Below are 65,392 nucleotides of genomic sequence, written 5' to 3' on the forward strand. Positions count from 1 at the left end.
GTTTAGCATTAGGGTCTGGGTCAGGGTCAGGTTTACGGTTATTGTTATTGTTAGGGTTAGGGTTAGGGTTAGGGTTTGCCTCAGGGTTAGGGTTAGGGTTAGGGTCAAGTTCAGGATCAGGGTTAGGGTTAGGTTTAGGGTCAGGGTCCTGGTCCGGGTCAGTGTCAGTGTCAGGGTTAGTGTTAGGGTTAGATTTAGGGCTAGGTTTGGGTCAGGGTCAGGGTTTGTATTAGGGTTAGGGTTAGGGTCAGGGTAAGGATCAGTGCCAGGGTGAAGGATAGTTTTAGGGTTAGGGTAAGGTTTAGGTTTACGGTCAGAGTTAGGGTTAGGGTTAGGGTTAGGGTCAGTATTAGGATTAGGTTTAGGGTTAGGGTAGGGTTAGGGTTAGGGTTAAGGTTAGGGTTAGATTTAGGGTTAGTGTCAGGGTCAGGGTCAGGGTCAGTATTAGGGTTAGGTTTAGGGTTAGGGTAGGGTTAGGGTTAGGGTTAAGGTTAGGGTTAGAGTTAGGGTTAGTGTTAGGGTCAGGGTCAGGGTTAGGGTTAGGGTTAGGCTCAGGTTCAGGGTTAGGGTTAGGGTCAGGGTCAGGATCATGGTGAGGGTTAGTTTGAGGGTTATGGTTAGTGTCAGGGTTGGGGTTAGGGTTAGGGTTAGGTTTAGTGTCAGGGTCAGGGTCAGTGTTAGGGTTAGGTTTAGGGTTAGGGTTAGGGTTAGAGTTAGGGTAAGAGTTAGGGTTACGGTTAGGGTCAGGGTCAGGGTCAGTGTGAAGGTCAGGGTCAGGGTTAGGGTTAGGGTTGGGGTAAGTTTTAGGGTTAGAGTTAGGGTCACGGTTAGGGTTAGATTAAGAGTCAGGGTCAGGGTCAGGTTTAGGGTAATGGTTAGGGTTAGGGTTAGCCTCAGGGTTACGGATAGGGTTAGGGTCAAGGTCAGGATCATCGTTAGGGTTAGGGTCAGGGTCAGGGTCAGGGTCAGAGTCAGGGTCAGTGTCAGGGTTAGTGTTAGTGTTAGGGTTAGTGTTAGGGTTCGGTTTAGGGTTCGGGTTCAGGTTAGTGTTAGTGTCAGGGTCAGGGTTAGGGTTAGGGTTAGGCTCAGGTTCACGGTTAGGGTTAGGGTTAGGGTCAGGGTCAGGATCATGGTGAGGGTTAGGGTTAGGTTTAGGGACACGTTCAGTTTGAGGGTTATGGTTAGTGTCAGGGTTGGGGTTAGGGTTAGGGTTAGGGTTAGTGTCAGGGTCAGGGTCAGGGTCAAGGTCAGGGTCAGGGTTAGGGTTAGGGTTGGGGTAAGTTTTAGGGTTAGAGTTAGGGTCATGGTTAGGGTTAGATTAAGGGTCAGGGTCAGGGTCAGGTTTAGGGTAATGGTTAGTGTTAGGGTTAGGGTTAGGGTTAGCCTCAGGGTTACGGATGGGGTTAAGGTCAAGGTCAGGATCATCGTTAGGGTTAGGGTCAGGGTCAGGGTCAGGGTCAGTGTCAGGGTTAGGGTTAGGGTTAGGGTTAGGTTAACGGTCAGAGTTAGGATTAGGGTTAGGGATAGGGATAGGGTTAAGGTTACGGTCAGGTTTAGGGTTAAGTTGAGGCTTAGGTTTAGCGTCACGGTTAGGGTTAGGTTTAGATTTAGGGTTAGGGTTAGGGTTAGGGTTATGGTTAGTGTTAGGGTTAGGTTTAGGGTTAGGGTTAGCCTCAGGTTCAGGGTTAGGGTTAGGATCAATGAAAGGGTCAGGGTTAGGGTTAGGGTCAGGGTCCGTGTCAGGGTTAGGTTCAGTGTCAGTGTCAGGGTCAGGGTCAGGGTTAGGTTTAGGGTTAGTGTTAGGGTTAGGGTCAGGGTCAGGGTTAGGTTTAGGGTTAAGGGTAGGTTTAGGTTTAGTGTTAGGGTCAGGATTAGGGTTAGGGTTAGGGTCCGGGTAAGGGTCAGGGTCAGTGTTAGTGTCAGGGTCAGGGTCAGGGTCAGGGTCTGGGTCAGTGTCAGGGTGAAGGATAGGTTTAGGGTTAGGGTAAGGGTTATGTTTACGGTCAGAGTTAGGGTTAGGGTTAGGGTTAGGGTTAGGGTTTGGGTTAGGGTTTGGGTCAGGGTTAGGATCAGGGTTCGGATTAGTGTCAGGGTTAGGGTTAGGGTTAGGGTTAAGGTCAGGGTTAGTCTTAGGGTTAGGGTCAAGGTAAGGGTCAGGTTTAGGGTTAGGGTTAGGGTAAGGTTCAGGGTCAGGGTCAGGTTCAGTGTCAGTGTCAGGGTAAGGGATAGGGATTGGGTTAGGGTTAGGTTTACGGTCAGAGTTAGGGTTTGGTTAAGCTTATGGTCAGGGTTAGGGTTAGGGTTAGGGTCCGGGTTAGGGTCAGGATCAGTGTTAGGGTCAGGGTTAGTGTTAGGGTCAGGGTTAGTTTTAGGGGTATGGTTAGGGTTAGGGTATAGGTTAGGGGTATGGTTAGGGTTAGGCTCAGGGTTAGGGTTAGGGTTAGCGTCAAGGTCAGTGTCAGGGTCAGGTTTAGGTTTTGGGTCAGGGTCAGGGTCAAGTTTAGGGTCAGTGTTTGGGTTAGGGTTAGGTTTAGGGTTAGGTTTAGGGTCAAGGTTAGGGTTAGGTTTACGGTCAGAGTTAGTTTCAGGGTTATGGTTAGGATTATGGTTAGGGTTAGCGTTAAGGTCAGGATCAGGGTGAGGGTTAGGGATAGGTTTAGGGATAAGGTCAAGGTCAGGGTCAGGGTTAGGGTTAGGTTTAGTGTTAGGGTTAGGGTTGGGGTTAGGGTTAGGGTTAGTGTCAGGGTCAGGGTGAGGGTTGTGGTTAGGCTCAGGTTCAGGGTTAGTGTTAGGTTGAGGGTCAGGGTCAGGATCAGGGTGAGGGTTAGGGTTAGGTTTAGGGACAGGTTCAGGGTCAGGGTTATGGTTAGTGTCAGGGTTAGGGTTAGGGTTAGTGTCAGGGTCAGGGTCAGTGTTAGGGTTAGGTTTAGGGTTAGGGTAGGTTTAGGGTTAGGGTTAGAGATAGGGTAAGTGTTAGGGTTTGGTTTAGTTTTCGGGTCTGTGTCAGGGTCAAGGTGAGGGTCAGGGTTAGGGTTTGGTTTAGGGTTAGTGTCAGGGTCAGGGTCAAGGTGAGGGTTGGGGTTAGGGTTGGGGTTAGGTTTAGGGTTAGGGTCACGTGTAGGGTTTGCGTTAGGGTCAGGGTCAGTGTCAGGTTCAGGTTTAGGGTTATTGTTAGTGTTAGGGTTAGGGTTAGGGTTAGGGTTAGGGTTAGGGTCCAGTTCAGGATAAGGTTTAGGGTTAGGGTTATTGTCAGGGTCAGGGTCAGGGTCAGTGTCAGTGTCAGTGTTAGTGTTAGGGTTAGAGTTAGGGCTAGGTTTAGGGTTGGGGTTAGGGTTAGGGTTAGGCTCAAGGTTAGGGTTAGGTTTAGGTTCAAGTTCAGGGTCAGGGTCAGGGTTAGGATTAGGGTTAGGGTTTGGGTCAGGGTTAGGGTTCGTATTAGGGTTTGGGTTAGGGTTAGGGTCAGGGTCAGGGTCAGGGTCAGGGAAAGTGTTAGGGTTAGGTTTAGGGTTAGGGTATGGTTAGGGTTAGGGTTAAGGTTAGGTTTAGAGTGAGGGTTAGTGTTAGGGTCAGGGTCAGGGTCAGGGTCAGGGTTAGAGTTAGGGTTGGGGTTAGGTTTAGGGTTAGGGTTCGGGTCACGGTTAGGGTTAGGGTTAGGTTCACGGTCAGGGTCAGGGTAGGGTTTAGCGTTCTGGTTAGTGTTAGGGTTAGCGTTAGGTTTAGCTTTAGCCTCAGGGTTTGGGTTAGGGTTAGGGTCAAGTTCAGGATCAGGGTTAGGGTTAGGGTTAGGGTCAGGGTCAGGGTCAGTGTCAGGGTCAGTGTCTGGGTTAGGGTTAGGGTTAGGGTTAGGTTAATGGTCAGAGTTAGGATTAGGGTTAGGGTTAGAAGTCGGTTCAGGGTTTAGGTTAGGGTCAGGGTCAGGGTCAGTGTCAGGGTCAGGTTTAGTGTCAGGGTCAGGGTTAGGGTTAGGGTTAGGGTTAGGTTTACGGTCAGAGTAAGTGTTCGGGTTATGCTTCGGGTCAGGTTTAGGTTTAGGGAAAGGATCAGGTTCAGGTTTAGGGTTAGGGTTAGTGTTAAGGTAAGGGTCAGGATCAGGGTTAGGGTCAGGGTTAGGGTTAGGGTTAGGGTTATGTTTAGGCTTAGGGTTAGGGTCAGGTTAGGGTCAGAGTTAGGGTTAGGGTCAGGGTGTGGGTTAGGGTTAGGGTTAGGGTCAGGGTTAGGGTTAGGGTTAGTGTTAGGGGTAGGGTCAGGGTCAGGGTTAGGTTTAGGGTTAAGGTTATGTTTAGGATTAGTGTTAGGGTTAGGGTTAGGGTCCGGGTTAGGATTAGGGTCAGGGTCAGGGTCAGGGTCACGTTCAGTGTCAGGGTGAGGGTTAGGTTTAGGGTTATGGTTCGGTTTAAGTTCAGAGTTAAAATTAGGGTTAGGGTTAGGGTTAGGGTCAGGGTTAGGGTTAGGGTCAGGGTCAGGGTCAGGGTCAGGGTCAGGGTCAGTGTCAGGGTCAGGTTTAGGGTTGGGGTTGGGTTAGGGTTAGGTTTTCGGTCAGAGTTAGGGTTAGGGTTAAGCTTACGGTCACGGTTAGGGTTAGGGTTAGGGTCCGGCTTAGGGTCCTAGTCAGTGTTAGTGTCAGGGTTAGTGTTAGGGTCAGGGTTAGTGTTAGGGGTAGGGTTAGGGTTAGGGTTAGGATTAGGTGTATGGTTAGGGTTAGGCTCAGGGTTAGGGTTAGGGTTAGGGTCAAGGTCAGTGTCTGGGTTAGGTTTAGGGTTAGGGTCAGGGTCAGGGTCAGGGTCAGTGTATGGTTTAGGGGTAGGTTTAGGGTTCTGGTTAGGGTAAGGGTTAGGATTAGGTTTATGGTCAGAGTTAGCGTCAGGGTTATGGTTGGGATTAGGTTTAGGGTTAGGGTTAAGGTCAGGATAAGTGTGAGGGTTAGGGATAGGTTTAGGTACAGCATCAGGGTCAGGGTCAGGGTTAGGGTTAGGGTTATTGTTAAGGGTAGGGTTAGGGTTAGGTTAAGGGTTAGTGTCAGGGTCAGGGTTAGGGTTAGGTTTAGGGTCAGGGTCAGGATCATGGTGAGGGTTAGGGTTAGGTTTAGGGACAGGGTCAGGGTCAGCGTTATGGTTAGTGTCAGGGTTAGGGCTAGGGTTAGGGTTAGGGTTAGTGTCAGGGTCAGGGTCAGTGTTAGGGTTAGGTTTAGGGTAGGGTAGGTTTAGGGTTAGGGGGAGAGTTAGGGTAAGAGTTAGGGTTTGCTTTAGTTTTAGGGTCAGTTTCAGGGTCAAGGTGAGTGTCAGGGTTAGGGTTGGGGTTAGGTTTAGGGTTAGGGTCACGTGTAGGTTTAGCATTAGGGTCTGGGTCAGGGTCAGGTTTACGGTTATTGTTATTGTTAGGGTTAGGGTTAGGGTTAGGGTTAGCCTCAGGGTTACGGATAGGGTTAGGGTCAAGGTCAGGATCATCGTTAGGGTTAGGGTCAGGGTCAGGGTCAGGGTCAGAGTCAGGGTCAGTGTCAGGGTTAGTGTTAGTGTTAGGGTTAGGGTTAGGGTTAGGTTAACGGTCAGAGTTAGGATTAGGGTTAGGGTTAGGGATAGGGGTTAGTGGTTGGGGTTAGACTTAGGGTTAGATTTAGAGGGTTAGGGTTAGGGTTGGGTCAGGGTTAGGGGTTTGGGGTTGGGGTTAGGGGTTAGGGGTAGGGTTAGGGTTAGGGTTAGGTTTAGGCTTAGAGTTAGGGTAAAGGTCAGGATCAGGGTGAGTTTTAAGGTTAAGTTTAGGGACAGGGTGAGCGTCAGGGTCAGGGTTACGCTTAGGGTTAGTGTTAGGGTTCGGTTTAGGGTTCGGGTTCGGGTTAGTGTTAGTGTCAGGGTCAGGGTTAGGGTTAGGGTTAGGCTCAGGTTCACGGTTAGGGTTAGGGTTAGGGTCAGGGTCAGGATCATGGTGAGGGTTAGGGTTAGGTTTAGGGACACGTTCAGTTTGAGGGTTATGGTTAGTGTCAGGGTTGGGGTTAGGGTTAGGGTTAGGGTTAGTGTCAGGGTCAGGGTCAGGGTCAAGGTCAGGGTCAGGGTTAGGGTTAGGGTTGGGGTAAGTTTTAGGGTTAGAGTTAGGGTCATGGTTAGGGTTAGATTAAGGGTCAGGGTCAGGGTCAGGTTTAGGGTAATGGTTAGTGTTAGGGTTAGGGTTAGGGTTAGGGTTAGCCTCAGGGTTACGGATGGGGTTAAGGTCAAGGTCAGGATCATCGTTAGGGTTAGGGTCAGGGTCAGGGTCAGGGTCAGTGTCAGGGTTAGGGTTAGGGTTAGGGTTAGGTTAACGGTCAGAGTTAGGATTAGGGTTAGGGATAGGGATAGGGTTAAGGTTACGGTCAGGTTTAGGGTTAAGTTGAGGCTTAGGTTTAGCGTCACGGTTAGGGTTAGCTTTAGATTTAGGGTTAGGGTTAGGGTTAGGGTTATGGTTAGTGTTAGGGTTAGGTTTAGGGTTAGGGTTAGCCTCAGGTTCAGGGTTAGGGTTAGGATCAATGAAAGGGTCAGGGTTAGGGTTAGGGTCAGGGTCCGTGTCAGGGTTAGGTTCAGTGTCAGTGTCAGGGTCAGGGTCAGGGTTAGGTTTAGGGTTAGTGTTAGGGTTAGGGTCAGGGTCAGGGTTAGGTTTAGGGTTAAGGGTAGGTTTAGGTTTAGTGTTAGGGTCAGGATTAGGGTTAGGGTTAGGGTTAGGGTTAGGGTCCGGGTAAGGGTCAGGGTCAGTGTTAGTGTCAGGGTCAGGGTCAGGGTCAGGGTCTGGGTCAGTGTCAGGGTGAAGGATAGGTTTAGGGTTAGGGTAAGGGTTATGTTTACGGTCAGAGTTAGGGTTAGGGTTAGGGTTAGGGTTAGGGTTTGGGTTAGGGTTTGGGTCAGGGTTAGGATCAGGGTTCGGATTAGTGTCAGGGTTAGGGTTAGGGTTAGGGTTAAGGTCAGGGTTAGTCTTAGGGTTAGGGTCAAGGTAAGGGTCAGGTTTAGGGTTAGGGTTAGGGTAAGGTTCAGGGTCAGGGTCAGGTTCAGTGTCAGTGTCAGGGTAAGGGATAGGGATTGAGTTAGGGTTAGGTTTACGGTCAGAGTTAGGGTTTGGTTAAGCTTATGGTCAGGGTTAGGGTTAGGGTTAGGGTCCGGGTTAGGGTCAGGATCAGTGTTAGGGTCAGGGTTAGTGTTAGGGTCAGGGTTAGTTTTAGGGGTATGGTTAGGGTTAGGGTATAGGTTAGGGGTATGGTTAGGGTTAGGCTCAGGGTTAGGGTTAGGGTTAGCGTCAAGGTCAGTGTCAGGGTCAGGTTTAGGTTTTGGGTCAGGGTCAGGGTCAAGTTTAGTGTCAGTGTTTGGGTTAGGGTTAGGTTTAGGGTTAGGTTTAGGGTCAAGGTTAGGGTTAGGTTTACGGTCAGAGTTAGTTTCAGGGTTATGGTTAGGATTATGGTTAGGGTTAGCGTTAAGGTCAGGATCAGGGTGAGGGTGAGGGATAGGTTTAGGGATAAGGTCAAGGTCAGGGTCAGGGTTAGGGTTAGGGTTAGTGTTAGGGTTAGGGTTGGGGTTAGGGTTAGGGTTAGTGTCAGGGTCAGGGTGAGGGTTGTGGTTAGGCTCATGTTCAGGGTTAGTGTTAGGTTGAGGGTCAGGGTCAGGATCAGGGTGAGGGTTAGGGTTAGGTTTAGGGACAGGTTCAGGGTCAGGGTTATGGTTAGTGTCAGGGTTAGGGTTAGGGTTAGGGTTAGTGTCAGGGTCAGGGTCAGTGTTAGGGTTAGGTTTAGGGTTAGGGTAGGTTTAGGGTTAGGGTTAGAGATAGGGTAAGTGTTAGGGTTTGGTTTAGTTTTCGGGTCTGTGTCAGGGTCAAGGTGAGGGTCAGGGTTAGGGTTTGGTTTAGGGTTAGTGTCAGGGTCAGGGTCAAGGTGAGGGTTGGGGTTAGGGTTGGGGTTAGGTTTAGGGTTAGGGTCACGTGTAGGGTTTGCGTTAGGGTCAGGGTCAGTGTCAGGTTCAGGTTTAGGGTTATTGTTAGTGTTAGGGTTAGGGTTAGGGTTAGGGTTAGGGTTAGGGTCCAGTTCAGGATAAGGGTTAGGGTTAGGGTTATTGTCAGGGTCAGGGTCAGGGTCAGTGTCAGTGTCAGTGTTAGTGTTAGGGTTAGAGTTAGGGCTAGGTTTAGGGTTAGGGTTAGGGTTAGGGTTAGGCTCAAGGTTAGGGTTAGGGTTAGGTTCAAGTTCAGGGTCAGGGTCAGGGTTAGGATTAGGGTTAGGGTTTGGGTCAGGGTTAGGGTTCGTATTAGGGTTTGGGTTAGGGTTAGGGTCAGGGTCAGGGTCAGGGTCAGGGAAAGTGTTAGGGTTAGGTTTAGGGTTAGGGTATGGTTAGGGTTAGGGTTAAGGTTAGGTTTAGAGTGAGGGTTAGTGTTAGGGTCAGGGTCAGGGTCAGGGTCAGGGTTAGAGTTAGGGTTGGGGTTAGGTTTAGGGTTACGGTTCGGGTCACGGTTAGGGTTAGGGTTAGGTTCACGGTCAGGGTCAGGGTAGGGTTTAGCGTTCTGGTTAGTGTTAGTGTTAGCATTAGGTTTAGCTTTAGCCTCGGGGTTTGGGTTAGGGTTAGGGTCAAGGTCAGGATCAGGGTTAGGGTTAGGGTTAGGGTCAGGGTCAGGGTCAGTGTCAGGGTCAGTGTCTGGGTTAGGGTTAGGGTTAGGTTAATGGTCAGAGTTAGGATTAGGGTTAGGGTTAGAAGTAGGTTCAGGGTTTAGGTTAGGGTCAGGGACAGGGTCAGTGTCAGGGTCAGGTTTAGTGTCAGGGTCAGGGTTAGGGTTAGGGTTAGGGTTAGGTTTACGGTCAGAGTAAGTGTTCGGGTTATGCTTCGGGTCAGGTTTAGGTTTAGGGAAAGGATCAGGTTCAGGTTTAGGGTTAGGGTTAGTGTTAAGGTAAGGGTCAGGATCAGGGTTAGGGTCAGGGTTAGGGTTAGGGTTAGGGTTATGTTTAGGCTTAGGGTTAGGGTCAGGTTTAGGGTTAGGGTCAGGTTAGGGTCATAGTTAGGGTTAGGGTCAGGGTGTGGGTTAGGGTTAGGGTTAGGGTCAGGGTTAGGGTTAGGGTTAGTGTTAGGGGTAGGGTCAGGGTCAGGGTTAGGTTTAGGGTTAAGGTTATGTTTAGGATTAGTGTTAGGGTTAGGGTTAGGGTGTGGGTTAGGATTAGGGTCAGGGTCAGGGTCAGGGTCACGTTCAGTGTCAGGGTGAGGGTTAGGTTTAGGGTTATGGTTCGGTTTAAGTTCAGAGTTAAAATTAGGGTTAGGGTTAGGGTTAGGGTCAGGGTTAGGGTTAGGGTTGGGTCAGGGTCAGGGTCAGGGTCAGGGTCAGTGTCAGGGTCAGGGTTAGGGTTGGGGTTGGGTTAGGGTTAGGTTTTCGGTCAGAGTTAGGGTTAGGGTTAAGCTTACGGTCACGGTTAGGGTTAGGGTTAGGGTCCGGCTTAGGGTCCTAGTCAGTGTTAGTGTCAGGGTTAGTGTTAGGGTCAGGGTTAGTGTTAGGGGTAGGGTTAGGGTTAGGGTTAGGATTAGGTGTATGGTTAGGGTTAGGCTCAGGGTTAGGGTTAGGGTTAGGGTCAAGGTCAGTGTCTGGGTTAGGTTTAGGGTTAGGGTCAGGGTCAGGGTCAGGGTCAGTGTATGGTTTAGGTGTAGGTTTAGGGTTCTGGTTAGGGTAAGGGTTAGGATTAGGTTTATGGTCAGAGTTAGCGTCAGGGTTATGGTTGGGATTAGGTTTAGGGTTAGGGTTAAGGTCAGGATAAGTGTGAGGGTTAGGGATAGGTTTAGGTACAGCGTCAGGGTCAGGGTCAGGGTTAGGGTTAGGGTTATTGTTAAGGGTAGGGTTAGGGTTAGGTTAAGGGTTAGTGTCAGGGTCAGGGTTAGGGTTAGGTTTAGGGTCAGGGTCAGGATCATGGTGAGGGTTAGGGTTAGGTTTAGGGACAGGGTCAGGGTCAGCATTATGGTTAGTGTCAGGGTTAGGGCTAGGGTTAGGGTTAGGGTTAGTGTCAGGGTCAGGGTCAGTGTTAGGGTTAGGTTTAGGGTAGGGTAGGTTTAGGGTTAGGGGGAGAGTTAGGGTAAGAGTTAGGGTTTGCTTTAGTTTTAGGGTCAGTGTCAGGGTCAAGGTGAGTGTCAGGGTTAGGGTTGGGGTTAGGTTTAGGGTTAGGGTCACGTGTAGGTTTAGCATTAGGGTCTGGGTCAGGGTCAGGTTTACGGTTATTGTTATTGTTAGGGTTAGGGTTAGGGTTAGGGTTAGCCTCAGGGTTACGGATAGGGTTAGGGTCAAGGTCAGGATCATCGTTAGGGTTAGGGTCAGGGTCAGGGTCAGGGTCAGAGTCAGGGTCAGTGTCAGGGTTAGTGTTAGTGTTAGGGTTAGGTTTAGGGTTAGGTTAACGGTCAGAGTTAGGATTAGGGTTAGGGTTAGGGATAGGGGTTAGTGGTTGGGGTTAGACTTAGGGTTAGATTTAGAGGGTTAGGGTTAGGGTTGGGTCAACGTAGGGGTTTGGGGTTGGGGTTAGGGGTTAGGGGTAGGGTTAGGGTTAGGGTTAGGTTTAGGCTTAGAGTTAGGGTAAAGGTCAGGATCAGGGTGAGGTTTAAGGTTAAGTTTAGGGACAGGGTGAGCGTCAGGGTCAGGGTTACGCTTAGGGTTAGTGTTAGGGTTCGGTTTAGGGTTCGGGTTCGGGTTAGTGTTAGTGTCAGGGTCAGGGTTAGGGTTAGGGTTAGGCTCAGGTTCACGGTTAGGGTTAGGGTTAGGGTCAGGGTCAGGATCATGGTGAGGGTTAGGGTTAGGTTTAGGGACACGTTCAGTTTGAGGGTTATGGTTAGTGTCAGGGTTGGGGTTAGGGTTAGGGTTAGGGTTAGTGTCAGGGTCAGGGTCAGGGTCAAGGTCAGGGTCAGGGTTAGGGTTAGGGTTGGGGTAAGTTTTAGGGTTAGAGTTAGGGTCATGGTTAGGGTTAGATTAAGGGTCAGGGTCAGGGTCAGGTTTAGGGTAATGGTTAGTGTTAGGGTTAGGGTTAGGGTTAGGGTTAGCCTCAGGGTTACGGATGGGGTTAAGGTCAAGGTCAGGATCATCGTTAGGGTTAGGGTCAGGGTCAGGGTCAGGGTCAGTGTCAGGGTTAGGGTTAGGGTTAGGGTTAGGTTAACGGTCAGAGTTAGGATTAGGGTTAGGGATAGGGATAGGGTTAAGGTTACGGTCAGGTTTAGGGTTAAGTTGAGGCTTAGGTTTAGCGTCACGGTTAGGGTTAGGTTTAGATTTAGGGTTAGGGTTAGGGTTAGGGTTAGGGTTATGGTTAGTGTTAGGGTTAGGTTTAGGGTTAGGGTTAGCCTCAGGTTCAGGGTTAGGGTTAGGATCAATGAAAGGGTCAGGGTTAGGGTTAGGGTCAGGGTCCGTGTCAGGGTTAGGGTTAGGGTTAGTGTTAGGGTTAGGGTCAGGGTCAGGGTTAGGTTTAGGGTTAAGGGTAGGTTTAGGTTTAGTGTTAGGGTCAGGATTAGGGTTAGGGTTAGGGTTAGGGTTAGGGTCCGGGTAAGGGTCAGGGTCAGTGTTAGTGTCAGGGTCAGGGTCAGGGTCAGGGTCTGGGTCAGTGTCAGGGTGAAGGATAGGTTTAGGGTTAGGGTAAGGGTTATGTTTACGGTCAGAGTTAGGGTTAGGGTTAGGGTTAGGGTTAGGGTTTGGGTTAGGGTTTGGGTCAGGGTTAGGATCAGGGTTCGGATTAGTGTCAGGGTTAGGATCAGGGTTCGGATTAGTGTCAGGGTTAGGGTTAGGGTTAGGGTTAAGGTCAGGGTTAGTCTTAGGGTTAGGGTCAAGGTAAGGGTCAGGTTTAGGGTTAGGGTTAGGGTAAGGTTCAGGGTCAGGGTCAGGTTCAGTGTCAGTGTCAGGGTAAGGGATAGGGATTGGGTTAGGGTTAGGTTTACGGTCAGAGTTAGGGTTTGGTTAAGCTTATGGTCAGGGTTAGGGTTAGGGTTAGGGTCCGGGTTAGGGTCAGGATCAGTGTTAGGGTCAGGGTTAGTGTTAGGGTCAGGGTTAGTTTTAGGGGTATGGTTAGGGTTAGGGTATAGGTTAGGGGTATGGTTAGGGTTAGGCTCAGGGTTAGGGTTAGGGTTAGCGTCAAGGTCAGTGTCAGGGTCAGGTTTAGGTTTTGGGTCAGGGTCAGGGTCAAGTTTAGGGTCAGTGTTTGGGTTAGGGTTAGGTTTAGGGTTAGGTTTAGGGTCAAGGTTAGGGTTAGGTTTACGGTCAGAGTTAGTTTCAGGGTTATGGTTAGGATTATGGTTAGGGTTAGCGTTAAGGTCAGGATCAGGGTGAGGGTTAGGGATAGGTTTAGGGATAAGGTCAAGGTCAGGGTCAGGGTTAGGGTTAGGGTTAGTGTTAGGGTTAGGGTTGGGGTTAGGGTTAAGGTTAGTGTCAGGGTCAGGGTGAGGGTTGTGGTTAGGCTCAGGTTCAGGGTTAGTGTTAGGTTGAGGGTCAGGGTCAGGATCAGGGTGAGGGTTAGGGTTAGGTTTAGGGACAGGTTCAGGGTCAGGGTTATGGTTAGTGTCAGGGTTAGGGTCAGTGTTAGGGTTAGGTTTAGGGTTAGGGTAGGTTTAGGGTTAGGGTTAGAGATAGGGTAAGTGTTAGGGTTTGGTTTAGTTTTCGGGTCTGTGTCAGGGTCAAGGTGAGGGTCAGGGTTAGGGTTTGGTTTAGGGTTAGTGTCAGGGTCAGGGTCAAGGTGAGGGTTGGGGTTAGGGTTGGGGTTAGGTTTAGGGTTAGGGTCACGTGTAGGGTTTGCGTTAGGGTCAGGGTCAGTGTCAGGTTCAGGTTTAGGGTTATTGTTAGTGTTAGGGTTAGGGTTAGGGTTAGGGTCCAGTTCAGGATAAGGGTTAGGGTTAGGGTTATTGTCAGGGTCAGGGTCAGGGTCAGTGTCAGTGTCAGTGTTAGTGTTAGGGTTAGAGTTAGGGCTAGGTTTAGGGTTAGGGTTAGGGTTAGGGTTAGGCTCAAGGTTAGGGTTAGGGTTAGGTTCAAGTTCAGGGTCAGGGTCAGGGTTAGGATTAGGGTTAGGGTTTGGGTCAGGGTTAGGGTTCGTATTAGGGTTTGGGTTAGGGTTAGGGTCAGGGTCAGGGCCAGGGTCAGGGAAAGTGTTAGGGTTAGGTTTAGGGTTAGGGTATGGTTAGGGTTAGGGTTAAGGTTAGGTTTAGAGTGAGGGTTAGTGTTAGGGTCAGGGTCAGGGTCAGGGTCAGGGTTAGAGTTAGGGTTGGGGTTAGGTTTAGGGTTAGGGTTCGGGTCACGGTTAGGGTTAGGGTTAGGTTCACGGTCAGGGTCAGGGTAGGGTTTAGCGTTCTGGTTAGTGTTAGGGTTAGCGTTAGGTTTAGCTTTAGCCTCAGGGTTTGGGTTAGGGTTAGGGTCAAGGTCAGGATCAGGGTTAGGGTTAGGGTTAGGGTCAGGGTCAGGGTCAGTGTCAGGGTCAGTGTCTGGGTTAGGGTTAGGGTTAGGGTTAGGTTAATGGTCAGAGTTAGGATTAGGGTTAGGGTTAGAAGTAGGTTCAGGGTTTAGGTTAGGGTCAGGGTCAGGGTCAGTGTCAGGGTCAGGTTTAGTGTCAGGGTCAGGGTTAGGGTTAGGGTTAGGGTTAGGTTTACGGTCAGAGTAAGTGTTCGGGTTATGCTTCGGGTCAGGTTTAGGTTTAGGGAAAGGATCAGGTTCAGGTTTAGGGTTAGGGTTAGTGTTAAGGTAAGGGTCAGGATCAGGGTTAGGGTCAGGTTAGGGTCAGAGTTAGGGTTAGGGTCAGGGTGTGGGTTAGGGTTAGGGTTAGGGTCAGGGTTAGGGTTAGGGTTAGTGTTAGGGGTAGGGTCAGGGTCAGGGTTAGGTTTAGGGTTAAGGTTATGTTTAGGATTAGTGTTAGGGTTAGGGTTAGGGTCCGGGTTAGGATTAGGGTCAGGGTCAGGGTCAGGGTCACGTTCAGTGTCAGGGTGAGGGTTAGGTTTAGGGTTATGGTTCGGTTTAAGTTCAGAGTTAAAATTAGGGTTAGGGTTAGGGTTAGGGTCAGCGTTAGGGTTAGGGTTAGGGTCAGGGTCAGGGTCAGGGTCAGGGTCAGTGTCAGGGTCAGGGTTAGGGTTGGGGTTGGGTTAGGGTTAGGTTTTCGGTCAGAGTTAGGGTTAGGGTTAAGCTTACGGTCACGGTTAGGGTTAGGGTTAGGGTCCGGCTTAGGGTCCTAGTCAGTGTTAGTGTCAGGGTTAGTGTTAGGGTCAGGGTTAGTGTTAGGGGTAGGGTTAGGGTTGGGGTTAGGATTAGGTGTATGGTTAGGGTTAGGCTCAGGGTTAGGGTTAGGGTTAGGGTCAAGGTCAGTGTCTGGGTTAGGTTTAGGGTTAGGGTCAGGGTCAGGGTCAGGGTCAGTGTATGGTTTAGGGGTAGGTTTAGGGTTCTGGTTAGGGTAAGGGTTAGGATTAGGTTTATGGTCAGAGTTAGCGTCAGGGTTATGGTTGGGATTAGGTTTAGGGTTAGGGTTAAGGTCAGGATAAGTGTGAGGGTTAGGGATAGGTTTAGGTACAGCGTCAGGGTCAGGGTCAGGGTTAGGGTTAGGGTTATTGTTAAGGGTAGGGTTAGGGTTAGGTTAAGGGTTAGTGTCAGGGTCAGGGTTAGGGTTAGGTTTAGGGTCAGGGTCAGGATCATGGTGAGGGTTAGGGTTAGGTTTAGGGACAGGGTCAGGGTCAGCATTATGGTTAGTGTCAGGGTTAGGGCTAGGGTTAGGGTTAGGGTTAGTGTCAGGGTCAGGGTCAGTGTTAGGGTTAGGTTTAGGGTAGGGTAGGTTTAGGGTTAGGGGGAGAGTTAGGGTAAGAGTTAGGGTTTGCTTTAGTTTTAGGGTCAGTGTCAGGGTCAAGGTGAGTGTCAGGGTTAGGGTTGGGGTTAGGTTTAGGGTTAGGGTCACGTGTAGGTTTAGCATTAGGGTCTGGGTCAGGGTCAGGTTTACGGTTATTGTTATTGTTAGGGTTAGGGTTAGGGTTAGGGTTAGCCTCAGGGTTACGGATAGGGTTAGGGTCAAGGTCAGGATCATCGTTAGGGTTAGGGTCAGGGTCAGGGTCAGGGTCAGAGTCAGGGTCAGTGTCAGGGTTAGTGTTAGTGTTAGGGTTAGGTTTAGGGTTAGGTTAACGGTCAGAGTTAGGATTAGGGTTAGGGTTAGGGATAGGGGTTAGTGGTTGGGGTTAGACTTAGGGTTAGATTTAGAGGGTTAGGGTTAGGGTTGGGTCAACGTAGGGGTTTGGGGTTGGGGTTAGGGGTTAGGGGTAGGGTTAGGGTTAGGGTTAGGTTTAGGCTTAGAGTTAGGGTAAAGGTCAGGATCAGGGTGAGTTTTAAGGTTAAGTTTAGGGACAGGGTGAGCGTCAGGGTCAGGGTTACGCTTAGGGTTAGTGTTAGGGTTCGGTTTAGGGTTCGGGTTCGGGTTAGTGTTAGTGTCAGGGTCAGGGTTAGGGTTAGGGTTAGGCTCAGGTTCACGGTTAGGGTTAGGGTTAGGGTCAGGGTCAGGATCATGGTGAGGGTTAGGGTTAGGTTTAGGGACACGTTCAGTTTGAGGGTTATGGTTAGTGTCAGGGTTGGGGTTAGGGTTAGGGTTAGGGTTAGTGTCAGGGTCAGGGTCAGGGTCAAGGTCAGGGTCAGGGTTAGGGTTAGGGTTGGGGTAAGTTTTAGGGTTAGAGTTAGGGTCATGGTTAGGGTTAGATTAAGGGTCAGGGTCAGGGTCAGGTTTAGGGTAATGGTTAGTGTTAGGGTTAGGGTTAGGGTTAGGGTTAGCCTCAGGGTTACGGATGGGGTTAAGGTCAAGGTCAGGATCATCGTTAGGGTTAGGGTCAGGGTCAGGGTCAGGGTCAGTGTCAGGGTTAGGGTTAGGGTTAGGGTTAGGTTAACGGTCAGAGTTAGGATTAGGGTTAGGGATAGGGATAGGGTTAAGGTTACAGTCAGGTTTAGGGTTAAGTTGAGGCTTAGGTTTAGCGTCACGGTTAGGGTTAGGTTTAGATTTAGGGTTAGGGTTAGGGTTAGGGTTAGGGTTATGGTTAGTGTTAGGGTTAGGTTTAGGGTTAGGGTTAGCCTCAGGTTCAGGGTTAGGGTTAGGATCAATGAAAGGGTCAGGGTTAGGGTTAGGGTCAGGGTCCGTGTCAGGGTTAGGGTTAGGGTTAGTGTTAGGGTTAGGGTCAGGGTCAGGGTTAGGTTTAGGGTTAAGGGTAGGTTTAGGTTTAGTGTTAGGGTCAGGATTAGGGTTAGGGTTAGGGTTAGGGTTAGGGTCCGGGTAAGGGTCAGGGTCAGTGTTAGTGTCAGGGTCAGGGTCAGGGTCAGGGTCTGGGTCAGTGTCAGGGTGAAGGATAGGTTTAGGGTTAGGGTAAGGGTTATGTTTACGGTCAGAGTTAGGGTTAGGGTTAGGGTTAGGGTTAGGGTTTGGGTTAGGGTTTGGGTCAGGGTTAGGATCAGGGTTCGGATTAGTGTCAGGGTTAGGATCAGGGTTCGGATTAGTGTCAGGGTTAGGGTTAGGGTTAGGGTTAAGGTCAGGGTTAGTCTTAGGGTTAGGGTCAAGGTAAGGGTCAGGTTTAGGGTTAGGGTTAGGGTAAGGTTCAGGGTCAGGGTCAGGTTCAGTGTCAGTGTCAGGGTAAGGGATAGGGATTGGGTTAGGGTTAGGTTTACGGTCAGAGTTAGGGTTTGGTTAAGCTTATGGTCAGGGTTAGGGTTAGGGTTAGGGTCCGGGTTAGGGTCAGGATCAGTGTTAGGGTCAGGGTTAGTGTTAGGGTCAGGGTTAGTTTTAGGGGTATGGTTAGGGTTAGGGTATAGGTTAGGGGTATGGTTAGGGTTAGGCTCAGGGTTAGGGTTAGGGTTAGCGTCAAGGTCAGTGTCAGGGTCAGGTTTAGGTTTTGGGTCAGGGTCAGGGTCAAGTTTAGGGTCAGTGTTTGGGTTAGGGTTAGGTTTAGGGTTAGGTTTAGGGTCAAGGTTAGGGTTAGGTTTACGGTCAGAGTTAGTTTCAGGGTTATGGTTAGGATTATGGTTAGGGTTAGCGTTAAGGTCAGGATCAGGGTGAGGGTTAGGGATAGGTTTAGGGATAAGGTCAAGGTCAGGGTCAGGGTTAGGGTTAGGGTTAGTGTTAGGGTTAGGGTTGGGGTTAGGGTTAAGGTTAGTGTCAGGGTCAGGGTGAGGGTTGTGGTTAGGCTCAGGTTCAGGGTTAGTGTTAGGTTGAGGGTCAGGGTCAGGATCAGGGTGAGGGTTAGGGTTAGGTTTAGGGACAGGTTCAGGGTCAGGGTTATGGTTAGTGTCAGGGTTAGGGTTAGGGTTAGGGTTAGTGTCAGGGTCAGGGTCAGTGTTAGGGTTAGGTTTAGGGTTAGGGTAGGTTTAGGGTTAGGGTTAGAGATAGGGTAAGTGTTAGGGTTTGGTTTAGTTTTCGGGTCTGTGTCAGGGTCAAGGTGAGGGTCAGGGTTAGGGTTTGGTTTAGGGTTAGTGTCAGGGTCAGGGTCAAGGTGAGGGTTGGGGTTAGGGTTGGGGTTAGGTTTAGGGTTAGGGTCACGTGTAGGGTTTGCGTTAGGGTCAGGGTCAGTGTCAGGTTCAGGTTTAGGGTTATTGTTAGTGTTAGGGTTAGGGTTAGGGTTAGGGTTAGGGTTAGGGTCCAGTTCAGGATAAGGGTTAGGGTTAGGGTTATTGTCAGGGTCAGGGTCAGGGTCAGTGTCAGTGTCAGTGTTAGTGTTAGGGTTAGAGTTAGGGCTAGGTTTAGGGTTAGGGTTAGGGTTAGGGTTAGGCTCAAGGTTAGGGTTAGGGTTAGGTTCAAGTTCAGGGTCAGGGTCAGGGTTAGGATTAGGGTTAGGGTTTGGGTCAGGGTTAGGGTTCGTATTAGGGTTTGGGTTAGGGTTAGGGTCAGGGTCAGGGCCAGGGTCAGGGAAAGTGTTAGGGTTAGGTTTAGGGTTAGGGTATGGTTAGGGTTAGGGTTAAGGTTAGGTTTAGAGTGAGGGTTAGTGTTAGGGTCAGGGTCAGGGTCAGGGTCAGGGTTAGAGTTAGGGTTGGGGTTAGGTTTAGGGTTAGGGTTCGGGTCACGGTTAGGGTTAGGGTTAGGTTCACGGTCAGGGTCAGGGTAGGGTTTAGCGTTCTGGTTAGTGTTAGGGTTAGCGTTAGGTTTAGCTTTAGCCTCAGGGTTTGGGTTAGGGTTAGGGTCAAGGTCAGGATCAGGGTTAGGGTTAGGGTTAGGGTCAGGGTCAGGGTCAGTGTCAGGGTCAGTGTCTGGGTTAGGGTTAGGGTTAGGTTAATGGTCAGAGTTAGGATTAGGGTTAGGGTTAGAAGTAGGTTCAGGGTTTAGGTTAGGGTCAGGGTCAGGGTCAGTGTCAGGGTCAGGTTTAGTGTCAGGGTCAGGGTTAGGGTTAGGGTTAGGGTTAGGTTTACGGTCAGAGTAAGTGTTCGGGTTATGCTTCGGGTCAGGTTTAGGTTTAGGGAAAGGATCAGGTTCAGGTTTAGGGTTAGGGTTAGTGTTAAGGTAAGGGTCAGGATCAGGGTTAGGGTCAGGTTAGGGTCAGAGTTAGGGTTAGGGTCAGGGTGTGGGTTAGGGTTAGGGTTAGGGTCAGGGTTAGGGTTAGGGTTAGTGTTAGGGGTAGGGTCAGGGTCAGGGTTAGGTTTAGGGTTAAGGTTATGTTTAGGATTAGTGTTAGGGTTAGGGTTAGGGTCCGGGTTAGGATTAGGGTCAGGGTCAGGGTCAGGGTCACGTTCAGTGTCAGGGTGAGGGTTAGGTTTAGGGTTATGGTTCGGTTTAAGTTCAGAGTTAAAATTAGGGTTAGGGTTAGGGTTAGGGTCAGGGTTAGGGTTAGGGTTAGGGTCAGGGTCAGGGTCAGGGTCAGGGTCAGTGTCAGGGTCAGGGTTAGGGTTGGGGTTGGGTTAGGGTTAGGTTTTCGGTCAGAGTTAGGGTTAGGGTTAAGCTTACGGTCACGGTTAGGGTTAGGGTTAGGGTCCGGCTTAGGGTCCTAGTCAGTGTTAGTGTCAGGGTTAGTGTTAGGGTCAGGGTTAGTGTTAGGGGTAGGGTTAGGGTTGGGGTTAGGATTAGGTGTATGGTTAGGGTTAGGCTCAGGGTTAGGGTTAGGGTTAGGGTCAAGGTCAGTGTCTGGGTTAGGTTTAGGGTTAGGGTCAGGGTCAGGGTCAGGGTCAGTGTATGGTTTAGGGGTAGGTTTAGGGTTCTGGTTAGGGTAAGGGTTAGGATTAGGTTTATGGTCAGAGTTAGCGTCAGGGTTATGGTTGGGATTAGGTTTAGGGTTAGGGTTAAGGTCAGGATAAGTGTGAGGGTTAGGGATAGGTTTAGGTACAGCATCAGGGTCAGGGTCAGGGTTAGGGTTAGGGTTATTGTTAAGGGTAGGGTTAGGGTTAGGTTAAGGGTTAGTGTCAGGGTCAGGGTTAGGGTTAGGTTTAGGGTCAGGGTCAGGATCATGGTGAGGGTTAGGGTTAGGTTTAGGGACAGGGTCAGGGTCAGCGTTATGGTTAGTGTCAGGGTTAGGGCTAGGGTTAGGGTTAGGGTTAGTGTCAGGGTCAGGGTCAGTATTAGGGTTAGGTTTAGGGTAGGGTAGGTTTAGGGTTAGGGGGAGAGTTAGGGTAAGAGTTAGGGTTTGCTTTAGTTTTAGGGTCAGTGTCAGGGTCAAGGTGAGTGTCAGGGTTAGGGTTGGGGTTAGGTTTAGGGTTAGGGTTAGGTTAACGGTCAGAGTTAGGATTAGGGTTAGGGTTAGGGATAGGGGTTAGTGGTTGGGGTTAGACTTAGGGTTAGATTTAGAGGGTTAGGGTTAGGGTTGGGTCAGGGTTAGGGGTTTGGCGTTAGGGGTTAGGGGTTAGGGGTAGGGTTAGGGTTAGGGTTAGGTTTAGGCTTAGAGTTAGGGTAAAGGTCAGGATCAGGGTGAGGTTTAAGGTTAAGTTTAGGGACAGGGTGAGCGTCAGGGTCAGGGTTACGCTTAGGGTTAGTGTTAGGGTTCGGTTTAGGGTTCGGGTTCGGGTTAGTGTTAGTGTCAGGGTCAGGGTTAGGGTTAGGTTTAGGCTCAGGTTCACGGTTAGGGTTAGGGTTAGGGTCAGGGTCAGGATCATGGTGAGGGTTAGGGTTAGGTTTAGGGACACGTTCAGTTTGAGGGTTATGGTTAGTGTCAGGGTTGGGGTTAGGGTTAGGGTTAGGGTTAGTGTCAGGGTCAGGGTCAGGGTCAAGGTCAGGGTCAGGGTTAGGGTTAGGGTTGGGGTAAGTTTTAGGGTTAGAGTTAGGGTCATGGTTAGGGTTAGATTGAGGGTCAGGGTCAGGGTCAGGTTTAGGGTAATGGTTAGTGTTAGGGTTAGGGTTAGGGTTAGGGTTAGCCTCAGGGTTACGGATGGGGTTAAGGTCAAGGTCAGGATCATCGTTAGGGTTAGGGTCAGGGTCAGGGTCAGGGTCAGTGTCAGGGTTAGGGTTAGGGTTAGGGTTAGGTTAACGGTCAGAGTTAGGATTAGGGTTAGGGATAGGGATAGGGTTAAGGTTACGGTCAGGTTTAGGGTTAAGTTGAGGCTTAGGTTTAGTGTCACGGTTAGGGTTAGGTTTAGATTTAGGGTTAGGGTTAGGGTTAGGGTTATGGTTAGTGTTAGGGTTAGGTTTAGGGTTAGGGTTAGCCTCAGGTTCAGGGTTAGGGTTAGGATCAATGAAAGGGTCAGGGTTAGGGTTAGGGTCAGGGTCCGTGTCAGGGTTAGGTTCAGTGTCAGTGTCAGGGTCAGGGTCAGGGTTAGGTTTAGGGTTAGTGTTAGGGTTAGGGTCAGGGTCAGGGTTAGGTTTAGGGTTAAGGGTAGGTTTAGGTTTAGTGTTAGGGTCAGGATTAGGGTTAGGGTTAGGGTTAGGGTTAGGGTCCGGGTAAGGGTCAGGGTCAGTGTTAGTGTCAGGGTCAGGGTCAGGGTCAGGGTCTGGGTCAGTGTCAGGGTGAAGGATAGGTTTAGGGTTAGGGTAAGGGTTATGTTTACGGTCAGAGTTAGGGTTAGGGTTAGGGTTAGGGTTAGGGTTAGGGTCAAGGTCAGGGTTAGTCTTAGGGTTAGGGTCAAGGTAAGGGTCAGGTTTAGGGTTAGGGTTAGGGTAAGGTTCAGGGTCAGGGTCAGGTTCAGTGTCAGTGTCAGGGTAAGGGATAGGGATTGGGTTAGGGTTAGGTTTACGGTCAGAGTTAGGGTTTGGTTAAGCTTATGGTCAGGGTTAGGGTTAGGGTTAGGGTCCGGGTTAGGGTCAGGATCAGTGTTAGGGTCAGGGTTAGTGTTAGGGTCAGGGTTAGTTTTAGGGGTATGGTTAGGGTTAGGGTATAGGTTAGGGGTATGGTTAGGGTTAGGCTCAGGGTTAGGGTTAGGGTTAGCGTCAAGGTCAGTGTCAGGGTCAGGTTTAGGTTTTGGGTCAGGGTCAGGGTCAAGTTTAGGGTCAGTGTTTGGGTTAGGGTTAGGTTTAGGGTTAGGTTTAGGGTCAAGGTTAGGGTTAGGTTTACGGTCAGAGTTAGTTTCAGGGTTATGGTTAGGATTATGGTTAGGGTTAGCGTTAAGGTCAGGATCAGGGTGAGGGTTAGGGATAGGTTTAGGGATAAGGTCAAGGTCAGGGTCAGGGTTAGGGTTAGGGTTAGTGTTAGGGTTAGGGTTGGGGTTAGGGTTAGGGTTAGTGTCAGGGTCAGGGTGAGGGTTGTGGTTAGGCTCAGGTTCAGGGTTAGTGTTAGGTTGAGGGTCAGGGTCAGGATCAGGGTGAGGGTTAGGGTTAGGTTTAGGGACAGGTTCAGGGTCAGGGTTATGGTTAGTGTCAGGGTTAGGGTTAGGGTTAGGGTTAGTGTCAGGGTCAGGGTCAGTGTTAGGGTTAGGTTTAGGTTTAGGGTAGGTTTAGGGTTAGGGTTAGAGATAGGGTAAGTGTTAGGGTTTGGTTTAGTTTTCGGGTCTGTGTCAGGGTCAAGGTGAGGGTCAGGGTTAGGGTTTGGTTTAGGGTTAGTGTCAGGGTCAGGGTCAAGGTGAGGGTTGGGGTTAGGGTTGGGGTTAGGTTTAGGGTTAGGGTCACGTGTAGGGTTTGCGTTAGGGTCAGGGTCAGTGTCAGGTTCAGGTTTAGGGTTATTGTTAGTGTTAGGGTTAGGGTTAGGGTTAGGGTTAGGGTTAGGGTCCAGTTCAGGATAAGGGTTAGGGTTAGGGTTATTGTCAGGGTCAGGGTCAGGGTCAGTGTCAGTGTCAGTGTTAGTGTTAGGGTTAGAGTTAGGGCTAGGTTTAGGGTTAGGGTTAGGGTTAGGGTTAGGCTCAAGGTTAGGGTTAGGGTTAGGTTCAAGTTCAGGGTCAGGGTCAGGGTTAGGATTAGGGTTAGGGTTTGGGTCAGGGTTAGGGTTCGTATTAGGGTTTGGGTTAGGGTTAGGGTCAGGGTCAGGGTCAGGGTCAGGGAAAGTGTTAGGGTTAGGTTTAGGGTTAGGGTATGGTTAGGGTTAGGGTTAAGGTTAGGTTTAGAGTGAGGGTTAGTGTTAGGGTCAGGGTCAGGGTCAGGGTCAGGGTTAGAGTTAGGGTTGGGGTTAGGTTTAGGGTTAGGGTTCGGGTCACGGTTAGGGTTAGGGTTAGGTTCACGGTCAGGGTCAGGGTAGGGTTTAGCGTTCTGGTTAGTGTTAGGGTTAGCGTTAGGTTTAGCTTTAGCCTCAGGGTTTGGGTTAGGGTTAGGGTCAAGGTCAGGATCAGGGTTAGGGTTAGGGTTAGGGTCAGGGTCAGGGTCAGTGTCAGGGTCAGTGTCTGGGTTAGGGTTAGGGTTAGGGTTAGGTTAATGGTCAGAGTTAGGATTAGGGTTAGGGTTAGAAGTAGGTTCAGGGTTTAGGTTAGGGTCAGGGTCAGGGTCAGTGTCAGGGTCAGGTTTAGTGTCAGGGTCAGGGTTAGGGTTAGGGTTAGGGTTAGGTTTACGGTCAGAGTAAGTGTTCGGGTTATGCTTCGGGTCAGGTTTAGGTATAGGGAAAGGATCAGGTTCAGGTTTAGGGTTAGGGTTAGTGTTAAGGTAAGGGTCAGGATCAGGGTTAGGGTCAGGGTTAGGGTTAGGGTTAGGGTTATGTTTAGGCTTAGGGTTAGGGTCAGGTTTAGGGTTAGGGTCAGGTTAGGGTCAGAGTTAGGGTTAGGGTCAGGGTGTGGGTTAGGGTTAGGGTTAGGGTCAGGGTTAGGGTTAGGGTTAGTGTTAGGGGTAGGGTCAGGGTCAGGGTTAGGTTTAGGGTTAAGGTTATGTTTAGGATTAGTGTTAGGGTTAGGGTTAGGGTCCGGGTTAGGATTAGGGTCAGGGTCAGGGTCAGGGTCACGTTCAGTGTCAGGGTGAGGGTTAGGTTTAGGGTTATGGTTCGGTTTAAGTTCAGAGTTAAAATTAGGGTTAGGGTTAGGGTTAGGGTCAGGGTTAGGGTTAGGGTTAGGGTCAGGGTCAGGGTCAGGGTCAGGGTCAGTGTCAGGGTCAGGGTTAGGGTTGGGGTTGGGTTAGGGTTAGGTTTTCGGTCAGAGTTAGGGTTAGGGTTAAGCTTACGGTCACGGTTAGGGTTAGGGTTAGGGTCCGGCTTAGGGTCCTAGTCAGTGTTAGTGTCAGGGTTAGTGTTAGGGTCAGGGTTAGTGTTAGGGGTAGGGTTAGGGTTAGGGTTAGGATTAGGTGTATGGTTAGGGTTAGGCTCAGGGTTAGGGTTAGGGTTAGGGTCAAGGTCAGTGTCTGGGTTAGGTTTAGGGTTAGGGTCAGGGTCAGGGTCAGGGTCAGTGTATGGTTTAGGGGTAGGTTTAGGGTTCTGGTTAGGGTAAGGGTTAGGATTAGGTTTATGGTCAGAGTTAGCGTCAGGGTTATGGTTGGGATTAGGTTTAGGGTTAGGGTTAAGGTCAGGATAAGTGTGAGGGTTAGGGATAGGTTTAGGTACAGCATCAGGGTCAGGGTCAGGGTTAGGGTTAGGGTTATTGTTAAGGGTAGGGTTAGGGTTAGGTTAAGGGTTAGTGTCAGGGTCAGGGTTAGGGTTAGGTTTAGGGTCAGGGTCAGGATCATGGTGAGGGTTAGGGTTAGGTTTAGGGACAGGGTCAGGGTCAGCGTTATGGTTAGTGTCAGGGTTAGGGCTAGGGTTAGGGTTAGGGTTAGTGTCAGGGTCAGGGTCAGTGTTAGGGTTAGGTTTAGGGTAGGGTAGGTTTAGGGTTAGGGGGAGAGTTAGGGTAAGAGTTAGGGTTTGCTTTAGTTTTAGGGTCAGTGTCAGGGTCAAGGTGAGTGTCAGGGTTAGGGTTGGGGTTAGGTTTAGGGTTAGGGTTAGGTTAACGGTCAGAGTTAGGATTAGGGTTAGGGTTAGGGATAGGGGTTAGTGGTTGGGGTTAGACTGAGGGTTAGATTTAGAGGGTTAGGGTTAGGGTTGGGTCAGGGTTAGGGGTTTGGGGTTAGGGGTTAGGGGTTAGGGGTAGGGTTAGGGTTAGGGTTAGGTTTAGGCTTAGAGTTAGGGTAAAGGTCAGGATCAGGGTGAGGTTTAAGGTTAAGTTTAGGGACAGGGTGAGCGTCAGGGTCAGGGTTACGCTTAGGGTTAGTGTTAGGGTTCGGTTTAGGGTTCGGGTTCGGGTTAGTGTTAGTGTCAGGGTCAGGGTTAGGGTTAGGGTTAGGCTCAGGTTCACGGTTAGGGTTAGGGTTGGGTCAGGGTTAGGGGTTTGGGGTTAGGGGTTAGGGGTTAGGGGTAGGGTTAGGGTTAGAGTTAGGTTTAGGCTTAGAGTTAGGGTAAAGGTCAGGATCAGGGTGATGTTTAAGGTTAAGTTTAGGGACAGGGTGAGCGTCAGGGTCAGGGTTACGCTTAGGGTTAGTGTTAGGGTTCGGTTTAGGGTTCGGGTTCGGGTTAGTGTTAGTGTCAGGGTCAGGGTTAGGGTTAGGGTTAGGCTCAGGTTCACGGTTAGGGTTAGGGTTAGGGTCAGGGTCAGGATCATGGTGAGGGTTAGGGTTAGGTTTAGGGACACGTTCAGTTTGAGGGTTATGGTTAGTGTCAGGGTTGGGGTTAGGGTTAGGGTTAGGGTTAGTGTCAGGGTCAAGGTCAGGGTCAGGGTTAGGGTTAGGGTTGGGGTAAGTTTTAGGGTTAGAGTTAGGGTCATGGTTAGGGTTAGATTAAGGGTCAGGGTCAGGGTCAGGTTTAGGGTAATGGTTAGTGTTAGGGTTAGGGTTAGGGTTAGGGTTAGCCTCAGGGTTACGGATGGGGTTAAGGTCAAGGTCAGGATCATCGTTAGGGTTAGGGTCAGGGTCAGGGTCAGGGTCAGGGTCAGGGTTAGGGTTAGGGTTAGGGTTAGGTTAACGGTCAGAGTTAGGATTAGGGTTAGGGATAGGGATAGGGTTAAGGTTACGGTCAGGTTTAGGGTTAAGTTGAGGCTTAGGTTTAGTGTCACGGTTAGGGTTTGGTTTAGATTTAGGGTTAGGGTTAGGGTTAGGGTTATGGTTAGTGTTAGGGTTAGGTTTAGGGTTAGGGTTAGCCTCAGGTTCAGGGTTAGGGTTAGGATCAATGAAAGGGTCAGGGTTAGGGTTAGGGTCAGGGTCCGTGTCAGGGTTAGGTTCAGTGTCAGTGTCAGGGTCAGGGTCAGGGTTAGGTTTAGGGTTAGTGTTAGGGTTAGGGTCAGGGTCAGGGTTAGGTTTAGGGTTAAGGGTAGGTTTAGGTTTAGTGTTAGGGTCAGGATTAGGGTTAGGGTTAGGGTTAGGGTTAGGGTCCGGGTAAGGGTCAGGGTCAGTGTTAGTGTCAGGGTCAGGGTCAGGGTCAGGGTCCGGGTCAGTGTCAGGGTGAAGGATAGGTTTAGGGTTAGGGTAAGGGTTATGTTTACGGTCAGAGTTAGGGTTAGGGTTAGGGTTAGGGTTAGGGTTTGGGTTAGGGTTTGGGTCAGGGTTAGGATCAGGGTTCGGATTAGTGTCAGGGTTAGGGTTAGGGTTAGGGTTAAGGTCAGGGTTAGTCTTAGGGTTAGGGTCAAGGTAAGGGTCAGGTTTAGGGTTAGGGTTAGGGTAAGGTTCAGGGTCAGGGTCAGGTTCAGTGTCAGTGTCAGGGTAAGGGATAGGGATTGGGTTAGGGTTAGGTTTACGGTCAGAGTTAGGGTTTGGTTAAGCTTATGGTCAGGGTTAGGGTTAGGGTTAGGGTCCGGGTTAGGGTCAGGATCAGTGTTAGGGTCAGGGTTAGTGTTAGGGTCAGGGTTAGTTTTAGGGGTATGGTTAGGGTTAGGGTATAGGTTAGGGGTATGGTTAGGGTTAGGCTCAGGGTTAGGGTTAGGGTTAGCGTCAAGGTCAGTGTCAGGGTCAGGTTTAGGTTTTGGGTCAGGGTCAGGGTCAAGTTTAGGGTCAGTGTTTGGGTTAGGGTTAGGTTTAGGGTTAGGTTTAGGGTCAAGGTTAGGGTTAGGTTTACGGTCAGAGTTAGTTTCAGGGTTATGGTTAGGATTATGGTTAGGGTTAGCGTTAAGGTCAGGATCAGGGTGAGGGTTAGGGATAGGTTTAGGGATAAGGTCAAGGTCAGGGTCAGGGTTAGGGTTAGGGTTAGTGTTAGGGTTAGGGTTGGGGTTAGGGTTAGGGTTAGTGTCAGGGTCAGGGTGAGGGTTGTGGTTAGGCTCAGGTTCAGGGTTAGTGTTAGGTTGAGGGTCAGGGTCAGGATCAGGGTGAGGGTTAGGGTTAGGTTTAGGGACAGGTTCAGGGTCAGGGTTATGGTTAGTGTCAGGGTTAGGGTTAGGGTTAGGGTTAGTGTCAGGGTCAGGGTCAGTGTTAGGGTTAGGTTTAGGGTTAGGGTAGGTTTAGGGTTAGGGTTAGAGATAGGGTAAGTGTTAGGGTTTGGTTTAGTTTTCGGGTCTGTGTCAGGGTCAAGGTGAGGGTCAGGGTTAGGGTTTGGTTTAGGGTTAGTGTCAGGGTCAGGGTCAAGGTGAGGGTTGGGGTTAGGTTTGGGGTTAGGTTTAGGGTTAGGGTCACGTGTAGGGTTTGCGTTAGGGTCAGGGTCAGTGTCAGGTTCAGGTTTAGGGTTATTGTTAGTGTTAGGGTTAGGGTTAGGGTTAGGGTTAGGGTTAGGGTTAGGGTCCAGTTCAGGATAAGGGTTAGGGTTAGGGTTATTGTCAGGGTCAGGGTCAGGGTCAGTGTCAGTGTCAGTGTTAGTGTTAGGGTTAGAGTTAGGGCTAGGTTTAGGGTTAGGGTTAGGGTTAGGGTTAGGCTCAAGGTTAGGGTTAGGGTTAGGTTCAAGTTCAGGGTCAGGGTCAGGGTTAGGATTAGGGTTAGGGTTTGGGTCAGGGTTAGGGTTCGTATTAGGGTTTGGGTTAGGGTTAGGGTCAGGGTCAGGGTCAGGGTCAGGGAAAGTGTTAGGGTTAGGTTTAGGGTTAGGGTATGGTTAGGGTTAGGGTTAAGGTTAGGTTTAGAGTGAGGGTTAGTGTTAGGGTCAGGATCAGGGTCAGGGTCAGGGTTAGAGTTAGGGTTGGGGTTAGGTTTAGGGTTACGGTTCGGGTCACGGTTAGGGTTAGGGTTAGGTTCACGGTCAGGGTCAGGGTAGGGTTTAGCGTTCTGGTTAGTGTTAGGGTTAGCGTTAGGTTTAGCTTTAGCCTCAGGGTTTGGGTTAGGGTTAGGGTCAAGGTCAGGATCAGGGTTAGGGTTAGGGTCAGGGTCAGGGTCAGTGTCAGGGTCAGTGTCTGGGTTAGGGTTAGGGTTAGGGTTAGGTTAATGGTCAGAGTTAGGATTAGGGTTAGGGTTAGAAGTAGGTTCAGGGTTTAGGTTAGGGTCAGGGTCAGGGTCAGTGTCAGGGTCAGGTTTAGTGTCAGGGTTAGGGTTAGGGTTAGGGTTAGGGTTAGGTTTACGGTCAGAGTAAGTGTTCGGGTTATGCTTCGGGTCAGGTTTAGGTTTAGGGAAAGGATCAGGTTCAGGTTTAGGGTTAGGGTTAGTGTTAAGGTAAGGGTCAGGATCAGGGTTAGGGTCAGGGTTAGGGTTAGGGTTAGGGTTATGTTTAGGCTTAGGGTTAGGGTCAGGTTTAGGGTTAGGGTCAGGTTAGGGTCAGAGTTAGGGTTAGGGTCAGGGTGTGGGTTAGGGTTAGGGTTAGGGTCAGGGTTAGGGTTAGGGTTAGTGTTAGGGGTAGGGTCAGGGTCAGGGTTAGGTTTAGGGTTAAGGTTATGTTTAGGATTAGTGTTAGGGTTAGGGTTAGGGTCCGGGTTAGGATTAGGGTCAGGGTCAGGGTCAGGGTCACGTTCAGTGTCAGGGTGAGGGTTAGGTTTAGGGTTATGGTTCGGTTTAAGTTCAGAGTTAAAATTAGGGTTAGGGTTAGGGTCAGGGTCAGGGTTAGGGTTAGGGTTAGGGTCAGGTTCAGGGTCAGGGTCAGGGTCAGTGTCAGGGTCAGGGTTAGGGTTGGGGTTGGGTTAGGGTTAGGTTTTCGGTCAGAGTTAGGGTTAGGGTTAATCTTATGGTCACGGTTAGGGTTAGGGTTAGGGTCCGGCTTAGGGTCCTAGTCAGTGTTAGTGTCAGGGTTAGTGTTAGGGTCAGGGTTAGTGTTAGGGGTAGGGTTAGGGTTAGGGTTAGGATTAGGTGTATGGTTAGGGTTAGGCTCAGGGTTAGTGTTAGGGTTAGGGTCAAGGTCAGTGTCTGGGTTAGGTTTAGGGTTAGGGTCAGGGTCAGGGTCAGGGTCAGTGTATGGTTTAGGGGTAGGTTTAGGGTTCTGGTTAGGGTAAGGGTTAGGATTAGGTTTATGGTCAGAGTTTGCGTCAGGGTTATGGTTGGGATTAGGTTTAGGGTTAGGGTTAAGGTCAGGATAAGTGTGAGGGTTAGGGATAGGTTTAGGTACAGTATCAGGGTCAGGGTCAGGGTTAGGGTTAGGGTTATTGTTAAGGGTAGGGTTAGGGTTAGGTTAAGGGTTAGTGTCAGGGTCAGGGTTAGGGTTAGGTTTAGGGTCAGGGTCAGGATCATGGTGAGGGTTAGGGTTAGGTTTAGGGACAGGGTCAGGGTCAGCGTTATGGTTAGTGTCAGGGTTAGGGCTAGGGTTAGGGTTAGGGTTAGTGTCAGGGTCAGGGTCAGTGTTAGGGTTAGGTTTAGGGTAGGGTAGGTTTAGGGTTAGTGGGAGAGTTAGGGTAAGAGTTAGGGTTTGCTTTAGTTTTAGGGTCAGTGTCAGGGTCAAGGTGAGTGTCAGGGTTAGGGTTGGGGTTAGGTTTAGGGTTAGGGTCACGTGTAGGTTTAGCATTAGGGTCTGGGTCAGGGTCAGGTTTACGGTTATTGTTATTGTTAGGGTTAGGGTTAGGGTTAGGGTTAGGGTTTGCCTCAGGGTTAGGGTTAGGGTTAGGGTCCGGGTTAGGGTCAAGGTCAGTGTTAGGGTCAGGGTTAGTGTTAGGGTCAGGGTTAGTGTTACGGCCAGGTTTAGTGTTAGGTGTAGGTTAGGGGTAGGGTTAGGGGTATGGGTAGGATTAGGTTTCGGGTTAGGGTTAAGGTCAGGATCAGGGTGAGGGTTAGGGATAGGTTTAGGGACAGGGTCAAGGTCAGGGTCAGGGTTAGGGTTAGGGTTAGTGTTAGGGTTAGGGTTAGGTTTAGGGTTAGTGTCAGGGTCAGGGTGAGGGTTGGGGTTAGGCTCAGGTTCAGGGTTAGTTTTAGGTTTAGGGTAAGGGTCAGTATCAGGGTGAGGGTTAGGTTAGGTTTAGGGACAGGTTCAGGGTCAGGGTTATGGTTAGTGTCAGGGTTAGGGTTAGGATTAGGGTTAGTGTCAGGGTCAGGGTCAGGGTCAGGGTGAGGGTTAGTGTTAGGGTTGGGTTTATGTTTAGGGTTAGGTTTAGGGTCACGGTTAGGGTTAGGGTTAGGGTCAAGGTCAGGGTCAGTGTCTGGGTTAGTGTTAGGGTTAGGGTTAGGTTAATGGTCAGAGTTCGGATTAGGGTTAGTGATAGAGGTAGGTTTCAGGGTTTAGGTTAGGGTCAGGGTCAGGGTTTGTGTCAGGGTCAGGTTTAGTGTCAGGGTCAGGGTTAGGGTTAGGGTTAGGGTTAGTGTTAGGTTTACGGTCAGAGTAAGTGTTCGGTTTATGCTTAAGGTCAGGTTTAGGTTTAGGGAAAGGATCAGGTTCAGGTTTAGGGTCAGGGATAGTGTTAAGGTAAGGGTCAGGATCAGGGTTAGGGTCAGGGTTTGGGTTTGGGTTAGGGTTAGGTTTAGGCTTAGGGTTAGGGTCAGGTTTAGGGTTAGGGTCAGAGTTAGGGTTAGGGTCAGGGTGTGGGTTAGGTTTAGGGTTAGGGTCAGGGTTAGTGTTAGGGTTAGGGTTAGGGTCCGGTTTAGGGTCAGGGTCAGTGTGAGGGTCCGGGTTAGGGTTAGGGTTAGTGTTAGGATTAGGGTCAGGGTCAGAGTCAGGGTCACGGTCAGTGTCAGGGTGAGGGTTAGGTTTAGGGTTAGGGCTAGGTTTAGGTTTACTGTCAGAGTTAAAATTAGGGTTAGGGTAAGGGTTAGGGTTAGGGTTAGGGTTAGGTTCAGGGTTAGGGTTAGGGTTATGGTCAGGGTCAAGGTCAGGGTCAGGTTGACTGTCAGGGTCAGGGTTAGGGTTGGGGTTAGGTTAGGGTTAGGTTTTCGGTCAGAGGTAGGGTTAGGGTTAAGCTTACGGTCAGGGGTAGGGTTAGGGTTAGGATCCGGCTTAGGGTCTTGGTCAGTGTTAGTGTCAGGGTTAGTGTTAGGGGTAGGGTTAGGGTTAGGGTTAGGATTAGTGCTATTTTAAGGGTTAGGCTCAGGGTTAGGGTTAGGGTTCGGGTCAAGGTCAGTGTCTGGGTTAGGTTTAGGTTTAGGGTCAGGGTCAGGGTCAGTGTCTGGGTTAGGGTTAGGTTTAGGGTTCTGGTTAGGGTAAGGGTTAGGGTTAGGTTTACGGTCAGAGTTAGGGTCAGGGTTATGGTTGGGATTAGGTTTAGGGTTAGGGTTAAGGTCAGGATCAGGGTGAGGTTTAGGGATAGGTTTAGGTACAGCGTCAGGGTCAGGGTCAGGGTTAGTGTTAGGTTTTGGGTCACGGTCAGGATCAGGGTGAGGGTTAGGTTAGGTTTAGGGACAGGTTCAGGGTCAGGGATATTGTTAGTGTCACGGTTAGGGTTAGGGTTAGGGTTAGTGTCAGGTTCAGGGTCAGGGTCAGTGTTAGGGTTAGTTTTAGGGTTTGGGTAGGGTTAGGGTTAGGGTTAAGGTTAGGGCTATAGTTAGGGATAGTGTTAGGGTCAGGGTCAGGGTCAGGGTTAGTGTTAGGATTGGGTTTATGTTTAGGGTTAGGGTTAGCGTCACGGTTAGGGTTAGGGTTAGGTTCAGGGTCAGGGTCAGGGTAGGGTTTAGCGTTATGTTTAATGTTAGGGTTAGGGTTAGGATTAGCTTTAGCCTCAGGGTTAGTGTTAGGGTTAGGGTCAAGGTCAGGATCAGGGTTAGGGTTAGGGTTAGGGTCAGGGTCAGTGTCTGGGTTAGGGTTAGGGTTAGGGTTAGGGTCAGGGTCAGGGTCAGTGTCAGTTTCAGGGTTAGTGTTAGGGTTAGAGTTAGGGCTAGGTTTAGGTTAGGGTTAGGGTTAGGGTTAGGGTTAGGCTCAAGGTTAGGGTTAGGGTTAGGTTCAAGTTCACGGTCAGGGTCAGGATTAGGTTTAGGGTTAGGGTTTCGGTCAGGGTTAGGGTTAGTATTAGGGTTAGGGTAAGGTTTAGGGTCAGGGTCAGGGTCAGGGTCAGTGTCAGTGTCTGGGTAAGGATTAGGTATTGGGTTAGGGCTAGGTTTTCCGTCAGAGTTCGGGTTAGGGTTAAGCTTACGGTCAGGGTTAGGGTTAGGGTTAGGGTTAGGGTCCGGTTAGGGTCAGGGTCAGTGTTAGGGTCAGGGTTAGGGTTAGGTTTAGGGTTAGGATGAGGGTCAGGGTCACGGTAAATGTCAGGGTTAGGGTTAGGTTTAGGGTTAGGGTTAGTGTTAGGGTTAGGGTTAGGGTCAGGGTTAGGGTTAGGTTTAGGGTCAGGGTCAGGGTCAGGATCTGGTTCAGTGTCAGGGTCAGGGTTAGGGTTGGGGTTGGGTTAGGGTTAGGTTTTCAATCAGAGTTAGGGTTAGGGTTAAGCTTACGGGCAGGGTTAGGGTTGTGGTTAGTGTCCGGCTTAGGGTCCTGGTCAGTGTTAGTGTCAGTGTTAGTGTTAGTGTCAGGGTTAGTGTTAGGGGTAGGGTTCGGTTTAGGGTTCGGATTAGGGGTATGGTTAGGGTTAGGCTCAGGGTTAGGGTTAGGGTTAGGGTCAAGGTCAGTGTCTGGGTTTGGTTTAGGGTTAGGGTCAGGGTCAGGGTCAGGTTCAGGGTCAGTGTTTGTTTCAGGGTCAGGGTTAGGGTCAGGGTCAGGGTCAGGGTCAGGGTCAGTGTCAGTTTCAGGGTTAGTGTTAGGGTTAGAGTTAGGGTTAGGTTTAGGTTTAGGGTTAGGGTTAGGGTTAGGGTTAGGGTTAGGCTCAAGGTTAGGGTTAGGGTTAGGTTCAAGTTCAGGGTCAGGGTCAGGGTTAGGATTAGGTTTAGGTTTTGGGTCAGAGTTAGGGTTAGTATTAGGGTTACGGTTAGGGTTAGGGTCAAGGTCAGGGTCAGGGTCAGGGTCAGTGTGAGGGGGAAGGATAGGTTTAGGTTTAGGGTAAGGGTTAGGTTTACGGTCAGAGTTAGGGTTAGGGTTAGGGTTAAGGTCAGGTTTAGGGTTAGGGTTAGGGTCATGGTAAGGGTCAGGTTTATTGTTAGGGTTAGGGTCAGTTTCAGGGTCAGTGTTAGGTTCCGTGTCAGTGTCAGGGTAAGGTTTAGGGATTTGTTTAGGGTTAGGTTTACGGTCAGAGTTAGGGTTAGGGTTTAGCTTCTGGTCAGGGTTAGGGTTAGGGTTAGGGTTAGGGTCCGGGTTAGGGTCAGGGTCAGTGTTAGGGTCAGGGTAAGTGTGAGGGTCAGGTTTAGTGTTAGGGGCAGGTTAGGGGTAGGGTTAGGGGTATGGTTAGGGTTAGGCTCAGGTTTACGGTTAGGGTTAGGGTCAAGGTCAGTGTCAGGGTCAGGTTAAGGGTTAGTGTCAGGGTCAGGTTCAGGGTTAGGGTCAGTGTTTAGGTTAGGATTAGGTTTAGGTTTAGGTTTAGGGTAAAGGTTAGGGTTAGGTTAACGGTCAGAGTTAGGGTTAGGGTTATGGTTAGGATTAGGTTTCGGGTTAGGGTTAAGTTCTGGATCAGGGTGAGGGTTAGGGATAGGTTTAGGGACAGGGTCAAGGTCAGGGTCAGGGTTAGGGTTAGGGTTAGTGTTAGGGTTAGGTTTGGGGTTAGGGTTAGGTTTAGGATTAGTGTCAGGGTCAGGGTCAGGGTTGGGGTTAGGCTCAGGTTCAGGGTTAGTTTTACGTTTAGGGTCAGTATCAGGATGAGGGTTAGGTTAGGTTTAGGGACAGGTTCAGGGTCAGGGTTATGGTTAGTGTCAGGGTTAGGGTTAGGGTTAGGGTTAGTGTCAGGGTCAGGGTCAGGGTCAGTGTTAGGTTTAGGGTTGGGTTAGGGTTAGGGTTAAGGTTAGGGTTAGAATTAGGGTTAGTGTTAGGGTCAGGGTCAGGGTCAGGTTGAGGGTTAGTGTTAGGGTTGGGTTTATGTTTAGGGTTAGGGTTAGGGTCACGGTTAGGGTTAGGGTTAGGGTCAAGGTCAGGGTCAGTGTCTGGTTTAGGGTTAGGGTTAGGGTTAGGTTAATGGTCAGAGTTAGGATTAGGGTTAGTGTTAGAGGTAGGTTCAGGGTTTAGGTTAGGGTCAGGGTCAGGGTTAGTGTCAGGGTCAGGTTTAGTGTCAGGGTCAGGGTTAGGGTTAGGGTTAGGGTTAGGGTTAGGTTTACGGTCAGAGTAAGTGTTCGGTTTATGCTTAGGGTCAGGTTTAGGTTTAGGGAAAGGATCAGGTTCAGGTTTAGGGTGAGGGTTAGTGTTAAAGTAAGGGTCAGGATCAGGGTTAGGGTCAGGGTTTGGGTTAGGGTTAGGGTTAGGTTTAGGCTTAGGGTTAGGGTCAGGTTTAGGGTTAGGGTCAGGTTAGGGTCAGAGTTAGGGTTAGGGTCAGGGTGTGGGTTAGGTTTAGGGTTAGGATCAGGGTTAGTGTTAGGGTTAGGGTTAGGGTTAGGGTTAGGGTTAGGGTCCGGGTTAGGGTCAGGGTCAGTGTGAGGGTCCGGGTTAGGGTTAGGGTTAGTGTTAGGATTAGGGTCAGGGTCAGAGTCAGGGTCACGGTCAGTGTCAGGGTGAGGGTTAGGTTTAGGGTTAGGGCTAGGTTTAGGTTTACTGTCAGAGTTAAAATTAGGGTTAGGGTAAGGGTTAGGGTTAGGGTTAGGGTTAGGTTCAGGGTTAGGGTTAGGGTTATGGTCAGGGTCAGGATCATGGTGAGGGTTAGGGTTAGGTTTAGGGACAGGGTCAGGGTCAGGATTATGGTTAGTGTGAGGGTTAGGGTTAGGGTTAGGTTTAGGGTTAGTGTCAGGGTCAGGGTCAGTGTAAGGGTTAGGTTTAGGGTTTGGGTAGGTTTAGGTTTAGGGTTAGATTTAGGGTAAGAGTTAGGGTTTGGTTTATTGTTATGGTCAGGGTGAGGGTCAGGGTCAGAGTTTGGGTTAGGTTTAGGTTTTGAGTCACGTGTAGGGTTAGCGTTAGGGTCAGGGTCAGGGTCATGGTTAGGTTTAGGGTTATTGTTAGTGTTAAGGTTTGGGTTAGGGTTAGGTTCAGGATCAGCGTCAGGGTAGGGTTTAGCGTTCTGGTTAGTGTTAAGGTTAGGGTTAGGTTTAGCTTTAGCCTCAGGGTTTGTATTAGGGTTAGGGTCAAGGTCAGGATCAGGGTTAGGGTTAGGGTTAGGGTCAGGGTCAGGGTCAGGGTCAGGGTCACTGTCTGGGTTAGGGTTAGGTTTAGGTTAATGGTCAGAGTTAGGATTAGGGTTCGGGTTAGAAGTAGGTTCAGGGTTTAGGTTAGGGTCAGGGTCAGGGTCAGTGTCTGGGTCAGGTTTAGTGTCAGGGTCAGGGTTAGGGTTAGGGTTAGGGTTAGGATTAGGTTTAGGGTCAGAGTAAGTGTTCGGGTTATGCTTAGGGTCAGGTTTAGCTTTAGGGAAAGGATCAGGTTCAGGTTTAGGGTTAGGGTTAGTGTTAATGTAACGGTCAGGATCAGGGTTAGGGTCAGGGTTAGGGTTAGGGTTAGGGTTATATTTAGGCTTAGGATTAGGGTCAGGTTTAGGGTTAGGGTCAGGTTAGGGTCAGAGTTAGGGTTAGGGTCAGGGTGTGGGTTAGGGTTAGGGTTAGGGTTTGGTTTACGTTCAGAGTTAAAATTAGGGTTAGGGTTAGGGTTAGGGTTAGGGTTAGGGTCAGGGATAGGGTTAGGGTTAGGGTCAGGGTCAGGGTCAGATTCAGGTTCAGTGTCAGGGTCAGGGTTAGGGTTGGGGTTGGGTTAGGGTTAGGTTTTCGGTCAGAGTTAGGGTCAGGGTTATGGTTGGGATTAGGTTTAGTGTTAGGCTTAAGGTCAGGATAAGGGTGAGGGTTGGGGATAGGTTTAGGTACAGCGTCAGGGTCAGGGTCAGGGTTAAGGTTAGGGTTAGTGTTAGGGGTAGGGTTAGGGTTAGGGTTAGGGTTAGTGTCAGGGTCAGGGTTAGGGTTAGGATTAGGGTCAGGGTCAGGATCATGGTGAGGTTTAGGGTTAGGTTTAGGGACAGGGTCAGGGTCAGGGTTATGGTTAGTGTCAGGGTTAGGGTTAGGGTTAGGGTTAGGGTTAGTGTCAGGGTCAGGGTCAGTGTTAGGGTTAGGTTTAGGGTAGGGTAGGTTTAGGGTTAGGGGGAGAGTTAGGGTAAGAGTTTGGGTTTTGTTTAGTTTTAGGGTCAGTGTAAGGGTCAAGGTGAGGGTCAGGGTTAGGGTTGGGGTTAGTTTTAGGGTCAGGGTCACATGTAGGGTTAGCATTAGGCTCTGGGTCAGGGTCAGGTTTATGGTTATTGTTAGTGTTAGGGTTAGGGTTAGGGTTAGGTTTAGCCTCATGGTTAGGGTTAGGGTTAGGGTCAAGTTCAGGATCAGAGTTAGGGTTAGGGTTTGGGTCAGGGTCCTTGTCAGGGTCAGTGTCAGTGTCAGGGTTAGTGTTAAGGTTAGAGTTAGGGCTAGGTTTAGGGTTAGGGTTAGGGTCAGGTTTAGGGTTAGGGTTAGGCTCATGGTTAGGGTTAGGGTTACGTTCAAGTTCAGGGTCAGGTTAAAGGTTAGGATTAGGGTTAGGGTTTGGGTCAGGGTCAGGGTTAGTATTAGGGTTAGGGTAAGGGTTAGGGTCAGGGTCACTGTCAGGGTCAGGGTCAGGGTCAGGGTCAGTGCCAGGGTGAAGGATAGGTTTAGGGTTAGGGTAAGGTTTAGGTTTACGGTCAGAGTTAGTGTCAGGGTCAGGGTCAGGGTCAGTGTTAGGGTTAGGTTTAGGGTTAGGGTAGGGTTAGGGTTAGGGTTAAGGTTAGGGTTAGAGTTAGGGTTAGTGTTAGGGTCAGGGTCAGGGTCAGGGTCAGGGTTAGTGTTAGGTTTGAGGTTAGGATTAGGGTTAGGGTTAGGGTCACGGTTAGAGTTAGGGTTAGGTTCAGGGTCAGGGTCAGTGTAGGGTTTAGCGTTATGGTTAGTGTTAGGGTTAGGGTTAGGGTTAGGGTTAGCCTCAGGTTTAGGGTTAGGGTTAGGGTCAATGTCAGGATCAGGGTTAGTGTTAGGGTCAGGGAGAGGGTCAGTGTCTGCGTTAGTTTTAGGGTTTGGGTTAGGTAAATGGTCAGAGTCAGGATTAGGGTTAGGGTTAGAGGAAGCTTCAGGGTTTAGGTTAGGGTCAGGGTCAGTGTCAGGGTCAGGTTTAGTGTCAGGGTCAGGGTTAGGGTTAGGGTTAGGGTTAGGTTTACGGTCAGAGTAAGTGTTCAGGTTATACTTATGGTCAGGTTTAGGGTTACGGAAAGGATCATGGCCAGGTTTAGGGTTAGGGTTAGGTTTTAGGTAAGGGTCAGGATCAGCGTTAGAGTCAGGGTTAGGGTTAGGGTTAGGGTTATGTTTAGGCTTAGGGTTAGGGTCAGGTTTAGGGTTAGGGTCAGGTTAGGGTCAGAGTTAGGGTTAGGGTCAGGGTGTGGGTTAGGGTTAGGGTCAGGGTCAGGGTTAGGGTCCGGGTGAGGGTCATGTTCAGTTTTAGTGTCAGGGTTAGGATTAGGGTTAGGATTAGGGTCAGGTCAGGGTCAGGGTCACGGTCAGTGTCAGGGTGCGGTTTAGGTTTAGGGTTAGGGTTAGGGTTAGGGTTAGGTTTACGGTCAGAGTTAGAATTAGGGTTAATGTTAGGGTTAGGGTTAGGTTTAGGGTTAGGGTTAGGGTCAGGGTTAGGGTTAAGGTTGCGTTCAGTGTCAGGGTCAGGGTTAGGGTTAGGATTAGGGTCAGGGTCAGGATCATGGTGAGGGTTAGGGTTAGGTTTAGGGACAGGGTCAGGGTCAGGGGTATGGTTAGTGTCAGGGTTAGGGTTAGGGTTAGGGTTAGGGTTAGGTTTAGTGTCAGGGTCAGGGTCAGTGTTAGGGTTAGGTTTAGGGTTAGGGTAGGTTTAGGGTTAGGGGGAGAGTTAGGGCAAGCGTTAGGGTTTGGTTTAGTTTTAGGGTCAGTGTCAGGGTCAAGGTGAGGGTCAGTGTAAGGGTTGGGGTTAGGTTTAGGGTTAGGGTCACATGTAGGGTTAGCATTAAGGTCTGGGTCAGGGTCAGGTTTACGGTTATTGTTAGTGTTAGGGTTAGGGTTAGGGTTAGGGTTAGCCTCAGGTTTAGGTTTAGGGTTAGGGTCAAGTTCAGGATAAGGGTTAGGGTTAGGGTTAGGGTCAGGGTCCTGGTCAGGGTCAGTGTCAGTGTCAGGGTTAGTGTTAGGGTTAGAGTTAGGGCTAGGTTTAGAGTTAGGGTTAGGGTTAAGGTTAGGGTTAGGCTCATGGTTAGGGTTAGGGTTACGTTCAAGTTCAGGGTCCGGGTAAGGGTTAGGATTAGGGTTAGGGTTTGGGTCAGGGTCACGGTAAGTATTAGTTTTAGGGTTAGGGTCAGGGTCAGGGTCAGGGTCAGGGTCAGTGCCAGGGTGAAGGATAGGTTTAGGTTTTGGGTAAGGTTTAGATTCACAGTCAGAGTTAGGGTTAGGGTTAGGGTTAGTGTCAGGGTCAGGGTCAGGGTCAGTGTTAGGGTTAGGTTTACGGTTAGGGTAGGGTTAGGGGAGGGTTACGGTTAGGGTTAGAGTTAGGGTTAGTGTTAGGGTCAGGGTCAGGGTCAGGGTTAGTGTTAGGTTCGGGGTTAGGTTCAGGGTTAGGGTTAGGGTCACGGTTAGGGTTAGGGTTAGGTTCAGAGTCAGGGTCAGTGTAGGGTTTAGCATTATGGTTATTTTTAGGGTTAGGGTTAGGTTTAGGGTTAGCCTCAGGTTTAGGGTTAGGGTTAGGGTCAATGTCAGGATCAGGGTTAGGGTTAGGGTCATGGAGAGGGTCAGTGTTTGCGTTAGTGTTAGGGTTAGGGTTAGGTTAATGGTCAGAGTTAGGATTAGGTTTAGGGTTAGAGGTAGGTTCAGGGTTTAGGTTAGGGTCAGGGTCAGGGTCAGTGTCAGGGTCAGGTTTAGTGTCAGGGTCAGGGTTAGTGTTAGGGTTAGGGTTAGGGTTAGGGTTAAGGTCAGGGTTAGGGTTAGGGTTAGGGTCAAGGTAAGGGTCAGGGTTAGGGTTAGGGTTAGGGTCAGGTTCAGGTTCAGTGTCAGTGTCAGGGTAAGGGTTAGGGATTGGGTTAGGGTTAGGTCTAGGGTTAGGGAAAGTATCATGGTCAGGTTTAGGGTTAGGGTTAGGTTTAAGGTAAGGGTCAGGATCAGGGTTAGGGTCAGGGTTAGGGTTAGGGTTAGGGTTAGGTTTAGGCTTAGGGTTAGGGTCAGGTTTAGGGTTAGGGTCAGGTTAGGGTCAGAGTTAGGGTTAGGGTCAGGGTGTGGGTTAGGGTTAGGGTCAGGGTCAGGGTTAGGGTCTGGGTTAGGGTCAGGGTCAGTGTTAGGTTCAGGGTTAGGGTTAGGGTTAGGATTAGGGTCAGGTCAGGGTCAGGGTAACGGTCAGTGTCTGGGTGTGGTTTAGGTTTAGGTTTAGCGTTAGGGTTAGGTTTACTGGCAGAGTTAGAGTTAGGGTTAAGGTTAGGGTTAGGGTTATGGTTAGGGTTCGGGTTAGGGTCAGGGTTAGGGTTAAGGTTAGGGTCAGTGTCAGGGTCAGGGTCAGGTTCAGTGTCAGTGTCAGGGTCAGGGTCAAGGTTAGGGTTAGTGTTGGTGTTAGGGTTAGGCTTAGGGTTAAGTTCAGGTTTAGGGTTAGGGTTAGGTTCAAGGTAAGGGTCAGGGTTAGGGTTAGGGTTAGGGTCAGGTTCAGGGTCAGGTTCAGGTTCAGTGTCAGTGTCAGGGTAAGGGTTAGGGATTGGGTTAGGGTTAGGTTTAGGGTTAGGGTTAGGGTCAGGGTTAGGGTTCGGGTTAGGTTCAGGTTCAGAGTCAGGGTAGGGTTTAGCGTTATGGTTAGTGTTAGGGTTAGGGTTAGGTTTAGCTTTAGCCTCAGGGTTAGGTTTAGGGGTAGGGTCAAGGTCAAGATCAGGGTTAGGTTTAGGGTCAGGGTCAGGGTCAGGGTCAGTGTCTGTGTTAGGGTTAGGGTTAGGGTTAGAGGTAGGTTCAGGTTTTAGGTTAGGGTCAGGGTCAGAGTCAGTGTCAGAGTCAGGTTTAGTGTCAGGGTTAGGGTTAGGGTTAGGGTTAGGGTGAGGGTTAGGTTTACGGTCAGAGTTAGGGTTAGGTTTAGGGTTAGGGTTAGGTTTTGTGTTAGGGTTTGTGTCAGGGTTAGGATCAGAGTTCGGATTAGTGTCAGGGTTAGGGTTAGGGTTAAGGTTAGGGTTAGGGTTAAGGTCAGGGTTAGGGTTAGGGTTAGGGTAAAGCTACGGGTCAGGTTTAGGGTTAGGGTTAGTGTCAGTTTCAGGGTCAGGTTCAGTGTCAGTGTCAGGGTAAGGGTTAGGTATTGGGTTAGGGTTAGGTTTACCGTAAGAGTTAGGGTTAGTGTTAAGCTTACGGTCAGGGTTAGGGTTAGGGTTAGGGTTGGGGTTAGTGTCCGGATAGGGTCAGGGTCAGTGTTAGGGTCAGCGTTAGGGTTAGGGTTAGGGTTAGGGTCCGGGTTAGGGTCAGGGTCAGTGTTAGGGTCAGGGTAAGTTTTAGGGTCAGGTTTAGTGTTAGGGTGGGTTAGGGTTAGGGTTAGAGTTAGGGGTATGGTTAGGGTTAGGCTCAGGGTTACGGTTAGGGTTAGGGTCAAGTTCAGTGTCAGGGTCTGGTTTAGGGTTAGTGTAAGGGTCAGGGTCAGGGTTAGGGTCAGTGTTTGGGTTACGGTTAGGTTTAGGGTCAGGGTCAGGTTCAGGGTCAGGGTCAGTGTCAGGGTAAGGATTAGGTATTGGGTTAGGGTTAGGTTTACCGTCAGATTTAGGGTTAGGGTTAAGCTTACGGTCAGGGTTAGGGTTAGGGTTAGGGTTAGGGTTAGGGTCCGGTTAGGGTCAGGGTCAGTGTTAGGGTCAGGTTTAGGGTTAGGTTTAGTGTTAGGATTAGGGTCAGGGTCACAGTCAGTGTCAGGGTGAGGGTTAGGTTTAGGGTTAGGGTTAGTGTTAGGTTTAGAGTTAGGGTCAGGGTTAGGGTTAGGTTTAGGGTCAGGGTCAGGGTCAGGATCTGGTTCAGTGTCAGGGTCAGGGTTAGGGTTGGGGTTGGGTTAGGGTTAGGTTTTCAGTCAGAGTTAGGGTTAGGGTTAAGCTTACGGGCAGGGTTAGGGTTGAGGTTAGGGTTCAGCTTAGGGTCCTGGTCAGTGTTAGTGTCAGTGTTAGTGTTAGTGTCAGGGTTAGTGTTAGGGGTAGGGTTCGGTTTAGGGTTAGGATTAGGGGTATGGTTAGGGTTAGGCTCAGGGTTAGGGTTAGGGATAGGGTCAAGTTCAGTGTCTGGGTTTGGTTTAGGCTTAAGGTCAGGGTCAGGGTCAGGTTCAGGGTCAGTGTTTGTTTCAGGGTCAGGGTTAGGGTCAGGGTCAGGGTCAGGGTCAGTGTCAGTTTCAGGGTTAGTGTTAGGGTTAGAGTTAGGGTTAGGTTTAGGTTTAGGGTTAGGGTTAGGGTTAGGCTCAAGGTTAGGGTTAGGCTTAGGTTCAAGTTCAGGGTCAGGGTCAGGTTTAGGATTAGGGTTAGTTTTGGGGTCAGGGTTAGTGTTAGTATTAGGGTTAGGGTTAGGGTTAGTGTCAAGGTCAGGGTCAGGGTCAGGGTCAGTGTCAGGGGGAAGGATAGGTTTAGGTTTAGGGTAAGGGTTAGGTTTACAGTCAGAGTTAGGGTTAGGGTTATGGTTCGGGTTAGGGTTTGGTTCAGGTTTAGGATCAGGGTTCGGATTAGTGTCAGGGTTTGGGTTAGGGTTAGGGTTAGGGTTAGGGTTAGGTTTACGGTCAGAGTAAGTGTTCGGTTTATGCTTAGGGTCAGGTTTAGGTTTAGGGAAAGGATCAGGTTCAGATTTAGGGTTAGGGTTAGTGTTAAGGTAAGGGTCAGGGTCAGGGTTAGGGTCAGGGTTTGGGTTAGGGTTAGGGTTAGGTTTAGGCTTAGGGTTAGGGTCAGGTTTAGGGTTAGGGTCAGGTTAGGGTCAGAGTTAGGGTTAGGGTCAGGGTGTGGTTTAGGGTTAGGGTTAGGGTCAGGGTTAGTGTTAGGGTTAGGGTTAGGGTTAGGGTTAGGGTCCGGGTTAGGGTCAGGGTCAGTGTGAGGGTCCGGGTTAGGGTTAGGGTTAGTGTTAGGATTAGGGTCAGGGTCAGAGTCAGGGTCACGATCAGTGTCAGGGTGAGGGTTAGGTTTAGGGTTAGGGCTAGGTTTAGGTTTACTGTCAGAGTTAAAATTAGGGTTAGGGTAAGGGTTAGGGTTAGGGTTAGGGTTAGGTTCAGGGTTCGGGTTAGGGTTAGGGTCAGGTTCAAGGTCAGGGTCAGGTTTAGTGTCAGGGTCAGGGTTAGGGTTGGGGTAGGGTTAGGGTTAGGTTTTCGGTCAGAGTTAGGGTTAGGGTTAAGCTTACGGTCAGGGGTAGGGTTAGGGTTAGGGTCCGGCTTAGGGTCCTGGTCAGTGTTAGTGTCAGGGTTAGTGTTAGTGTCAGGGTTAGTTTTAGGGGTAGGGTTAGGTTTAGGGTTAGGATTAGTGCTATTTTAAGGGTTAGGCTCAGGGTTAGGGTTAGGGTTAGGGTCAAGGTCAGTGTCTGGGTTAGTTTTAGGGTTAGGGTCAGGGTCAGGGTCAGGGTCAGGGTCAGTGTCTGGGTTAGGGTTAGGTTTAGGGTTCTGGTTAGGGTAAGGGTTAGGGTTAGGTTTACGGTCAGAGTTAGGGTCAGGGTTATGGTTGGGATTAGGTTTAGGGTTAGGGTTAAGGTCAGGACCAGGGTGAGGTTTAGGGATAGGTTTAGGTACAGTGTCAGGGTCAGGGTCAGGGTTAGTGTTAGGGTTAGTGTTAAGGGTACCTTTAGGGTTAGGGTTAGTGTCAGGGTCAGGGTTAGGGTTAGGGTTATGGTCAGGGTCAGGATCATGGTGAGGGTTAGGGTTAGGTTTAGGGACAGGGTCAGTGTCAGGGTTTTGGTTAGTGTCATGTTTAGGGTTAGGGTTACGTTTAGGGTTAGTGTCAGGGTCAGGGTCAGTGTTAGGGTTAGGTTTAGGGTTTGGGCAGGTTTAGGGTTAGGGTTAGATTTTGGGTAAGAGTTAGGGTTTAGTTTATGGTTACGGTCAGGGTCAGGCTCAAGGTGAGTTTCAGGGTTAGGGTTTGGGTTAGGTTTAGGTTTTGGGTCACGTGTAGGGTTAGCGTTAGGGTCAGGGTCAGCGTCAGGGTCAGGTTTAGGGTTATTGTTAGTGTTAAGTTTAGGGTTAGGGTTAGGGTTAGACTCAGGGTTAGGGTTAGGGTTAGGGTCAAGTTCAGGATCAGAGTTAGGGTTAGGTTTAGGGTCAGGGTCAGGGTCAGGGTTAGTACTAGTGTTAGGGTTAGGGTTAGGGTCTGTGTCAGGGTCAGGGTCAGTGTTAGGGTTAGGTTTAGGGTTAGGGTAGGTTTAGGGTTAGGGTTAGAGTTCGGGTAAGAGTTAGGGCTTGGTTTAGGGTTAGGGTCTGTGTCAGGGTCAATGTGAGGGTCAGGGTTAGGGTTGGGGTTAGGTTTAGGGTTAGGGTCACGTGTAGCGTTAGCGTTAGCGTTAGGGTCAGGGTCCGGGTCAGGTTTAGGGTTATTGTTAGTGTTAGTGTTAGGGTTAGGGTTAGGGTTAGCCTCAGGGTTAGGGTTAGGGTTAGGTTCAGGGACAGGGTCAGGGTCAGTGTCAGTGTCAGGGTTAGTGTTAGGGTTAGAGTTAGGGCTAGGTTTAGGGTTAGGGTTAGGTTTAGGGTTAGGGTTAGTGTTAGGCTCAAGGTTAGGGTTAGGGTTAGGTTCAAGATCACGGTCATGGTCAGGGTTAGGGTTAGGGTTAGTGTTAGGCTCAAGGTTAGGGTTAGGGTTAGGTTCAAGATCACGGTCAGGGTCAGGGTTAGGATTAGGGTTAGGGTTTGGGTCAGGGTTAGGGTTAGTATTAGGGTTAGGGTTAGGGTTAGGGTCAGGGTCAGGGTCAGGGTCAGGGTCAGTGTCAGGGTGAAGGATAGGTTTAGGGTTAGGGTAAGGGTTAGGTTTACGGTCAGAGTTAGGGTTAGGGTTAGGGTTAGGGTTTGTGTTAGTGTTTGGGTCAGGGTTAGCATCAGGGTTCGGATTAGTTTCAGGTTTAGGGTTAGGGTTAGGGTTAGGGTTAAGTTTAGGGTCAGGGTTAGGGTTAGGTTCAAGGTAAGGGTCAGGGTTAGGGTTAGGGTTAGGGTCAGGTTCAGGGTCAGGTTCAGGTTCAGTGTCAGTGTCAGGGTAAGGGTTAGGGATTGGGTTAGGGTTAGGTTTAGGGTTAGGGTTAGGGTCAGGGTCAGGGTCAGGGTCAGTGTCAGTGTCTGGGTTAGTGTTAGGTTGAGGGTTAGGGTTAGGGTAAGGGTTAGGGTTTGGTTTACGGTCAGAGTTAGGATCAGGGTTATGGTTTTGATTAGGTTTTGTGTTAGGGTTAAGGTCAGGATCAGGGTGAGGGTTAGGGATAGGTTTAGGTACAGCATCAGAGTCAGGGTCAGGTTTAGGGTTAGGCTTAGTGTCAGGGTCAGGGTTAGGGTTTGCATCAGTGTTAGGATCAGGGTTCGGATTAGTGTCAGGGTTAGGGTTAGGGTTAGGGTTAGGGTTAGGGTTAGTGTCAAGGTCAGGGTCAGGGTCAGTGTTAGGGTAAGGTTTAGGGTAAGGGTAGGTTTAGGTTTAGGGTTAAGTTTAGGGTTATAGTTAGGGTAAGTGTTAGGGTGAGCGTCAGGGTCAGTGTCAGGGTCAGGGTTAGTGTTAGTGTTGGGGTTAGGTTTAGGGTTAGGGTTAGGGTCACGGTTAGGGTTAGGGTTAGGTTCAGGTTCAGAGTCAGGGTAGGGTTTAGCGTTATGGTTAGTGTTAGGGTTAGGGTTAGGTTTAGCTTTAGCCTCAGGGTTAGGTTTAGGGGTAGGGTCAAGGTCAAGATCAGGGTTAGGTTTAGGGTCAGGGTCAGGGTCAGGGTCAGTGTCTGTGTTAGGGTTAGGGTTAGGGTTGGGGTTAGTGTCCGGATAGGGTCAGGGTCAGTGTTAGGGTCAGCGTTAGGGTTAGGGTTAGGGTTAGGGTCCGGGTTAGGGTCAGGGTCAATGTTAGGGTCAGGGTAAGTTTTAGGGTCAGGTTTAGTGTTAGGGAGGGTTAGGGTTAGGGTTAGAGTTAGGGGTATGGTTAGGGTTAGGCTCAGGGTTACGGTTAGGGTTAGGGTCAAGTTCAGTGTCAGGGTCTGGTTTAGGGTTAGTGTAAGGGTCAGGGTCAGGGTTAGGGTCAGTGTTTGGGTTACGGTTAGGTTTAGGGTCAGGGTCAGGTTCAGGGTCAGGGTCAGTGTCAGGGTAAGGATTAGGTATTGGGTTAGGGTTAGGTTTACCGTCAGATTTAGGGTTAGGGTTAAGCTTACGGTCAGGGTTAGGGTTAGGGTTAGGGTTAGGGTTAGGGTCTGGTTAGGGTCAGGGTCAGTGTTAGGGTCAGGTTTAGGGTTAGGTTTAGTGTTAGGATTAGGGTCAGGGTCACAGTCAGTGTCAGGGTGAGGGTTAGGTTTAGGGTTAGGGTTAGTGTTAGGGTTAGGGTTAGGGTCAGGGTTAGGGTTAGGTTTAGGGTTAGGATTAGGGGTATGGTTAGGGTTAGGCTCAGGGTTAGGGTTAGGGATAGGGTCAAGTTCAGTGTCTGGGTTTGGTTTAGGCTTAAGGTCAGGGTCAGGGTCAGGTTCAGGGTCAGTGTTTGTTTCAGGGTCAGGGTTAGGGTCAGGGTCAGGGTCAGTGTCAGTTTCAGGGTTAGTGTTAGGGTTAGAGTTAGGGTTAGGTTTAGGTTTAGGGTTAGGGTTAGGGTTAGGCTCAAGGTTAGGGTTAGGCTTAGGTTCAAGTTCAGGGTCAGGGTCAGGTTTAGGATTAGGGTTAGTTTTTGGGTCAGGGTTAGTGTTAGTATTAGGGTTAGGGTTAGGTTTAGTGTCAAGGTCAGGGTCAGGGTCAGGGTCAGTGTCAGGGGGAAGGATAGGTTTAGGTTTAGGGTAAGGGTTAGGTTTACAGTCAGAGTTAGGGTTAGGGTTATGGTTCGGGTTAGGGTTTGGGTTAGGGTTTGGTTCAGGTTTAGGATCAGGGTTCGGATTAGTGTCAGGGTTTGGGTTAGGGTTAGGGTTAGGGTTAGGGTTAAGGTCAGGGTTAGGGTTAGGGTTAGGGTCATGGTAAGGGTCAGGTTTATTGTTAGGGTTAGGGTCAGGTTCAGGGTCAGGTTCAGGTTCAGTGTCAGTGTCAGGATAAGGTTTATGGATTGGGTTAGGGTTAGGTTTACGGTCTGAGTTAGGGTTAGGGTTAAGCTTCTGGTCAGGGTTAGGGTTAGGGTCCGGGTTAGGGTCAGGGTGAGTGTTAGGGTCAGTGTTAGTGTTAGGGTCAGGGTTAGTGTTACGGCCAGGTTTAGTGTTAGGGGTAGGTTAGGGGTAGGGTTAGGGGTATGGTTAGGATGAGGTTTCGGGTTAGGGTTAAGGTCAGGATCAGGGTGAGGGTTAGGGTTAGTGTCAGGGTCAGGGTGAGGGTTGGGGTTAGGCTCAGGTTCAGTGTTAGTTTTAGGTTTAGGGTCAGGGTCAGTATCAGGGTGAGGGTTAGGTTAGGTTTAGGGACAGGTTCAGGGTCAGGGTTATGGTTAGTGTCAGGGTTAGGGTTAGGGTTAGGGTTAGAGTTAGTGTCAGGGTCAGGGTCAGGGTCAGTGTTAGGGTTAGGTTTAGGGTTAGGGTAGGGTTAGGGTTAGGGTTAAGGTTAGGGTTAGAGTTAGGGTTAATGTTAGGGTCAGGGTCAGTGTCAGGGTCAGGGTGAGGGTTAGTTTTAGGGTTGGGTTTATGTTTAGGGTTAGGGTTAGGGTCACGGTTAGGGTTATGGTTAGGTTCAGGGTCAGGGTCAGGGTAGGGTTTAGCGTTATGTTTAGTGTTAGGGTTAGGGGTAGGATTAGCTTTAGCCTCAGGGTTAGGGTTAGGGTTAGGGTCAAGGTCAGGGTCAGTGTCTTGGTTAGGGTTAGGGTTAGGGTTAGGTTAATGGTCAGAGTTAGGATTAGGGTTAGTGTTAGAGGTAGGTTCAGGGTTTAGGTTAGGGTCAGGGTTAGTGTCAGGGTCAGGTTTAGTGTCAGGGTCAGGGTTAGGGTTAGGGTTAGGGTTAGGTTTACGGTCAGAGTAAGTGTTCGGTTTATGCTTAGGGTCAGGTTTAGGTTTAGGGAAAGGATCAGGTTCAGATTTAGGGTTAGGGTTAGTGTTAAGGTAAGGGTCAGGGTCAGGGTTAGGGTCAGGGTTTGGGTTAGGGTTAGGGTTAGGTTTAGGCTTAGGGTTAGGGTCAGGTTTAGGGTTAGGGTCAGGTTAGGGTCAGAGTTAGGGTTAGGGTCAGGGTGTGGTTTAGGGTTAGGGTTAGGGTCAGGGTTAGTGTTAGGGTTAGGGTTAGGGTTAGGGTTAGGGTCCGGGTTAGGGTCAGGGTCAGTGTGAGGGTCCGGGTTAGGGTTAGGGTTAGTGTTAGGATTAGGGTCAGGGTCAGAGTCAGGGTCACGATCAGTGTCAGGGTGAGGGTTAGGTTTAGGGTTAGGGCTAGGTTTAGGTTTACTGTCAGAGTTAAAATTAGGGTTAGGGTAAGGGTTAGGGTTAGGGTTAGGGTTAGGTTCAGGGTTCGGGTTAGGGTTAGGGTCAGGTTCAAGGTCAGGGTCAGGTTTAGTGTCAGGGTCAGGGTTAGGGTTGGGGTAGGGTTAGGGTTAGGTTTTCGGTCAGAGTTAGGGTTAGGGTTAAGCTTACGGTCAGGGGTAGGGTTAGGGTTAGGGTCCGGCTTAGGGTCCTGGTCAGTGTTAGTGTCAGGGTTAGTGTTAGTGTCAGGGTTAGTTTTAGGGGTAGGGTTAGGTTTAGGGTTAGGATTAGTGCTATTTTAAGGGTTAGGCTCAGGGTTAGGGTTAGGGTTAGGGTCAAGGTCAGTGTCTGGGTTAGTTTTAGGGTTAGGGTCAGGGTCAGGGTCAGGGTCAGGGTCAGTGTCTGGGTTAGGGTTAGGTTTAGGGTTCTGGTTAGGGTAAGGGTTAGGGTTAGGTTTACGGTCAGAGTTAGGGTCAGGGTTATGGTTGGGATTAGGTTTAGGGTTAGGGTTAAGGTCAGGACCAGGGTGAGGTTTAGGGATAGGTTTAGGTACAGTGTCAGGGTCAGGGTCAGGGTTAGTGTTAGGGTTAGTGTTAAGGGTACCTTTAGGGTTAGGGTTAGTGTCAGGGTCAGGGTTAGGGTTAGGGTTATGGTCAGGGTCAGGATCATGGTGAGGGTTAGGGTTAGGTTTAGGGACAGGGTCAGTGTCAGGGTTTTGGTTAGTGTCATGGTTAGGGTTAGGGTTACGTTTAGGGTTAGTGTCAGGGTCAGGGTCAGTGTTAGGGTTAGGTTTAGGGTTTGGGCAGGTTTAGGGTTAGGGTTAGATTTTGGGTAAGAGTTAGGGTTTAGTTTATGGTTACGGTCAGGGTCAGGCTCAAGGTGAGTTTCAGGGTTAGGGTTTGGGTTAGGTTTAGGTTTTGGGTCACGTGTAGGGTTAGCGTTAGGGTCAGGGTCAGCGTCAGGGTCAGGTTTAGGTTTATTGTTAGTGTTAAGTTTAGGGTTAGGGTTAGGGTTAGACTCAGGGTTAGGGTTAGGGTTAGGGTCAAGTTCAGGATCAGAGTTAGGGTTAGGTTTAGGGTCAGGGTCAGGGTCAGGGTTAGTACTAGGGTTAGGGTTAGGGTTAGGGTCTGTGTCAGGGTCTGGGTCAGTGTTAGGGTTAGGTTTAGGGTTAGGGTAGGTTTAGGGTTAGGGTTAGAGTTCGGGTAAGAGTTAGGGCTTGGTTTAGGGTTAGGGTCTGTGTCAGGGTCAATGTGAGGGTCAGGGTTAGGGTTGGGGTTAGGTTTAGGGTTAGGGTCACGTGTAGCGTTAGCGTTAGCATTAGGGTCAGGGTCCGGGTCAGGTTTAGGGTTATTGTTAGTGTTAGTGTTAGGGTTAGGGTTAGGGTTAGCCTCAGGGTTAGGGTTAGGGTTAGGTTCAGGGACAGGGTCAGGGTCAGTGTCAGTGTCAGGGTTAGTGTTAGGGTTAGAGTTAGGGCTAGGTTTAGGGTTAGGGTTAGGTTTAGGGTTAGGGTTAGTGTTAGGCTCAAGGTTAGGGTTAGGGTTAGGTTCAAGATCACGGTCATGGTCAGGGTTAGGGTTAGGGTTAGTGTTAGGCTCAAGGTTAGGGTTAGGGTTAGGTTCAAGATCACGGTCAGGGTCAGGGTTAGGATTAGGGTTAGGGTTTGGGTCAGGGTTAGGGTTAGTATTAGGGTTAGGGTTAGGGTTAGGGTCAGGGTCAGGGTCAGGGTCAGGGTCAGTGTCAGGGTGAAGGATAGGTTTAGGGTTAGGGTAAGGGTTAGGTTTACGGTCAGAGTTAGGGTTAGGGTTAGGGTTAGGGTTTGTGTTAGTGTTTGGGTCAGGGTTAGCATCAGGGTTCGGATTAGTTTCAGGTTTAGGGTTAGGGTTAGGGTTAGGGTTAAGTTTAGGGTCAGGGTTAGGGTTAGGTTCAAGGTAAGGGTCAGGGTTAGGGTTAGGGTTAGGGTCAGGTTCAGGGTCAGGTTCAGGTTCAGTGTCAGTGTCAGGGTAAGGGTTAGGGATTGGGTTAGGGTTAGGTTTAGGGTTAGGGTTAGGGTCAGGGTCAGGGTCAGGGTCAGTGTCAGTGTCTGGGTTAGGGTTAGGTTGAGGGTTAGGGTTAGGGTAAGGGTTAGGGTTTGGTTTACGGTCAGAGTTAGGATCAGGGTTATGGTTTTGATTAGGTTTTGTGTTAGGGTTAAGGTCAGGATCAGGGTGAGGGTTAGGGATAGGTTTAGGTACAGCATCAGAGTCAGGGTCAGGTTTAGGGTTAGGCTTAGTGTCAGGGTCAGGGTTAGGGTTTGCATCAGTATTAGGATCAGGGTTCGGATTAGTGTCAGGGTTAGGGTTAGGGTTAGGGTTAGGGTTAGTGTCAAGGTCAGGGTCAGGGTCAGTGTTAGGGTAAGGTTTAGGGTAAGGGTAGGTTTAGGTTTAGGGTTAAGTTTAGGGTTATAGTTAGGGTAAGTGTTAGGGTGAGCGTCAGGGTCAGTGTCAGGGTCAGGGTTAGTGTTAGTGTTGGGGTTAGGTTTAGGGTTAGGGTTAGGGTCACGGTTAGGGTTAGGGTTAGGTTCAGGTTCAGAGTCAGGGTAGGGTTTAGCGTTATGGTTAGTGTTAGGGTTAGGGTTAGGTTTAGCTTTAGCCTCAGGGTTAGGTTTAGGGGTAGGGTCAAGGTCAAGATCAGGGTTAGGTTTAGGGTCAGGGTCAGGGTCAGGGTCAGTGTCTGTGTTAGGGTTAGGGTTAGGGTTGGGGTTAGTGTCCGGATAGGGTCAGGGTCAGTGTTAGGGTCAGCGTTAGGGTTAGGGTTAGGGTTAGGGTCCGGGTTAGGGTCAGGGTCAATGTTAGGGTCAGGGTAAGTTTTAGGGTCAGGTTTAGTGTTAGGGAGGGTTAGGGTTAGGGTTAGAGTTAGGGGTATGGTTAGGGTTAGGCTCAGGGTTACGGTTAGGGTTAGGGTCAAGTTCAGTGTCAGGGTCTGGTTTAGGGTTAGTGTAAGGGTCAGGGTCAGGGTTAGGGTCAGTGTTTGGGTTACGGTTAGGTTTAGGGTCAGGGTCAGGTTCAGGGTCAGGGTCAGTGTCAGGGTAAGGATTAGGTATTGGGTTAGGGTTAGGTTTACCGTCAGATTTAGGGTTAGGGTTAAGCTTACGGTCAGGGTTAGGGTTAGGGTTAGGGTTAGGGTTAGGGTCCGGTTAGGGTCAGGGTCAGTGTTAGGGTCAGGTTTAGGGTTAGGTTTAGTGTTAGGATTAGGGTCAGGGTCACAGTCAGTGTCAGGGTGAGGGTTAGGTTTAGGGTTAGGGTTAGTGTTAGGGTTAGGGTTAGGGTCAGGGTTAGGGTTAGGTTTAGGGTCAGGGTCAGGGTCAGGATCTGGTTCAGTGTCAGGGTCAGGGTTAGGGTTGGGGTTGGGTTAGGGTTAGGTTTTCAGTCAGAGTTAGGGTTAGGGTTAAGCTTACGGGCAGGGTTAGGGTTGAGGTTAGGGTTCAGCTTAGGGTCCTGGTCAGTGTTAGTGTCAGTGTTAGTGTTAGTGTCAGGGTTAGTGTTAGGGGTAGGGTTCGGTTTAGGGTTAGGATTAGGGGTATGGTTAGGGTTAGGCTCAGGGTTAGGGTTAGGGATAGGGTCAAGTTCAGTGTCTGGGTTTGGTTTAGGCTTAAGGTCAGGGTCAGGGTCAGGTTCAGGGTCAGTGTTTGTTTCAGGGTCAGGGTTAGGGTCAGGGTCAGGGTCAGTGTCAGTTTCAGGGTTAGTGTTAGGGTTAGAGTTAGGGTTAGGTTTAGGTTTAGGGTTAGGGTTAGGGTTAGGCTCAAGGTTAGGGTTAGGCTTAGGTTCAAGTTCAGGGTCAGGGTCAGGTTTAGGATTAGGGTTAGTTTTTGGGTCAGGGTTAGTGTTAGTATTAGGGTTAGGGTTAGGTTTAGTGTCAAGGTCAGGGTCAGGGTCAGGGTCAGTGTCAGGGGGAAGGATAGGTTTAGGTTTAGGGTAAGGGTTAGGTTTACAGTCAGAGTTAGGGTTAGGGTTATGGTTCGGGTTAGGGTTTGGGTTAGGGTTTGGTTCAGGTTTAGGATCAGGGTTCGGATTAGTGTCAGGGTTTGGGTTAGGGTTAGGGTTAGGGTTAGGGTTAAGGTCAGGGTTAGGGTTAGGGTTAGGGTCATGGTAAGGGTCAGGTTTATTGTTAGGGTTAGGGTCAGGTTCAGGGTCAGGTTCAGGTTCAGTGTCAGTGTCAGGATAAGGTTTATGGATTGGGTTAGGGTTAGGTTTACGGTCTGAGTTAGGGTTAGGGTTAAGCTTCTGGTCAGGGTTAGGGTTAGGGTTAGGGTTAGGGTCCGGGTTAGGGTCAGGGTGAGTGTTAGGGTCAGTGTTAGTGTTAGGGTCAGGGTTAGTGTTACGGCCAGGTTTAGTGTTAGGGGTAGGTTAGGGGTAGGGTTAGGGGTATGGTTAGGATGAGGTTTCGGGTTAGGGTTAAGGTCAGGATCAGGGTGAGGGTTAGGGTTAGTGTCAGGGTCAGGGTGAGGGTTGGGGTTAGGCTCAGGTTCAGTGTTAGTTTTAGGTTTAGGGTCAGGGTCAGTATCAGGGTGAGGGTTAGGTTAGGTTTAGGGACAGGTTCAGGGTCAGGGTTATGGTTAGTGTCAGGGTTAGGGTTAGGGTTAGGGTTAGAGTTAGTGTCAGGGTCAGGGTCAGGGTCAGTGTTAGGGTTAGGTTTAGGGTTAGGGTAGGGTTAGGGTTAGGGTTAAGGTTAGGGTTAGAGTTAGGGTTAATGTTAGGGTCAGGGTCAGTGTCAGGGTCAGGGTGAGGGTTAGTTTTAGGGTTGGGTTTATGTTTAGGGTTAGGGTTAGGGTCACGGTTAGGGTTATGGTTAGGTTCAGGGTCAGGGTCAGGGTAGGGTTTAGCGTTATGTTTAGTGTTAGGGTTAGGGGTAGGATTAGCTTTAGCCTCAGGGTTAGGGTTAGGGTTAGGGTCAAGGTCAGGGTCAGTGTCTTGGTTAGGGTTAGGGTTAGGGTTAGGTTAATGGTCAGAGTTAGGATTAGGGTTAGTGTTAGAGGTAGGTTCAGGGTTTAGGTTAGGGTCAGGGTTAGTGTCAGGGTCAGGTTTAGTGTCAGGGTCAGGGTTAGGGTTAGGGTTAGGGTTAGGTTTACGGTCAGAGTAAGTGTTCGGTTTATGCTTAGGGTCAGGTTTAGGTTTAGGGAAAGGATCAGGTTCAGATTTAGGGTTAGGGTTAGTGTTAAGGTAAGGGTCAGGGTCAGGGTTAGGGTCAGGGTTTGGGTTAGGGTTAGGGTTAGGTTTAGGCTTAGGGTTAGGGTCAGGTTTAGGGTTAGGGTCAGGTTAGGGTCAGAGTTAGGGTTAGGGTCAGGGTGTGGTTTAGGGTTAGGGTTAGGGTCAGGGTTAGTGTTAGGGTTAGGGTTAGGGTTAGGGTTAGGGTCCGGGTTAGGGTCAGGGTCAGTGTGAGGGTCCGGGTTAGGGTTAGGGTTAGTGTTAGGATTAGGGTCAGGGTCAGAGTCAGGGTCACGATCAGTGTCAGGGTGAGGGTTAGGTTTAGGGTTAGGGCTAGGTTTAGGTTTACTGTCAGAGTTAAAATTAGGGTTAGGGTAAGGGTTAGGGTTAGGGTTAGGGTTAGGTTCAGGGTTCGGGTTAGGGTTAGGGTCAGGTTCAAGGTCAGGGTCAGGTTTAGTGTCAGGGTCAGGGTTAGGGTTGGGGTAGGGTTAGGGTTAGGTTTTCGGTCAGAGTTAGGGTTAGGGTTAAGCTTACGGTCAGGGGTAGGGTTAGGGTTAGGGTCCGGCTTAGGGTCCTGGTCAGTGTTAGTGTCAGGGTTAGTGTTAGTGTCAGGGTTAGTTTTAGGGGTAGGGTTAGGTTTAGGGTTAGGATTAGTGCTATTTTAAGGGTTAGGCTCAGGGTTAGGGTTAGGGTTAGGGTCAAGGTCAGTGTCTGGGTTAGTTTTAGGGTTAGGGTCAGGGTCAGGGTCAGGGTCAGGGTCAGTGTCTGGGTTAGGGTTAGGTTTAGGGTTCTGGTTAGGGTAAGGGTTAGGGTTAGGTTTACGGTCAGAGTTAGGGTCAGGGTTATGGTTGGGATTAGGTTTAGGGTTAGGGTTAAGGTCAGGACCAGGGTGAGGTTTAGGGATAGGTTTAGGTACAGTGTCAGGGTCAGGGTCAGGGTTAGTGTTAGGGTTAGTGTTAAGGGTACCTTTAGGGTTAGGGTTAGTGTCAGGGTCAGGGTTAGGGTTAGGGTTATGGTCAGGGTCAGGATCATGGTGAGGGTTAGGGTTAGGTTTAGGGACAGGGTCAGTGTCAGGGTTTTGGTTAGTGTCATGGTTAGGGTTAGGGTTACGTTTAGGGTTAGTGTCAGGGTCAGGGTCAGTGTTAGGGTTAGGTTTAGGGTTTGGGCAGGTTTAGGGTTAGGGTTAGATTTTGGGTAAGAGTTAGGGTTTAGTTTATGGTTACGGTCAGGGTCAGGCTCAAGGTGAGTTTCAGGGTTAGGGTTTGGGTTAGGTTTAGGTTTTGGGTCACGTGTAGGGTTAGCGTTAGGGTCAGGGTCAGCGTCAGGGTCAGGTTTAGGTTTATTGTTAGTGTTAAGTTTAGGGTTAGGGTTAGGGTTAGACTCAGGGTTAGGGTTAGGGTTAGGGTCAAGTTCAGGATCAGAGTTAGGGTTAGGTTTAGGGTCAGGGTCAGGGTCAGGGTTAGTACTAGGGTTAGGGTTAGGGTTAGGGTCTGTGTCAGGGTCTGGGTCAGTGTTAGGGTTAGGTTTAGGGTTAGGGTAGGTTTAGGGTTAGGGTTAGAGTTCGGGTAAGAGTTAGGGCTTGGTTTAGGGTTAGGGTCTGTGTCAGGGTCAATGTGAGGGTCAGGGTTAGGGTTGGGGTTAGGTTTAGGGTTAGGGTCACGTGTAGCGTTAGCGTTAGCATTAGGGTCAGGGTCCGGGTCAGGTTTAGGGTTATTGTTAGTGTTAGTGTTAGGGTTAGGGTTAGGGTTAGCCTCAGGGTTAGGGTTAGGGTTAGGTTCAGGGACAGGGTCAGGGTCAGTGTCAGTGTCAGGGTTAGTGTTAGGGTTAGAGTTAGGGCTAGGTTTAGGGTTAGGGTTAGGTTTAGGGTTAGGGTTAGTGTTAGGCTCAAGGTTAGGGTTAGGGTTAGGTTCAAGATCACGGTCATGGTCAGGGTTAGGGTTAGGGTTAGTGTTAGGCTCAAGGTTAGGGTTAGGGTTAGGTTCAAGATCACGGTCAGGGTCAGGGTTAGGATTAGGGTTAGGGTTTGGGTCAGGGTTAGGGTTAGTATTAGGGTTAGGGTTAGGGTTAGGGTCAGGGTCAGGGTCAGGGTCAGGGTCAGTGTCAGGGTGAAGGATAGGTTTAGGGTTAGGGTAAGGGTTAGGTTTACGGTCAGAGTTAGGGTTAGGGTTAGGGTTAGGGTTTGTGTTAGTGTTTGGGTCAGGGTTAGCATCAGGGTTCGGATTAGTTTCAGGTTTAGGGTTAGGGTTAGGGTTAGGGTTAAGTTTAGGGTCAGGGTTAGGGTTAGGTTCAAGGTAAGGGTCAGGGTTAGGGTTAGGGTTAGGGTCAGGTTCAGGGTCAGGTTCAGGTTCAGTGTCAGTGTCAGGGTAAGGGTTAGGGATTGGGTTAGGGTTAGGTTTAGGGTTAGGGTTAGGGTCAGGGTCAGGGTCAGGGTCAGTGTCAGTGTCTGGGTTAGGGTTAGGTTGAGGGTTAGGGTTAGGGTAAGGGTTAGGGTTTGGTTTACGGTCAGAGTTAGGATCAGGGTTATGGTTTTGATTAGGTTTTGTGTTAGGGTTAAGGTCAGGATCAGGGTGAGGGTTAGGGATAGGTTTAGGTACAGCATCAGAGTCAGGGTCAGGTTTAGGGTTAGGCTTAGTGTCAGGGTCAGGGTTAGGGTTTGCATCAGTATTAGGATCAGGGTTCGGATTAGTGTCAGGGTTAGGGTTAGGGTTAGGGTTAGGGTTAGTGTCAAGGTCAGGGTCAGGGTCAGTGTTAGGGTAAGGTTTAGGGTAAGGGTAGGTTTAGGTTTAGGGTTAAGTTTAGGGTTATAGTTAGGGTAAGTGTTAGGGTGAGCGTCAGGGTCAGTGTCAGGGTCAGGGTTAGTGTTAGTGTTGGGGTTAGGTTTAGGGTTAGGGTTAGGGTCACGGTTAGGGTTAGGGTTAGGTTCAGGTTCAGAGTCAGGGTAGGGTTTAGCGTTATGGTTAGTGTTAGGGTTAGGGTTAGGTTTAGCTTTAGCCTCAGGGTTAGGTTTAGGGGTAGGGTCAAGGTCAAGATCAGGGTTAGGTTTAGGGTCAGGGTCAGGGTCAGGGTCAGTGTCTGTGTTAGGGTTAGGGTTAGGGTTAGAGGTAGGTTCAGGTTTTAGGTTAGGGTCAGGGTCAGAGTCAGTGTCAGAGTCAGGTTTAGTGTCAGGGTTAGGGTTAGGGTTAGGGTGAGGGTTAGGTTTACGGTCAGAGTTAGGGTTAGGTTTAGGGTTAGGGTTAGGTTTTGTGTTAGGGTTTGTGTCAGGGTTAGGATCAGAGTTCGGATTAGTGTCAGGGTTAGGGTTAGGGTTAAGGTTAGGGTTAGGGTTAAGGTCAGGGTTAGGGTTAGGGTTAGGGTAAAGCTAAGGGTCAGGTTTAGGGTTAGGGTTAGTGTCAGTTTCAGGGTCAGGTTCAGTGTCAGTGTCAGGGTAAGGGTTAGGTATTGGGTTAGGGTTAGGTTTACCGTAAGAGTTAGGGTTAGTGTTAAGCTTACGGTCAGGGTTAGGGTTAGGGTTAGGGTTGGGGTTAGTGTCCGGATAGGGTCAGGGTCAGTGTTAGGGTCAGCGTTAGGGTTAGGGTTAGGGTTAGGGTCCGGGTTAGGGTCAGGGTCAGTGTTAGGGTCAGGGTAAGTTTTAGGGTCAGGTTTAGTGTTAGGGAGGGTTAGGGTTAGGGTTAGAGTTAGGGGTATGGTTAGGGTTAGGCTCAGGGTTACGGTTAGGGTTAGGGTCAAGTTCAGTGTCAGGGTCTGGCTTAGGGTTAGTGTAAGGGTCAGGGTCAGGGTTAGGGTCAGTGTTTGGGTTACGGTTAGGTTTAGGGTCAGGGTCAGGTTCAGGGTCAGGGTCAGTGTCAGGGTAAGGATTAGGTATTGGGTTAGGGTTAGGTTTACCGTCAGATTTAGGGTTAGGGTTAAGCTTACGGTCAGGGTTAGGGTTAGGGTTAGGGTCCGGTTAGGGTCAGGGTCAGTGTTAGGGTCAGGTTTAGGGTTAGGTTTAGTGTTAGGATTAGGGTCAGGGTCACAGTCAGTGTCAGGGTGAGGGTTAGGTTTAGGGTTAGGGTTAGTGTTAGGGTTAGGGTTAGGGTCAGGGTTAGGGTTAGGTTTAGGGTCAGGGTCAGGGTCAGGATCTGGTTCAGTGTCAGGGTCAGGGTTAGGGTTGGGGTTGGGTTAGGGTTAGGTTTTCAGTCAGAGTTAGGGTTAGGGTTAAGCTTACGGGCAGGGTTAGGGTTGAGGTTAGGGTTCAGCTTAGGGTCCTGGTCAGTGTTAGTGTCAGTGTTAGTGTTAGTGTCAGGGTTAGTGTTAGGGGTAGGGTTCGGTTTAGGGTTAGGATTAGGGGTATGGTTAGGGTTAGGCTCAGGGTTAGGGTTAGGGATAGGGTCAAGTTCAGTGTCTGGGTTTGGTTTAGGCTTAAGGTCAGGGTCAGGGTCAGGTTCAGGGTCAGTGTTTGTTTCAGGGTCAGGGTTAGGGTCAGGGTCAGGGTCAGGGTCAGTGTCAGTTTCAGGGTTAGTGTTAGGGTTAGAGTTAGGGTTAGGTTTAGGTTTAGGGTTAGGGTTAGGGTTAGGCTCAAGGTTAGGGTTAGGCTTAGGTTCAAGTTCAGGGTCAGGGTCAGGTTTAGGATTAGGGTTAGTTTTTGGGTCAGGGTTAGTGTTAGTATTAGGGTTAGGGTTAGGGTTAGTGTCAAGGTCAGGGTCAGGGTCAGGGTCAGTGTCAGGGGGAAGGATAGGTTTAGGTTTAGGGTAAGGGTTAGGTTTACAGTCAGAGTTAGGGTTAGGGTTATGGTTCGGGTTAGGGTTTGGGTTAGGGTTTGGTTCAGGTTTAGGATCAGGGTTCGGATTAGTGTCAGGGTTTGGGTTAGGGTTAGGGTTAGGGTTAGGGTTAAGGTCAGGGTTAGGGTTAGGGTTAGGGTCATGGTAAGGGTCAGGTTTATTGTTAGGGTTAGGGTCAGGTTCAGGGTCAGGTTCAGGTTCAGTGTCAGTGTCAGGATAAGGTTTATGGATTGGGTTAGGGTTAGGTTTACGGTCTGAGTTAGGGTTAGGGTTAAGCTTCTGGTCAGGGTTAGGGTTAGGGTTAGGGTTAGGGTCCGGGTTAGGGTCAGGGTGAGTGTTAGGGTCAGTGTTAGTGTTAGGGTCAGGGTTAGTGTTACGGCCAGGTTTAGTGTTAGGGGTAGGTTAGGGGTAGGGTTAGGGGTATGGTTAGGATGAGGTTTCGGGTTAGGGTTAAGGTCAGGATCAGGGTGAGGGTTAGGGTTAGTGTCAGGGTCAGGGTGAGGGTTGGGGTTAGGCTCAGGTTCAGTGTTAGTTTTAGGTTTAGGGTCAGGGTCAGTATCAGGGTGAGGGTTAGGTTAGGTTTAGGGACAGGTTCAGGGTCAGGGTTATGGTTAGTGTCAGGGTTAGGGTTAGGGTTAGGGTTAGAGTTAGTGTCAGGGTCAGGGTCAGGGTCAGTGTTAGGGTTAGGTTTAGGGTTAGGGTAGGGTTAGGGTTAGGGTTAAGGTTAGGGTTAGAGTTAGGGTTAATGTTAGGGTCAGGGTCAGTGTCAGGGTCAGGGTGAGGGTTAGTTTTAGGGTTGGGTTTATGTTTAGGGTTAGGGTTAGGGTCACGGTTAGGGTTATGGTTAGGTTCAGGGTCAGGGTCAGGGTAGGGTTTAGCGTTATGTTTAGTGTTAGGGTTAGGGGTAGGATTAGCTTTAGCCTCAGGGTTAGGGTTAGGGTTAGGGTCAAGGTCAGGGTCAGTGTCTTGGTTAGGGTTAGGGTTAGGGTTAGGTTAATGGTCAGAGTTAGGATTAGGGTTAGTGTTAGAGGTAGGTTCAGGGTTTAGGTTAGGGTCAGGGTTAGTGTCAGGGTCAGGTTTAGTGTCAGGGTCAGGGTTAGGGTTAGGGTTAGGGTTAGGTTTACGGTCAGAGTAAGTGTTCGGTTTATGCTTAGGGTCAGGTTTAGGTTTAGGGAAAGGATCAGGTTCAGATTTAGGGTTAGGGTTAGTGTTAAGGTAAGGGTCAGGGTCAGGGTTAGGGTCAGGGTTTGGGTTAGGGTTAGGGTTAGGTTTAGGCTTAGGGTTAGGGTCAGGTTTAGGGTTAGGGTCAGGTTAGGGTCAGAGTTAGGGTTAGGGTCAGGGTGTGGTTTAGGGTTAGGGTTAGGGTCAGGGTTAGTGTTAGGGTTAGGGTTAGGGTTAGGGTTAGGGTCCGGGTTAGGGTCAGGGTCAGTGTGAGGGTCCGGGTTAGGGTTAGGGTTAGTGTTAGGATTAGGGTCAGGGTCAGAGTCAGGGTCACGATCAGTGTCAGGGTGAGGGTTAGGGCTAGGTTTAGGTTTACTGTCAGAGTTAAAATTAGGGTTAGGGTAAGGGTTAGGGTTAGGGTTAGGGTTAGGTTCAGGGTTCGGGTTAGGGTTAGGGTCAGGTTCAAGGTCAGGGTCAGGTTTAGTGTCAGGGTCAGGGTTAGGGTTGGGGTAGGGTTAGGGTTAGGTTTTCGGTCAGAGTTAGGGTTAGGGTTAAGCTTACGGTCAGGGGTAGGGTTAGGGTTAGGGTCCGGCTTAGGGTCCTGGTCAGTGTTAGTGTCAGGGTTAGTGTTAGTGTCAGGGTTAGTTTTAGGGGTAGGGTTAGGTTTAGGGTTAGGATTAGTGCTATTTTAAGGGTTAGGCTCAGGGTTAGGGTTAGGGTTAGGGTCAAGGTCAGTGTCTGGGTTAGTTTTAGGGTTAGGGTCAGGGTCAGGGTCAGGGTCAGGGTCAGTGTCTGGGTTAGGGTTAGGTTTAGGGTTCTGGTTAGGGTAAGGGTTAGGGTTAGGTTTACGGTCAGAGTTAGGGTCAGGGTTATGGTTGGGATTAGGTTTAGGGTTAGGGTTAAGGTCAGGACCAGGGTGAGGTTTAGGGATAGGTTTAGGTACAGTGTCAGGGTCAGGGTCAGGGTTAGTGTTAGGGTTAGTGTTAAGGGTACCTTTAGGGTTAGGGTTAGTGTCAGGGTCAGGGTTAGGGTTAGGGTTATGGTCAGGGTCAGGATCATGGTGAGGGTTAGGGTTAGGTTTAGGGACAGGGTCAGTGTCAGGGTTTTGGTTAGTGTCATGGTTAGGGTTAGGGTTACGTTTAGGGTTAGTGTCAGGGTCAGGGTCAGTGTTAGGGTTAGGTTTAGGGTTTGGGCAGGTTTAGGGTTAGGGTTAGATTTTGGGTAAGAGTTAGGGTTTAGTTTATGGTTACGGTCAGGGTCAGGCTCAAGGTGAGTTTCAGGGTTAGGGTTTGGGTTAGGTTTAGGTTTTGGGTCACGTGTAGGGTTAGCGTTAGGGTCAGGGTCAGCGTCAGGGTCAGGTTTAGGTTTATTGTTAGTGTTAAGTTTAGGGTTAGGGTTAGGGTTAGACTCAGGGTTAGGGTTAGGGTTAGGGTCAAGTTCAGGATCAGAGTTAGGGTTAGGTTTAGGGTCAGGGTCAGGGTCAGGGTTAGTACTAGGGTTAGGGTTAGGGTTAGGGTCTGTGTCAGGGTCTGGGTCAGTGTTAGGGTTAGGTTTAGGGTTAGGGTAGGTTTAGGGTTAGGGTTAGAGTTCGGGTAAGAGTTAGGGCTTGGTTTAGGGTTAGGGTCTGTGTCAGGGTCAATGTGAGGGTCAGGGTTAGGGTTGGGGTTAGGTTTAGGGTTAGGGTCACGTGTAGCGTTAGCGTTAGCATTAGGGTCAGGGTCCGGGTCAGGTTTAGGGTTATTGTTAGTGTTAGTGTTAGGGTTAGGGTTAGGGTTAGCCTCAGGGTTAGGGTTAGGGTTAGGTTCAGGGACAGGGTCAGGGTCAGTGTCAGTGTCAGGGTTAGTGTTAGGGTTAGAGTTAGGGCTAGGTTTAGGGTTAGGGTTAGGTTTAGGGTTAGGGTTAGTGTTAGGCTCAAGGTTAGGGTTAGGGTTAGGTTCAAGATCACGGTCATGGTCAGGGTTAGGGTTAGGGTTAGTGTTAGGCTCAAGGTTAGGGTTAGGGTTAGGTTCAAGATCACGGTCAGGGTCAGGGTTAGGATTAGGGTTAGGGTTTGGGTCAGGGTTAGGGTTAGTATTAGGGTTAGGGTTAGGGTTAGGGTCAGGGTCAGGGTCAGGGTCAGGGTCAGTGTCAGGGTGAAGGATAGGTTTAGGGTTAGGGTAAGGGTTAGGTTTACGGTCAGAGTTAGGGTTAGGGTTAGGGTTAGGGTTTGTGTTAGTGTTTGGGTCAGGGTTAGCATCAGGGTTCGGATTAGTTTCAGGTTTAGGGTTAGGGTTAGGGTTAGGGTTAAGTTTAGGGTCAGGGTTAGGGTTAGGTTCAAGGTAAGGGTCAGGGTTAGGGTTAGGGTTAGGGTCAGGTTCAGGGTCAGGTTCAGGTTCAGTGTCAGTGTCAGGGTAAGGGTTAGGGATTGGGTTAGGGTTAGGTTTAGGGTTAGGGTTAGGGTCAGGGTCAGGGTCAGGGTCAGTGTCAGTGTCTGGGTTAGGGTTAGGTTGAGGGTTAGGGTTAGGGTAAGGGTTAGGGTTTGGTTTACGGTCAGAGTTAGGATCAGGGTTATGGTTTTGATTAGGTTTTGTGTTAGGGTTAAGGTCAGGATCAGGGTGAGGGTTAGGGATAGGTTTAGGTACAGCATCAGAGTCAGGGTCAGGTTTAGGGTTAGGCTTAGTGTCAGGGTCAGGGTTAGGGTTTGCATCAGTATTAGGATCAGGGTTCGGATTAGTGTCAGGGTTAGGGTTAGGGTTAGGGTTAGGGTTAGTGTCAAGGTCAGGGTCAGGGTCAGTGTTAGGGTAAGGTTTAGGGTAAGGGTAGGTTTAGGTTTAGGGTTAAGTTTAGGGTTATAGTTAGGGTAAGTGTTAGGGTGAGCGTCAGGGTCAGTGTCAGGGTCAGGGTTAGTGTTAGTGTTGGGGTTAGGTTTAGGGTTAGGGTTAGGGTCACGGTTAGGGTTAGGGTTAGGTTCAGGTTCAGAGTCAGGGTAGGGTTTAGCGTTATGGTTAGTGTTAGGGTTAGGGTTAGGTTTAGCTTTAGCCTCAGGGTTAGGTTTAGGGGTAGGGTCAAGGTCAAGATCAGGGTTAGGTTTAGGGTCAGGGTCAGGGTCAGGGTCAGTGTCTGTGTTAGGGTTAGGGTTAGGGTTAGAGGTAGGTTCAGGTTTTAGGTTAGGGTCAGGGTCAGAGTCAGTGTCAGAGTCAGGTTTAGTGTCAGGGTTAGGGTTAGGGTTAGGGTTAGGGTGAGGGTTAGGTTTACGGTCAGAGTTAGGGTTAGGTTTAGGGTTAGGGTTAGGTTTTGTGTTAGGGTTTGTGTCAGGGTTAGGATCAGAGTTCGGATTAGTGTCAGGGTTAGGGTTAGGGTTAAGGTTAGGGTTAGGGTTAAGGTCAGGGTTAGGGTTAGGGTTAGGGTAAAGCTAAGGGTCAGGTTTAGGGTTAGGGTTAGTGTCAGTTTCAGGGTCAGGTTCAGTGTCAGTGTCAGGGTAAGGGTTAGGTATTGGGTTAGGGTTAGGTTTACCGTAAGAGTTAGGGTTAGTGTTAAGCTTACGGTCAGGGTTAGGGTTAGGGTTAGGGTTGGGGTTAGTGTCCGGATAGGGTCAGGGTCAGTGTTAGGGTCAGCGTTAGGGTTAGGGTTAGGGTTAGGGTCCGGGTTAGGGTCAGGGTCAGTGTTAGGGTCAGGGTAAGTTTTAGGGTCAGGTTTAGTGTTAGGGAGGGTTAGGGTTAGGGTTAGAGTTAGGGGTATGGTTAGGGTTAGGCTCAGGGTTACGGTTAGGGTTAGGGTCAAGTTCAGTGTCAGGGTCTGGCTTAGGGTTAGTGTAAGGGTCAGGGTCAGGGTTAGGGTCAGTGTTTGGGTTACGGTTAGGTTTAGGGTCAGGGTCAGGTTCAGGGTCAGGGTCAGTGTCAGGGTAAGGATTAGGTATTGGGTTAGGGTTAGGTTTACCGTCAGATTTAGGGTTAGGGTTAAGCTTACGGTCAGGGTTAGGGTTAGGGTTAGGGTTAGGGTTAGGGTCCGGTTAGGGTCAGGGTCAGTGTTAGGGTCAGGTTTAGGGTTAGGTTTAGTGTTAGGATTAGGGTCAGGGTCACAGTCAGTGTCAGGGTGAGGGTTAGGTTTAGGGTTAGGGTTAGTGTTAGGGTTAGGGTTAGGGTCAGGGTTAGGGTTAGGTTTAGGGTCAGGGTCAGGGTCAGGATCTGGTTCAGTGTCAGGGTCAGGGTTAGGGTTGGGGTTGGGTTAGGGTTAGGTTTTCAGTCAGAGTTAGGGTTAGGGTTAAGCTTACGGGCAGGGTTAGGGTTGAGGTTAGGGTTCAGCTTAGGGTCCTGGTCAGTGTTAGTGTCAGTGTTAGTGTTAGTGTCAGGGTTAGTGTTAGGGGTAGGGTTCGGTTTAGGGTTAGGATTAGGGGTATGGTTAGGGTTAGGCTCAGGGTTAGGGTTAGGGATAGGGTCAAGTTCAGTGTCTGGGTTTGGTTTAGGCTTAAGGTCAGGGTCAGGGTCAGGTTCAGGGTCAGTGTTTGTTTCAGGGTCAGGGTTAGGGTCAGGGTCAGGGTCAGTGTCAGTTTCAGGGTTAGTGTTAGGGTTAGAGTTAGGGTTAGGTTTAGGTTTAGGGTTAGGGTTAGGGTTAGGCTCAAGGTTAGGGTTAGGCTTAGGTTCAAGTTCAGGGTCAGGGTCAGGTTTAGGATTAGGGTTAGTTTTTGGGTCAGGGTTAGTGTTAGTATTAGGGTTAGGGTTAGGGTTAGTGTCAAGGTCAGGGTCAGGGTCAGGGTCAGTGTCAGGGGGAAGGATAGGTTTAGGTTTAGGGTAAGGGTTAGGTTTACAGTCAGAGTTAGGGTTAGGGTTATGGTTCGGGTTAGGGTTTGGGTTAGGGTTTGGTTCAGGTTTAGGATCAGGGTTCGGATTAGTGTCAGGGTTTGGGTTAGGGTTAGGGTTAGGGTTAGGGTTAAGGTCAGGGTTAGGGTTAGGGTTAGGGTCATGGTAAGGGTCAGGTTTATTGTTAGGGTTAGGGTCAGGTTCAGGGTCAGGTTCAGGTTCAGTGTCAGTGTCAGGATAAGGTTTATGGATTGGGTTAGGGTTAGGTTTACGGTCTGAGTTAGGGTTAGGGTTAAGCTTCTGGTCAGGGTTAGGGTTAGGGTTAGGGTTAGGGTCCGGGTTAGGGTCAGGGTGAGTGTTAGGGTCAGTGTTAGTGTTAGGGTCAGGGTTAGTGTTACGGCCAGGTTTAGTGTTAGGGGTAGGTTAGGGGTAGGGTTAGGGGTATGGTTAGGATGAGGTTTCGGGTTAGGGTTAAGGTCAGGATCAGGGTGAGGGTTAGGGTTAGTGTCAGGGTCAGGGTGAGGGTTGGGGTTAGGCTCAGGTTCAGTGTTAGTTTTAGGTTTAGGGTCAGGGTCAGTATCAGGGTGAGGGTTAGGTTAGGTTTAGGGACAGGTTCAGGGTCAGGGTTATGGTTAGTGTCAGGGTTAGGGTTAGGGTTAGGGTTAGAGTTAGTGTCAGGGTCAGGGTCAGGGTCAGTGTTAGGGTTAGGTTTAGGGTTAGGGTAGGGTTAGGGTTAGGGTTAAGGTTAGGGTTAGAGTTAGGGTTAATGTTAGGGTCAGGGTCAGTGTCAGGGTCAGGGTGAGGGTTAGTTTTAGGGTTGGGTTTATGTTTAGGGTTAGGGTTAGGGTCACGGTTAGGGTTATGGTTAGGTTCAGGGTCAGGGTCAGGGTAGGGTTTAGCGTTATGTTTAGTGTTAGGGTTAGGGGTAGGATTAGCTTTAGCCTCAGGGTTAGGGTTAGGGTTAGGGTCAAGGTCAGGGTCAGTGTCTTGGTTAGGGTTAGGGTTAGGGTTAGGTTAATGGTCAGAGTTAGGATTAGGGTTAGTGTTAGAGGTAGGTTCAGGGTTTAGGTTAGGGTCAGGGTTAGTGTCAGGGTCAGGTTTAGTGTCAGGGTCAGGGTTAGGGTTAGGGTTAGGGTTAGGTTTACGGTCAGAGTAAGTGTTCGGTTTATGCTTAGGGTCAGGTTTAGGTTTAGGGAAAGGATCAGGTTCAGATTTAGGGTTAGGGTTAGTGTTAAGGTAAGGGTCAGGGTCAGGGTTAGGGTCAGGGTTTGGGTTAGGGTTAGGGTTAGGTTTAGGCTTAGGGTTAGGGTCAGGTTTAGGGTTAGGGTCAGGTTAGGGTCAGAGTTAGGGTTAGGGTCAGGGTGTGGTTTAGGGTTAGGGTTAGGGTCAGGGTTAGTGTTAGGGTTAGGGTTAGGGTTAGGGTCCGGGTTAGGGTCAGGGTCAGTGTGAGGGTCCGGGTTAGGGTTAGGGTTAGTGTTAGGATTAGGGTCAGGGTCAGAGTCAGGGTCACGATCAGTGTCAGGGTGAGGGTTAGGTTTAGGGTTAGGGCTAGGTTTAGGTTTACTGTCAGAGTTAAAATTAGGGTTAGGGTAAGGGTTAGGGTTAGGGTTAGGGTTAGGTTCAGGGTTCGGGTTAGGGTTAGGGTCAGGTTCAAGGTCAGGGTCAGGTTTAGTGTCAGGGTCAGGGTTAGGGTTGGGGTAGGGTTAGGGTTAGGTTTTCGGTCAGAGTTAGGGTTAGGGTTAAGCTTATGGTCAGGGGTAGGGTTAGGGTTAGGGTCCGGCTTAGGGTCCTGGTCAGTGTTAGTGTCAGGGTTAGTGTTAGTGTCAGGGTTAGTTTTAGGGGTAGGGTTAGGTTTAGGGTTAGGATTAGTGCTATTTTAAGGGATAGGCTCAGGGTTAGGGTTAGGGTTAGGGTCAAGGTCAGTGTCTGGGTTAGTTTTAGGGTTAGGGTCAGGGTCAGGGTCAGGGTCAGTGTCTGGGTTAGGGTTAGGTTTAGGGTTCTGGTTAGGGTAAGGGTTAGGGTTAGGTTTACGGTCAGAGTTAGGGTCAGAGAGGGGGTATAGCTCAGTGGTAGAGCATTTGACTGCAGAGTTAGGGTCAGGGTTATGGTTGGGATTAGGTTTAGGGTTAGGGTTAAGGTCAGGATCAGGGTGAGGTTTAGGGATAGGTTTAGGTACAGTGTCAGGGTCAGGGTCAGGGTTAGTGTTAGGGTTAGTGTTAAGGGTACCTTTAGGGTTAGGGTTAGTGTCAGGGTCAGGGTTAGGGTTAGGGTTATGGTCAGGGTCAGGATCATGGTGAGGGTTAGGGTTAGGTTTAGGGACAGGGTCAGTGTCAGGGTTTTGGTTAGTGTCATGGTTAGGGTTAGGGTTACGTTTAGGGTTAGTGTCAGGGTCAGGGTCAGTGTTAGGGTTAGGTTTAGGGTTTGGGCAGGTTTAGGGTTAGGGTTAGATTTTGGGTAAGAGTTAGGGTTTAGTTTATGGTTACGGTCAGGGTCAGGCTCAAGGTGAGTTTCAGGGTTAGGGTTTGGGTTAGGTTTAGGTTTTGGGTCACG

Source organism: Cynocephalus volans, chromosome 10, assembly GCF_027409185.1.
Source record: "Cynocephalus volans isolate mCynVol1 chromosome 10, mCynVol1.pri, whole genome shotgun sequence".
NCBI lineage: Eukaryota > Metazoa > Chordata > Mammalia > Dermoptera > Cynocephalidae > Cynocephalus > Cynocephalus volans.